Source organism: Aegilops tauschii, chromosome 3, assembly GCF_002575655.3.
Source record: "Aegilops tauschii subsp. strangulata cultivar AL8/78 chromosome 3, Aet v6.0, whole genome shotgun sequence".
NCBI classification, from domain to species: Eukaryota; Viridiplantae; Streptophyta; class Magnoliopsida; order Poales; family Poaceae; genus Aegilops; species Aegilops tauschii.
In genome coordinates, this window is record NC_053037.3 from 260,229,514 (window position 1) to 260,301,602 (window position 72,089).

A 72,089-nucleotide genomic window follows, 5' to 3' on the forward strand; every position below is an offset into this window, starting at 1 on the left:
CCAAAAAGATTTCATGAAACTAAGCATTCATGTGCATAATTCAAATTTGAACTACACGCACATGCTCTAATGCATATAAATTAGTTGAAAATTTAAATCTGTGTCCTTGGTTGCCTGCTTAGGTCCCATGCAAGAAATGGGAATGAATGTCAACCACCCTGCCGCCGTCACTCGGTCGCAAACATTGAGATACCTAGTTTTTAAATTCTAGTAAATCCAAAACTCATCTGAAATTCTTGAAACTTGGCATGCTATCACGGAGCGGCATCAACATGACGTGGTAAATTTTTTGTCCCATTTGGGGCAGGTTTGGGTATATGCTTCTCACAAACCAGAGCTTCTCACAACAAGCATGGTGGTTTCGGTAGGGAACGCCCCACCTTTGGGGACGAAACGATATCCATTGCATCTTATTGCTTCCAAAAATTTTCTCGTTTCAACATAGAACAACATGAGTGTTGTGTCAATTTTTGTGATTTCTCAGGGTTCGTTTGGAAATTTTTATGCATTAACTAAGTTTTCAATGAATTTATGTGCATAATTCAAATTTGAACTACATGCACATGCTCCGGTGCATATAAATATGTTGAAAAATCAAAATTGTGTCCTTGGGTGCATGCTTAGGTCCCATGCAAGAAATAGGAATGAATTTCAAACACCAGGGCACTGTTGATTACCGGAAAACATTGAGATGCCTGGTTTTTAAATTATAGTAAATCCAAAACTCGTCTGAAATTCATGAAACTTGGCATGCTATCATGGAGCGGCATCAACATGCTGTGGTAATTTTTTTTATCCCATTTGGGTATATGCTTCTCACAAACCAGAGCTTCTCACAACAAGCATGATGGTTTCGGTAGGGAACGTCCCACCTTTGAGGACGAAACGATATCCATTGCCTCTTATTGCTTTCAAATTTTTTCTCGTGTTAACATAGAACAACAGGAGTGTTGTGTCAATCTTTGTGATTTTTTGGGGTTCGTTTGGACATTTTTATGCATTAACTGAGTTTTCAATGCATTTATGTGTAGGATTCAAATTTGAAATACATTCACATGCGCCAGTGCATATAAATTGGTTGAAAAATCAAATTTGGGTCCTTGGGTGCATGCTTAGGTCCCATGCAAGAAATGGGAATGAATTTCAAACACCAGGACACCATTGATTGCCGCCAAAACATTGAGATACTTTATTTCTAAATTCTAGTAAATCCAAAACTCGTTGGAAATTCATGAAACTTGGCATTCTATCATGGAGCGGTATTAGCATACCGTGGTAAATGTTTTGTCCCATTTGGGGCAGGTTTCGGTATATGCTTCTCACAAACCAGAGCTTCTCACAACAATCATGATGGTTTCGGTAGGGAATGTCCCACCTTTGGGGACAAAACGATATCCATTGCCTATTATTGCTTCCAAAAAATTTCTCGCGTCAACATAGAACAACAGGAGTATTGTGTCAATTTTTGTGATTTTTCGGGGTTCGTTTGGACATTTTTATGCATGAACTGAGTTTTCAATGCATTTATGTGCATAATTCAAATTTGAACTACATGCACATGCTCCAGTGCATATAAATTGGTTGAAAAATCAAATATGTGTCCTTGGGTGCATGCTTAGGTCCCACTCAAGAAATGGGAATGAATTTCAAACACCAGGGCACCGTTGATTGCGGCAAAACATTGAGATGCCTGGTTTTTAAATTCTAGTAAATCCAAAACTCGTCTGAAATTCATGAAACTTGGCATGCTATCATGGAGCGGCATCAACATGTCGTGGTAATTTTTTTGTCCCATTTGGGGCAGGTTTGGGCATATGCTTCTCACAAACCAGAGCTTCTCACAACAAGCATGATGGTTTCGGTAGGGAACGTCCCACCTTTGGGGACGAAACTATATCCATTGCCTCTTATTGCTTTCAAATTTTTTCTCGTGTCAGCATACAACAACATGAGTGTTGTGTCAATTTTTGTGATTTTTCGGTGTTCGTTTGGACATTTTGGTGCATTAACTGAGTTTTAATGCATTTACGTGCATAATTCAAATTTGAACAACATGCACATTCTCCAGTGCATATAAATTGGTTGAAAATCAAATCCCTGTCCTTGGGTGCATGCTTAGGTCACATGCAAGAAATGGGAATGAATTTCAAACACCAGCGCACCGTTGATTGCCGGCAGAACGTTGAGTACTTTATTTTAAAATTCTAGTAAATCCAAAAGTCATCAGAAATTCATGAAACTTGGCATTCTGTCATGGAATGGCACCCGACATGCTATGGTATATTTCGTGTCCATTTGACAGAAGGCGCACTCGAATAATGACAGCCAACAAAGGCATTTTGAAAAAACAGCTCCCACTTTAATCTCAAATTTTTGTATAATTCAAACCGTGTGTGTTCTGTTAACCATTCATGTGACGCCACGTGTCTTGGTTTTAATGGCTGTAGGAGGTGATGTGCGGACAGCTGCTTTACCTTGACTGAATGGGAGGCGTGCGAGCGCCGTCCGGTGCGCAGGCTGACCGAGAGGCGTGCAAGCTGTCCTCGAATGCGCAAGCTCACCGGGAAGCATGCGAGCTGTACGCTGCGCAGGCTCACTGGGAAGCGAGCCCTTTGACTTCCATGGCCGCCCACCTTGCTCGCATCCTCTCCATTAATGGCGCCCAAGCCGCAGTTTAATTTGGTTTTCAAATATAAAACACTCGTCGCAAACGTTTCAGTTAGAACACCCGTATGCAAACCGACAGCTTCCCCTGGAAGCCAAGAGAAAATGTGCCGAGCAGGATTTCTGCAGCTCTTGATCGCAAACGTTTTAGATAGAACACTCGTATGCAAAGTGAGAGCAGCGTAGGATTTGTGCATCCCTTCAACGCAAACGGTTGTTTTGGATGACCCGTGTGCAACCACGTACAAACAATTTGGTAAGATTTGTCAATCCTTGTAACACTGCGATTTGTCAAAATATGAAGCTAAAAATCACTAGCAATATCTAATTTTTGCAACTAAAATTCAGTAATTAAGCATAGATTTCATTCATAGATTAAGCAACCGTTTTTAATTTATACAAACAGTTCAACTCGACAGCTGAACCGACCAAACTTTTCCCCAATTGCTGCCAACCACGTACTGAAATAGCTAGTTCAACTATATATACTAGCTAATTTTAAGTACGTTGTACAGTTCCACCACATCTATAGTCAGATGAACTGAACAAAATAGCCCCTAAATACTACTACTACTACTAATGCGGAGGGGCTTTGTACTAGTTTCGGCTGCCTCTCCTCTGCCGAGCACGCTCAATAAGAGGCGGAGGAGGAGGAGCCTACCGACGAGCTGGGCAACCAGAGTACGGTGCCTGCCGCTGTTGCAGCTTCAGCGACGCTCACCTCGAACGCCCTCTGCCGCTCCAGACGACCCCTCTTGAAGCGGTGGTTCTCCTCGTAGATCTCCTGATTCCTCGCCTCTGAGGCAGCGTGTGCCGCGGCCACGGCGGCGGTAAGGCTCTTTGCGTGCTCGACAAGGCGCTCCTACTCCTCCCGCAGGAACTCGGTGTAGCTCGCAAGGTCGCTGACGCACATGCCGGCATCCACCTCCACCTCCCGCCTTCGGTCGGCGGTGGCGGAGCGGGTGACGACCCCGGCGGTTGATGGTGGGCTGGCGGCCACGGCGGCCGACGACGGGGTGGCGGCCACGACCACCACCTCCCGCCTTCGGGCCGCGGTGGCGGAGCGGGTGATGGCCACAGTGGCCGGTAGTGGGGTGGCGGCCACGACGGCCACCTCCCGCCTTCGGGCCGCGGCGGCGGAGCGAGCGATGGCCCTGGCTTTCGACGGTGGTGTGCCGGCAACGGCGGCCGGCAACAGCTGCCGACGGGTAGCGGCAGCGAAGCGTGTGGTGGGTGTTCCGCGCACACCCAACAGGGACGCCACGCGCACTACACTACGCCGGGGACTGCGCCGCCGCCGCGGTGTAGCCTCCTAGCTGGAGCTGTCCTCTGATGACGGCGGAGTGGTTGAGCGACGACAATGGACCGGTGCCATTGGCGATTGTGGGAGAAGCAGACGAGATAAGCTACAGGGAGGGAGGGGAAAATGCGACGCGGGACTCGCCGGCCGTGAGGGTTTTTATAGCATGCCGGTAAGCATTGGGATGGTGATTTCACCGAGTCGGGCGGGAAGCTTGCGTGGGAACGGGCTCACCGATGATTCATTGGCGCCACCATTTGGCCAAAAGAACGCCCCCGCGCACTGCGCAAGCTTGTGCTATAAGCCATCGGCGGCAGCGGGGTGACAAGACGTGCGAGAGGAGGACGAAAGGCCACGTACACATACGGTTAATACAAAATACGTTTGTGATTTAATTACCTACTATACCACTGTCCTGGTTTATAAGTATGATTTAACTAATAAAATACGAATGCATGTCGCCAAGGATTCTATAGTTGGATTTGTATTTGAACATAGTTTCCAATTATATAATTTTTAAAACATGCATTAACATTTTGTTGGCTAATTTTGAGGGCAAAGTATGGCACATAATATAAAGGAGACTATAGACTAGATGGAGGTTGTAGCACACGGCTCTCTACGGAGCGAAATAACTGTCGGCCGGCTTGTAGGCGACCATTTCCTGCATGTTCAACTGCTCTATGTGTGTGGTTGCTTGCGGTTCAGGCGGCCGCGGCGCGCTCTGCTCGCGTCCCATCACGCGCACTCTGCTCTCACGTCCCGTCGCGCGCGCTCTGCTCTCACGTCCCTCTGGGTGCTCTGCCATCGTTCCTCCACGCGCGCTGCCGTTGTTTGGGGCGGGCACACGATCACGCACGTTCGTGTGCAAGCGGTTGCGCCGGGCGCGACAGGATGATGCAGTTACCCGCTGCAAAAACTGCCATGCGGACGCGCCGAGAATCCACGCCGCCCGGCCCCCTTTTATTCCTCCTGCCATTTACCTTCATCTCTTGTCTCACACGACAAAATAAGCACACCCATGAGGACACATACATAGAGGACATCCAGCGGTTCCAATGGCGCTCCCCGTGGCTCCAATGGCGCTCCCAGCGGCCGACGACGACAACGCCGGGCAGTTCACCACACATCATATAGTGGAGACCCACGTGAGGGGGAAGGCCCTATCGGTGGTTTACACGAACGATCCGGCTCGGTGGAGAGCTCCATCCAAACTATGGAGCAGTTCCTTGCCGAGACAAGTGCCGAGTGGTCGGCTTCGACCTCGAGTACACCATCGGTCGTGCCGGGCACGATCAGAAGGTTGCCGTCGCCCAGTTGTGCGTGCGACATGACGTCCTCGTCTACCACTACCACCTTGCCAGAGGGCCTTGCGAGCGTTTCTCCAGGTTTATCAACAGCTCCGACTACAGTTTCGCTACGGTGGACACCACAAACGATCTAAAAGCGCTCAAGGTTTCGGACTTGAAATGCTAGAATCTTGTCAACATCCAGCACCACTACAAGGTCTGGGGCAGCGACAAAAACAAACTGAACTCCCTAGTTGACCTCGCCTCGGCCATCAATCGACCCCTACTACGCGAAGATGAAGGAAGAGAGCAATAAGGACAAGAACGCATGGCACAGTGTGTGGAATGAGAGACTGGATGAACACCATGTCAATTACGCGGCCATGGACGCGTACACAAGCTACGAGATGTATAGGCGGATCGTTGACATGAGGAACTGTCTTCTTCCTGACCGAGATGAGGGATCGAGCCACATAGCAGTGGCGGGAGCATCACAAGAAGTAGATGACTAGACGACCTTTTCTCCTACTTTAGAACGCATGCATTTGTTTATTGAGGTGTGTGCGAATGATCTGTATAGTCACTTATGTAATTGGATGTTTATTTCAGTTATATATGTATATACATGTTATTCTACTGTAGACAAAGCAATTCACACGGCTTATTAGCAGCAATCGTCTGTGTTACTATTGGTCTTCGCACACATTTCTGATTACGGACCTATTTGCCGCGTATCACACACATCTTGTTCAGTTGAACCGTTTCCATTGTGTTGCCTAATCACACACAGTTCATCCCAGTGAACCGTATGTTGTATATCGCACACGCCTTCATCTAGTTTCCCGTTTCTTTTGTTCCTCCTCGTCCCAAACAGCTAATTGATCTGAACCGTATGCCCTGCATCGCACACGCAACTAAATTCTGAACTGTGTTTGATGCATCCGTCATCGCAAACGTTTTGCACCTTTTTTGACAGATTTTTTACACCACCATTTGTGATTATGGCATCGCACACAGTTTCGTCGAAGGATCTCTGATCGAAGTGTCGCGTTTGGACCATCCTGTAGTAGTGTTGATATATGTTTTGGCACTCAACTCGCGGATTCCCGAGGTGACATTGGGGTAATCTACGCATAGAGGTTGATGCACGTTCTTGTCTTTGTTTCTCCGGTAGAAACCTTGGGGCAGTCTTTGAGGTTCTTTGTGTTGGATTGAGTATTATGAATCTGAAATTATTTGGTGTTATTTTAGTACGAACTCTTGGATAGATTGATCGGAAAGAATAGCTTCGAGGTGGTTTCGTACCCTACAAACAATTTCTTCTTATGTTCTCCGCTAGATAGGAACTTTGGAGTGACTCTTCATCGCACTTTGAGGGATGGTTATATGATCCAATTATATTAGCATTGTTGAGAGATTCCACTGGCAAAAGTACGGACCCTAGGCCTCATTTTCGAGCATCGTAGTACCGTTTGTGCTCACTTTTGTTACTTGCTACCTTGCTTTTTTTATTGTTCCTATTACAAAAATCAATATCTACTATCCATATTACACTTTTATTACCATCTCTTTGCCGAACACCGATACAATTTTCCATTGTATTGGGTGTGTTGGGGACACAAGACAATTTTTATTATTTAGTTGCAGGGTTCTTTGAGAGAGACCATCTTTATCCTATGCCTCCCATGGATTGATAAACCTTAGGTCATCTACTTGAGGGAAAATTGCTATTGTCCTACAAAACTCTGCGCTTGGAGGCCCAGCACGTGTCTACAAGAATAAAGTTGCATAGTAGACATCAGGACCCATCATGGTTATGATTTTGTTGTAAAGCTATACAATTCGGAGAGCGTATCCCATTTTGGTTGCTCGAATTGGGAAGCACTATGCAAGGCATATGATTTTCAGGAGGGTATGTATGTCATATTCGATCTTGGTGATCAAGACGATGGCATTTGGGTCCTTGTTGATACGCTTCAACTTCTACCTCTATGTGAGTTTCTCAAACATATTTATTAAGTAATTTATATGGTTTATTACAAAATAGTTGACAGCTTATTTCCATTAACAACTTATTTTCTTTCTTCAAAAAATGTATGGGAGATGGTAGATAGAACCTACTACACTGATGGCGCAAAATTAACTTATCAGCAGAAAGATCATCTTATCTCATTTATTAATAATGTTTAGAATTACAATATCAATTGTCAAACTCCAGCACATTATGGTCAATACATGCCATTAGTGCACGTGTTGAACTACGGCAACCTCCATGGAGATGGCATGGTAAGATTTTTTACTATTATGACGTTCGTGCACCTTTTGCATAAATTCTTCTAAAGTTAAACTACATTGCTAACTGCAAAGTTATTACTACGTTTTTCAACAGAAAATCCCGAAGGATTGTGTGCCTAATTTGATGCTTCCGAAAGGTCGCCTTGATGTTATTAGCTTACGGCCAGGTCATCCTAGGCTTCACTGATGTTCATACCGAATTTCTAAAACCGTCATGACAATCAAAGATTGGAAAAATTGTATGGACAATCGTAGGGAGCTACTTGGAAGCAACATTGTGTGAAGCGCAAGAATTGGAGATAGGATAATCTCCATTCTCCATAATAGAGAGTCAGGGCCTATCTTGTTTTATCCTATTTTACCATAGAGAGGGTATAGTAGGTCCTAGCTAATACTCATGATCATGTGCTAAGAACAATTAAGTAGGGTTGGTTAGATGACTATGATGATGATGAGTATGACTTGTTATTATGATAACGAGTAGAAGTTGTATGATGATGATGATGAGTAGGACTTGTTATTATGATAACAATGATGAGTTATTTATTATGATGATGATGCATGATGCTAGGTTGTTATATATATGAGCATGATGAGTTATTATATATATCAGTGGGTGCAATGAACATGGATTAGATTCAAGTGGAGGCAACATGTGGTGCACATCGAAAGTTCTACTAATCCAAACTAGATCAAGTTTGGATTAGTAGTACTTTCGATGTGCACCACATGTTACCTTCACTTGAATCTAATCCACTTTCATTTCACCCACTGATATATATAATAACTAATCTTGGTCATAAAATCATATGATGAAAGTATTGTATATAAAACCTATACAAATACAACGACAATAAGCTGCATTTTCAAAAATACAGGAAAATTTAGTATTAGTGCTTTTCAAAACAAACACTACTACTATTTACTATTATTAGTAGCGCTTTTCGCTACCGAGCGCTATTGCTAACTAGGTATAGCAGTAGCGCTGGAAAACCAGCGCCACTGCTACCAGTTAGCTGGAGCGCCTTACTGGTAGCGCTTATACAAGTGCTACCGATAGCTATAAAACCAGCGCTACTACTGGGGTTATCCCTAGTAGTGACCCTTCATATTCAGTAGTGTTGTTTTTAGCCTTCTTCCAGGGGAAGTGCATTTGGGCCACATACTTCAAGTGCTCTCCGGTGGGTGCGATGAAGAGCACGCCAGCCCCCGCACCCTCCAGCGAGAAAGCACCATCAAAGTACATGATCCACTCTTGGGGCGCTTCTTTGTTCGGGATAACTATTTCCAGTGTCTCTTCGTCTGGGGTAGGTGTTCACTCTGCAATGAGTTCAGCTCGTGCTCTGCTCTGAATGGTCAAGGTGCTTTCGTACTTCAGTCCAAAGCTTGATAATTCCAATGCCCATTCAACTATTCTGCCGGTGGCCCCAGGGTTCCTCAGTATGTGTTGTCAAGGGAAACGGGTGACAACCGTGATCTCGTGGGCTTGGAAGTAGTGGCGCAGCTTCCTCGAGGCCATGACGAGGCCGAAGATTAATTTTTGCACCACAGAATACCTTGATCTAGCCCCCTGCCATAGGGAGCTTACAAAATAGACTGGTCGCCGCACCACCTTCTTCTTTGCCGCAGTCTTGGGATTGCCTTCATTACCCCGCTCTTCTTTCTCTTGGTCAGCACTCAACCCTTCCGCGACTGGTTCACTTCCTTTTCCGGAGATTACAGTAGCTGCAGGTGCTCTTTCTTCCACTTCCCATTGTGCCACTAGTCCTACACTAACCACTTGATTGGTTGTAGCCAGATATAGCAGCAACAGCTCTTGCGGTTTAGGAGCAACCAAGGTGGGAACAGCGGAAAGGTAAGTTTTTAAGTCCTGTAGCGCAACTTCCGCCTCTGGGGTCCACTTCATGGGCCCTTCCTTCTTCAAAATTTTGAAGAACGGTAGGGCACGCTCAGCTGACTTGGAAATGAACCTACTCAGCGTGGCAACACATCCAGTTAAGCGCCTCAGGTCCTCGACCGTCTTGGGTCCTTGAATCTGCTCGATTGCTCTGATTTTGTCGAGGTTGGCCTCTATCCCCTGGTGAGACACAAAGACGCCAAGTAGCTTGCCGGAGGGAACACCTAACACAGACTTCTCTGGGTTCAGCTTCAAGTTGATCTTGCACGGGTTTGCAAAGGTTTCTTCTAAGTCTTGAATGAGTGTTGATCTGTCTTTGGTCTTAACCACTATGTCATCCATGTAAGCTTCAATATTCCTATGCAGCTGATACTCAAAACCAATTTGCACTGCTCTTGCAAAAGTGGACCCATCGCTCTTTGACCCAAAGGGCATTCGCACAAAGCAGTACGTGCCACATGGGGTTATGAACGTGGTCTTATCCTCATCTTCCTCGGACATGAATATCTTGTGGTACCAGGACTAGGGATCTAAGAAGGAAAGCAGATCACATCCGGAAGTGGAATCCACGATCTGATCGATGCATGGCAAGGGTAATGGGTCCTTTGGGCATGCTTTATTCAGATCTGTGAAATCTATGCAAAGCATCCACTTCCCATTCGCCTTGCACACCACCACTGGATTTTCCAACCACGTTGGATGCAATACTCCTCTGACCAAACCAGCTACTTCAAGTTTCTTGATTTCTTTGGCAATGAACTACGGCCCCTCCAAGACTTGCTTCGTGACCTTCTGCTTGACGGGTCGGGCGTGAGGGCAGACAACAAGGTGGTGCTCGATTACCTCCCTGGGAACGCCAGGGATGTCAGATGGTTTCCACGCAAACACATCGACATTCGCTCGCAGGAAGGCAACGAGTGTGCTTTCCTATTTGTCGTCAAGGGTGGAGCTGATAGTAAATGTACCATCAGCGCCAACCAGACCTGCCGGGACCTTCTTCACAACTAGTGTAGTAACCTTGGATCTCTTGCTACTGGAACTCTCTAGCAAGTCGTCGACAGGCGTAGCACACTCCGAAGAGGCGTGCTTCCCGGATTCCTTGCCGGTATCCCTGTCGGTGTAAAAGCCGGCGGATCTCGGGTAGGGGGTCCCGAACTGTGTGTTTAAGGCGGATGGTAACAGGAGGCGGGGGACACGATGTTTACCCAGGTTCGGGCCCTCTTGATGGAGTTAATACCCTACTTCCTGCTTGATTGATCTTGATGATATGAGTATTACAAGATTCGATCTACCACGAGATCGAAGAGGCTAAACCCTAGAAGCTAGCCTATGGTATGATTGTTGTCTTGTCCTACGGACTAAACCCTCCGGTTTATATAGACATCGGAGGGGGCTAGGGTTACACAGAGTCGGTTACAAGGGAGGAGATCTACACATTCGTATTGCCAAGCTTGCCTTCCACGCCAAGGAGAGTCCCATCCGGACACGGGACGAAGTCTTCAATCTTGTATGTTCATAGTCCAACAGTCCGGCTAAAGGATATAGTCCGGCTGTCCGAGGACCCCCTAATCCAGGACTCCCTCAATCCCTGCTAGCTTTTCTTCATTGCTTGTTTTCGTTGGCGGGGACTGCAGCTTCTGCGGCCTCGGCAGCGAGTGCATCCCGGTACATCTTATCCATACATATGATTGCGTCCTTGTATAACGGGATCGAAATAACACCTATTAGTCCTGGCATTTTCAGGATATTGTAGGCATAGTGGGATGCCGCCATGAACTTTGCTAGGGCAAGTTGACCAAGTATCCCATTGTATGGCAAAGGAAGCTCGACCACGTCGAACACAATCTTCTCGGTCCGACAGTTTAATTCTCCTCCAAATGTCACAGGCAGCGTGATCTTCCCCTTTGGACAACTCCTGCCGGAGTTGATCCCTTGAAACGTGCCAGTAACCTTGAGCACTTCATCTGATATATGCATCTTGTTGATTACCTTGGCGGAAATCATATTCAACCCTGCCCCACCGCCAACCAACTTCTTTGTGACCTTAAGGTTGCGGATTGTTGGCGAAACCAACAATGGCGAACACCCTACCGTAGTGGTGCGGTCAGGGTGATCCTCTTCGTCAAAGATGATGGGCGTGCGAGAACACTTTGGTGGTTTCCGGGAATCTGCCGCTGGCTCCACACCATTGACCTCACGTGCCCACTGTTTAAGCTGGCGGTCAGAGGAGTGCAAAGATGCGCCTCCGTTAATGCACAGGGCATCAGTGGCTTTCTGAAACTCTTGCTCACTGGTTTCCTCTTCATCCTCTTCATCGCTTTCATCATCACCTTCCTTCTTCTCACGACCTTTAGCAGGCTTCCCTTGATGGTGAGGGACCTTGCCGGGGCGGCCTCCTGTGCCGCCTCGGCCCTTCCCGCCAACGCCATCTTGGTCTCTCTACTTGTCACACTTCTCGTACTCAGCTTTCTGCTTCTTGACGAGTTCCTCAACTTGATGACACTCTTGGAGATCATGGCCCTTGGTCCGATGGATCACGGTCCATCAGCCTTGCCAGCCTTCTTGGCCGCTGCAGCTTCCCGGTAGTCAGTGCACGCAGCAACTTCCTTGCCAGGGGCCTCGGTCTTGGCCTTCTTGCCAGTACTAGGAGTGCCAGATCCTTCGATAGCCAGCATTGCCTTCTCTTGCGCTTCTTGTTGCGTTTCTTGTTCTCCTTCTTCTGGTTGGCAGCGTCGTCGTCATCTTCTTAGTCAACGTCAACACCATCTTCTTCTTCGGGGAGTCGCCTCCCCTCCTCTATACGGGCACACTTATCTGCCAAGGTCTTAAGCTCATTCACAGTCTTGGGTAACCGGACGCTTATCTTGGAACGTATCATGTGGTTGCGTACGTTGGACTGGAACGCGGCAATCCCAGCTGCCAGGTGGATATCTGGGATATTCCTATGCACCGGCTAATTCTCTGCATGTACTTCCGCAAACTCTCTCCTTCCTTTTGTGGAAGGAGCTGCAAATCGCTGGGCCGCCCTTCTTCTTGATGGCCGCCCATCAAGGCACCAACAAACTCATTGCACAGGTCAGCCCAGGTCGAGATGGAGTCGTCTGGCAAGTGCATCAGCCACGAGCTCACGTTCGGCTTGAGTGCCAAACCGAAGTAGTTGGCGAATACCTTTTTATCTCTTCCTCCTGCGGCTTGAACGGCGATGGATTAGATGCTCAAGGACTCTGCTGGGCGTAGTCTCCCATCATATTTTTCTGGCATCTCTGGCTTGAACACACGGGCAGATGGCCAACGGACTTGCCGTAGCTCACGAGTGAAGTCAGGACACCCAAACTCGAAAGGCGGGTATCCGCCACCACTGGGCGCGGGCTCGTCGACGTCGGGGTGATTGCGGCTGTCAGACTGGTGGCGGGTTTGGCGGTGCTGTTCTATGGTGACGCGCGCGTCTTCCCCCTGCCGGTCTTCCAGGACCTGCCGCTGACCTCAATAGGCCTGAGGGTCACATGAATCCATGGACACCTCGTCGGGATCTTGGTTGTGTGGCTCGGGCTGCAGCCTTCAGCACAGCCAGCGGTTTCGGCCGCCGTTGTTGCTTGCGGGTGCCGTGGCGGGCCTGCCCGCTACGATCCTCTCGCCTCAGCAAAGCCAATCAAACTTTGAATGGTGGCTCTCCACTCATCCATTTCATTGGCCGCTGGCGGGAATCTCAATAGGAGCTGGGCTCACGCCATGGCTTCCGAAGCAGTGCTTGGCATAGACAACGACGCAGATCGCGACGTCACCCAACTTCTCATGGTACCGGTAGTGGCGGCTCGTGTTCTCGTCACCGCGAGCCAGTCACCATGACGGCGTGACGATGAGAAGGATGTGCCTAGGGTTTGGCGACCCCATTCGGCGTCTCATCTTGATTACCTTCCCTTGGGGAAGGCGCGTGCCCCATAGCTGTGCCCGCAGCAGGGGCAGCTAAGGGGTTGTGATTCGCGCCAGAGCGGGCCCCATCGCTACGGCTGCATCCTTTAGTGAGGCAGAGACTGGATATTCTCCCCACCCGTGACTTGTGGAACATGGCTGCCAGGGTGTTGCTGATGTTGTCCTCCTCCAGCGTCTCCTGCTCCTACTTCGGCCGCAGGGGAACGGTCACAATGCCTTCTACGCTGGTCATGTTCCCCACGGTGTCCGCGTCCCCCGACGTCACTGTAGCTCCCATGATATCAATGGCTTCATGCAAGGGGGCCTGCGAGGTGGAAGGTGAGCTATTGCGCCGGACTTTTTCTTGGGCACCATGGATGATGAAGCTATCGATGAAGAAGACGACGATGAAGGTTGACGCGTTGCTTACAACCTTAGGTTCGCGCAAGCGCCTCCCCCTACCTAGCGCCAAAGATGTCGTGGTTCAACACGATCACCTATGGGGCCATTGGCCCCTTGTGGTTCGACAAGGGGGAGGGGCACGTTGTACAAAGAGCGGAGACCACGAAGCAGCACGACAGGGGTGACGCGGGTGGTTTTTACCGAGGTTTGGGCCGCTGCGAAGCGTAAAATCCTACTCCTACTTTGTTGGACTGGATGGGGGACCGTAACGAACACACATCGCTCAAGCCCGGCAAGGCTACCTCGGGGAGAGCAACTACACGCGTAAGAGTGTACAGGGGTCCAAATCCTATTTTAGGTCACCATGGCCCGCCTTTTATAGGCTAAGGGGTTATCACAGTGGCAAATCAGTCATTACCTACTGATTAGATAGCCAACAGTGCTATCATACCTATCTCTGGTAGTTAGGACAAAGTACATTAAATGCACTGCTAGGTGTCATGCTAAGGATGAAGCCTGGCAAGCCTGCCATGCCGCTCAACCACCCTCTTGTTTGTCTGCATGACACGCCTCTAGACGGGTGTCATACACGATGAGTCTTCTTTCCAAATGGCTGCCACGTGCCAAATGACAACCACTTAATCACTTGCAGGCTCGACACCACATTGATAAGTGACTTGCGTCGATGTGCGGTGGAGCAGTGGAGTCTTGGCGAGGTAACTTGCCCTTGGCGGCCCTGGCAAGCCTGCCAAGGAAATCTTGGGACTTGTCTTTGGTTTAGCCTCGACCTGACCAGGCTCGCCTATCCGGCAAGGGAGGTTTTTCCTTAGCGATATCTTGTTCTCTTGGCTTGTCTTGGTCTTCTTGATCCTCCCTTTCATTTCTCAAAGAGCTATTGCTCCAGCTTGGCCTTGTCTTGTCGCTGCAATCTTGCCCTTGTGCCTGTGTATAGTCCACACAACAAACTCCAAGGTTTGTGCACCGACACCACTCCTTATTGTGATTTTGTGTCAATCACTTAGAATCTTACTTGGTAGTTGAAACCAAACATTGGTTGCGAAGTTGCCTTTGTCCGGTTTGCACCTTTAGATCTGCCATGGCACGCTCACCACTATACTCGCAATGCTTGTGGTTTTCCCCTTTTATATTCCACATTAGCTTATATGACAATCGGTTGAATTTCAAATTGGGGTCAGTCCATTTTTGGGAGTTCGCCGGAGGGAAGGAAGGGGCTCGCCGGAGGGCTGCCCCATTATCTATCTTAGGGTTTCGGGTGGTGACAGTGGTTGTGGGGGGGGGGGTTTGTCGGGCTATGGTGGGGCCTCGCCAGAGGCAAAACTCGACGGGGGTGGGGTGAGGTGAGCTAGAGGGATGGTCAGGGGCGGCGGAAGACTGGAGGTGGTGGGCGGTTTAGGGGAGGGCAGGGGCCGATGGTTCAGCCGGCGGCCTGTGCGGTGGTCTGTAGGGGAAGAATAATAGGCGAGGAAGAAGAAGGGTTAGCACATGTAGGATCTTCATCCAACCTCCTGAAATGGTTAACTAACCCAAATGATGAAAGTCAGGCGACTTGCATGTAGACATTCCCATATACTCAATACAATCATCGTAGGTGGTTCGAGACGTACGTGCAAGCAGTGCTCCTCAACCCATCAAGCTAAACAACATGCCACTCATAATTCCAAACTTAGTTGCTCAAATACGAATCTGATATGATGCTGACATGTACTAAAATAGAGAATGTTTAATTGGTCAGCTAATGTACCTACTTTACTTTCGAAAAGCACATGCACCACATATCGAGGAACAACAGGGAGTTGCGTTCTTTATGCGCTCTGGTTCATCATGTGTGGGCAACCAACATTTTATTATCCAAAATCTGCTTGCTCTTCTTTAGCATGCTTCTCTTCTGTTCTTCTTTTATAAGTACTCTCTTCGTTCCTAAATATAAGTCTTTGTAGAGATTCCTCCATGGACTACATAGGGAGCAAAATGAGTGAATCTACACTCTAAAATGTATCTATATACATCAGTACGTGATCCACAGTGGAATCTCTACAAAGACTTGTATTTAGGAATAGAGGGAGTATAATAGTAGTACATTATGTTCCTTGTACTGAAGAGGAGCACGGACATTTGCAGTGTACAGGTCTATTCAGTTGCCTGTCATGGATGCTTTCAACTCTTCGTGTTGGTCTTCATGTCGCTTGTCATGGACACTTTTAACTCTTCGTATTCGGTCATATGTGTCGCCTTTGAGAGTTAGACTGATAGTAACAGTACTGCGTCTTCAGCTGTAGAGAGCTGGTATCCAAAGCCTTTCTAGCCGTATCGCCAATACTAGCACATATTTTCTAGCAAGTTCCACTTTTCTAATTTTACTCGTGATGCTTAGGGTTTCCCATTATATATACAATATGATCTGCGTAGGTGCTTTGTGTCCTACTAGCAGCAGTCCACCCTTTAAAGCTAAATAACACACCAATCATATTTCCAAAGCTTAGTTGTTCCAATATGAATGTGACATGATATTCATATTAGTTAACATACATACATTTAATTGGTCAGATAATGCTCCCACTTGAGTTTCCAAATGACTTTGGCAACATAGAGAGAGACAGCATGGAATTGCATTTCTTTGGATGCTCTGATTCATCATGGTTGGGCAACCAAAATTGTATAGAAAGAAATGGAATCTCCATAATATGCTTCCTCTTGTATTCTTTAACATGTTCCTCTTCTATTCTTCTTTAATAAGTACAGTATGTTCCTCGCCAAGAAGGCAAGCAGGGACATCTGCAGTCGACAGGTCTATTTGGCCGCTTCTGCAAGTTGCTTTCAGCAATTCGAGTTGGTCTGCCATAATATCCAGGAAATGCTCGGAGCTGTGCGGCCTTTGAGAGACTAGACTAATAGTAACAGTATGAATAGAGATGGCCCATACGGCAATACAACCCCATATTTTCCAGCCAGTTCCACTTCCCCGATTTATTTATGATGCTTATGGTGTCCCCCTTTTATCGTAACTACAATCTATGTAGTGGATTTGTGTCATAATAGCAGCACTCCATCCTTCAAGCGAAACTACATGCCACTCATATTTCCAAAGCTTAGATTTAATTGGCCAGCTAATTTTACTACGTGAGTTTTGAAATGCATGTGCGCCACATATAGAGACATGTTAGAATATTATTTCTCTGTGCACTCTCGTTGTCATGGTTTCGCAATAAACTTTCAATACATTATAGTATGAACATATCATCTGCCAACTATCCTTACTTCTGGAGCTCCCAACAGGGAGCCTGTTTTTGTGTGTAGTTGTGCCAGATTATATTATTGTACGCACCAAATTACATCACACAAGGACTCCCTCATCCAAATCCAGTGATAGCGCACAAGGGTTTACAAGGAGCCCCTATTATATTAGAATATTCTCTGCATTACACAGATAATCTCACTACTATTTATGTTGTCATGCTTCACAGATATTGAAAAATATCACAACGAATATGAGAATGCGCACATCAGAAGAGTATCGCAAAATAGTGCAATTACTAACAAACATGGCATCAAGGCATCGAGTTCCATTCTGGATGGAATGAAGCCCACACGCTCCACACCTATAGATTCGTGTTCAGAATATGATCCTAATAACTATTCTAAGCTCGAGGAGTCAAAGGCAGATGGCCTATCATGTTCACCCTACAAGGTGCCTGTTCTAATTTGGAAAGGTTTTATTGGTTGCACGTAACTTGCGTAAGCTGTCTTGCATTTCTTCTGCTTCTTTGCACCGCCATTTGTTTAGTTTGCTAATCGTATATGTGAAGTTGCCATACCCACCCATTATCGATACGCATTCCATTTGTCATCATACCTTGTTTTTCATTCAAATGTTGTTCTTGTGTATCAGACATCCAAAAGAAGAGAGTGATTGTAGAACCTGAAGGACTAGTAGCAAAGTCCTTGAAAAAGGTGGTGGTACCGCAGAAATCAGACAACATCCCACTTATATTGGCGATAGAACTAGCGCCACAAAACCTAGGATATCACAACTATGTTGCTTGCTGCTTTGCTCTTGTTAGTAACTATTGTCTTGTATCATTGTACTTACATTCATACCTAGTTGATTATGTGACATCAGTGTGCATGATAATCTGCATATCTACTATTCTCTCCTAATTAATAGATGTATATTAATGCTTACATTAATGTAGAATAAACGCAATGCTTATGAAGAAGTTTAGCTCTACATTGTTCTTGTAAGTATCTATTGTCCTTTATCACTGTACTTATACTGTCAGCTAGTTGTTCATGTACCATCACTTTGCAGCTTATTTTCCCTTGGTATCCATTTTCTACACATCAGATCTATGTTTACTCTTACCAAAATGTTGAATAAAACCAATGCCACTGAAGATGTTTAGCACTGTGTTACTCTTGTCAGTACCTTTTGGCTGTATGCTGCACCTACATTTATAGCTAGTTGATTATGTAGAATCACTCTACATCTTTGCTTAAATAATCTCCATTTGTTCCTACATTATCACTTCTATATTTACTCTTAACAAAATGTAGAATAAAAGCAATGCTTATGAAGAAGACTTTGTGGTAAACTTCTTGAATTGCCCCCCACATCAACAAGGAAAAGGGATTTATAGAGCCGGTCATCATTACTAATTTAAGTTTTTCCTTGTCGAGCCTTCAGACTTTGTTGTGTATATTTGGATAGCAGTGACTGCAAATGCTGTTTATTTTTGTCGCTTGCATCAAATTGCATGTTTAAATTTTATTATGAAGAAGTTCACAGACATAAGTTTCTCCTTCTCTATTTCAGTTTTCTGTTGTACAACCTACTTGCTTATTCATACCATGTAAATTAAACTAAACGTAGCAAGTAATCTTCCTTAGCACTGCATGTATGCTTGTGTTGTTGATCTGTAATCCAGTGGTGTGGTCAAACTACCAACTCCAGGACAATGTCATATCCTGCTCTGTGATGTCTACTACACAACCTTCTTCTTGTAGACATTGTTGGCCCTGCAAGTGCAGAGGTTTGTAGGACAGTAGCAAATTTCCCTCAAGTGGATGACCTAAGGTTTATCAATCCGTGGGAGGCGTAGGATGAAGATGGTCTCTCTCAAACAACCCTGCAACCAAATAACAAAGAGTCTCTTGTGTCCCCAACACACCCAATACAATGGTAAATTGTATAGGTGCACTAGTTCGGTGAAGAGATGGAGATACAAGTGCAATATGGATGGTAGATATAGGTTTTCGTAATCTGAAAATATAAAAATAGCAAGGTAACAAGCGATAAAAGTGAGCACAAATGGTATTGAAATGCGTTGAAACAAGTGTTGGGTAACGTAGTAATTTCAAAAAATTTCCTACGCACACGCAAGATCATGGTGATGCATAGCAACGAGAGGGGAGAGTGTTGTCCACGTACCCTTGTAGACCGACAGCGGAAGCGTTATCACAACGCGGTTGATGTAGTCGTACGTCTTCACGATCCGACCGATCAAGTACCGAACGTACGGCACCTCCGAGTTCTACACACGTTCAGCTCGATGACGTCCCTCGAACTCCGATCCAGCCGGGTGTTGAGGGAGAGTTTCGTCAGCACGACGGCGTGGTGACGATGATGATGTTCCACCGACGCAGGGCTTCGCCTAAGCTCCGCAACGGTATTATCAAGGTGTAATTTGGTGGAGGGGGGCACCGCACACGGCTAAGAGATCTCAAGGATCAATTGTTGTATCTATGGGGTGCCCCCCTGCCCCCGTATATAAAGGAGCAAGGAGGAGGCAGCCGGCCAAGGGAGAGGCGCGCCAAAGGGGGGAGTCCTACTCCCACCGGGAGTAGGACTCCTCCTTTCCTTGTGGGAGTAGGAGAAGGGAAGGGGGAAGGAGAAAGAAGGAAGGGGGCGCCCCCCCTCCCTAGTCCAATTCGGACTAGCCCATGGGGAGGGGTGCGGCCACCCTTTGAGGTCTTTCTCTCCTTTCCCGTATGGCCCATTAAGGCCCAATACGAATTCCCGTAACTCTCCGGTACTCCGAAAAATACCCGAATCACTCGGAACCTTTCCGAAGTCCGAATATAGTCGTCCAATATATCGATCTTTACGTCTCGACCATTTCGAGACTCCTCGTCATGTCCCCGATCTCATCCGGGACTCCGAACTCCTTCGGTACATCAACATACATAAACTCATAATAAAACTGTCATCGTAACTTTAAGCGTGCGGACCCTTCGGGTTCGAGAACTATGTAGACATGACCGAGACACCTCTCCGGTCAATAACCAATAGCGGGACCTGGATGCCCATATTGGCTCCCACATATTCTACGAAGATCTTTATCGGTCAGACCGCATAACAACATACGTTGTTCCCTTTGTCATCGGTATGTTACTTGCCCGAGATTCGATCGTCGGTATCTCGATACCTAGTTCAATCTCGTTACCGGCAAGTCTCTTTACTCGTTCTGTAATACATCATCCCGTAACGAACTCATTAGTCACAATGCTTGCAAGGCTTATAGTGATGTGCATTACCGAGTGGGCCCAGAGATACCTCTCCGACAATCGGAGTGACAAATCCTAATCTCGAAATACGCCAACCCAACAAGTACCTTTGGAGACACCTGTAGAGCACCTTTATAATCACCCAGTTACGTTGTGACGTTTGGTAGCACACAAAGTGTTCCTCCGGTAAACGGGAGTTGCATAATCTCATAGTCATAGGAACATGTATAAGTCATGAAGAAAGCAGTAGCAACATACTAAACGATCGGGTGCTAAGCTAGCGTAATGGGTCATGTCAATCACGTCATTCTCCTAATGAGGTGATCCCGTTAATCAAATGACAACTCATGTCTATGGCTAGGAAACATAACCATCTTTGATTAACGAACTAGTCAAGTAGAGGCATACTAGTGACACTTTGTTTGTCTATGTATTCACACATGTATTATGTTTCCGGTTAATACAATTCTAGCATGAATAATAAACATTTATCATGATATAAGGAAATATATAATACTTTATTATTGCCTCTAGGGCATATTTCCTTCAGTCTCCCACTTGCACTAGAGTCAATAATCTAGTTCACATCGCCATGTGATTTAACATCAATAATTCACATCACCATGTGATTAACACCCATAGTTCACATCTCTATGTGACCAACACTCAAAGGGTTTACTAGAGTCAATAATCTAGTTCACATCGCTATGTGATTAACACCCAAAGAGTACTAAGGTGTGATCATGTTTTGATTGTGAGATAATTTTAGTCAACGGGTCTGTCACATCCAGATCCGTAAGTATTTTGCAAATTTCTATGTCTATAATGCTCTGCATGGAGCTACTCTAGCTAATTGCTCCCACTTTCAATATGTATCTAGACCGAGACTCAGAGTCATCTAGATTTAGTGTCAAAACTTGCATCGACGTAACCCTTTACGATGAACCTTTTGTCACTTCCATAATCAAGAAACATATCCTTATTCCACTAAGGATAATTTTGACCGCTGTCCAGTGATCTACTCCTAGATCACTATTGTACTCCCTTGCCAAAATCAGTGTAGGGTATACAATAGATCTGGTACACAGCATGGCATACTTTATAGAACCTATGGCCAAGGCATAGGGAATGACTTTCATTCGCTTTCTATCTTCTGCCGTGGTCGGGCTTTGAGTCTTACTCAATTTCACACCTTGTAACACAGGCAAGAACTCTTTCTTTGACTATTCTATTTTGAACTACTTCAAAATCTTGTTAAGGTATGTACTCATTGAAAAAACTTATCAAGCGTTTTGATCTATCTCTATAGATCTTGATGCTCAATATGTAAGCAGCTTCACCGAGGTCTATCTTTGAAAAACTTCTTTCAAACACTCCTTTATGCTTTGCAGAATAATTCTACATTATTTTTGATCAACAATATGTCCTTCACATATACTTATCAGAAATGCTGTAGTGCTCCCACTCACTTTCTTGTAAATACAGGCTTCACCGCAAGTCTGTATAACACTATATTCTTTGATAAACTTATCAAAGTATATATTCCAACTCCGAGATGCTTGCACCAGTCCATAGATGGATCGGTGGAGCTTGCATATTTTGTTAGCACCTTTAGGATTGACAAAACCTCCTGGTTGCATCATATACAACTCTTCTTTAATAAATCCATTAAGGAATGCAGTTTTGTTTATCCCTTTGCCATATTTCATAAAATGCGGCAATTGCTAACATGATTCGGACAGACTTAAGCATAGATACGAGTGAGAAACTCTCATCGTAGTCAACATCTTGAACTTGTCGAAAACCTTTTGCGACAATTCTAGCTTTGTAGATAGTTACACTACTATCAGCGTCCGTCTTCCTCTTGAAGATCCATTTAATCTCAATGGCTCGCCGATCATTGGGCAAGTCAATCAAAGTCCATACTTTGTTCTCATATATGGATCTTATCTCAGATTTCATGGCCTCAAGCCATTTTGCGGAATCTGGGCTCACCATCGCTTCTTCATAGTTCGTAGGTTCGCCATGGTCTAGTAACATGACCTCCAGAAGAGGATTACTGTACCACTCTGGTGCGGATCTTACTCTGCTTTTCCTACGAGGTTTGGTAGTAACTTGATCTGAAGTTACATGATCATCATCATTAACTTTCTCCTAATTGGTGTAGGAGTCACAGGAACAGATTTCTGTGATGAACTACTTTCCAATAAGGGAGCAGGTACAGTTACCTCATCAAGTTCTACTTTCCTCCCACTCACATCTTTCGAGAGAAACTCCTTCTCTAGAAAGGATCCATACTAAGCAACGAATGTCTTGCCTTCGGATCTGTGATAGAAGGTGTACCCAACTGTCTCGTTTGGGTATCCTATGAAGATACATTTCTCCGATTTGGGTTTGAGCTTATCAGGATGAAACTTTTTCACATAAGCATCACAACCCCAAACTTTAAGAAACGACAACTTTGGTTTCTTGCCAAACCACAGTTCATAAGGCGTCGTCTCAACGGATTTTGATGGTGCCCCTATTTAACGTGAATGTAGCTGTCTCTAATGCATAACCCCAAAACGATAGTGGTAAATTGGTAAGAGACATCATAGATTGCACTATATACAATAAAGTACGGTTATGATGTTCGGACACACCATTATGCTGTGGTGTTCCAGGTGGCGTGAGTAGTGAAACTATTTCACTTTGTTTTGACTGAAGGCCAAACTCGTAACTCAAATATTTTACCTCTGCGATCATATCATAGAAACTTTTATTTTCTTGTTACGATGATTCTCCACTTCACTCTGAAATTCTTTGAACTTTTCAAATGTTTCAGACTTGTGTTTCATCAAGTAGATATACCCATATATGCTCAAATCATCTGTGAAGGTCAGAAAATAATGATACCTGCTGCGAGCCTCAATATTCATCGGACCACATACATCTGTATGTATGATTTCCAACAAATCTGTTGCTCTCTCCATAGTTCCGGAGAACGGCGTTTTAGTCATCTTGCCCATGAGGCACGGTTCGCAAGCATCAAGTGATTCATAATCAAGTGATTCCAAAATCCCATCAGTATGGAGTTTCTTCATGCGCTTTACACCAATATGACCTAAACGGCAGTGCCACAAATAAGTTGCAATATCATTATTAACTTTGCATCTTTTGGCTTCAATATTATGAATATGTGTATCACTGAGATCCAACAAACCATTTTCGTTGGTGTGTATGACCATAAAAGGTTTTTATTCATGTAAACAGAACAACAATTGTTCTCTAACTTAAATGAATAACCGTATTGCAATAAACATGATCAAATCATATTCATGCTCAACGCAAACACCAAATAACACTTATTTAGTTTCAACACTAATCCCGAAAGTATAGGGAGTGTGCGATGATGATCATATCAATCTTGGAACTACTTCCAACACACATCGTCACCTCGCCTTTTACTAGTCTCTATTTATTCTGCAACTCCGTTTTCGAGTTACTACTCTTTAGCAACTGAACCAGTATCAAATACTGAGGGGTTGCTATAAACACTAGTAAGTACACATCAATAACATGTATATCCAATATACCTTTGTTCAATTTGCCATCCTTCTTATCCACCAAATACTTGGGGCAGTTCCGCCTCCAGTGACCGGTTCCTTTGCAGTAGAAGCACTTAGTCTCAGGCTTAGGACCAGACTTAGGCTTCTTCACTTGAGCAGCAACTTGCTTGCCATTCTACTTGAAGTTCCCCTTCTATCCCTTTGCCCTTTTCTTGAAACTAGTGGTCTTGTTAACCATCAACACTTGATGTTTTTCTTGATTTCTACCTTCGTCGATTTCAGCATCACGAAGAGCTTGGGAATTACTTTCGTCATCCCTTGCATACTATAGTTCATCACGAAGTTCTACTAACTTGGTGATGGTGACTAGAGAATTCTGTCAATCACTATTTTATCTGGAAGATTAACTCCCACTTGATTCAAGCGATTGTAGTACCCAGACAATCTGAGCACATGCTCACTAGTTGAGCGATTCTCCTCCATCTTTTAGCTATAGAACTTGTTGGAGACTTCATATCTCTCAACTCGGGTATTTGCTTGAAATATTAACTTCAACTCCTGGAACATCTCATATGGTCCATGACGTTCAAAACGTCTTTGAAGTCCCGATTCTAAGCCGTTAAGCATGGTGTACTAAACTATCAAGTAGTCATCATATTGAGCTAGCCAAACGTTCATAACGTCTGCATCTGCTCCTGCAATAGGTCTGTCACCTAGCGGTGCATCAAGGACATAATTTTTTCTGTGCAGCAATGAGGATAATCCTCAGATCACGGATCCAATCCGCATCTTTGCTACTAACATCTTTCAACATAATTTTTCTCTAGGAACATATCAGAAATAAACAGGGAAGCAACAACGCGAGCTATTGATCTACAACATAATTTGCAAAATACTATCAGGACTAAGTTCATGATAAATTTAAGTTCAATTAATCATATTACTTAAGAACTCCCACTTAGATAGACATCTCTCTAATCATCTAAGTGATTACGTGATCCAAAGCAACTAAACCATGACCGATTAACACGTGAGATGGAGTAGTTTCAATGGTGAACATCACTATGTTGATCATATCTACTATATGATTCACGCTCGACCTTTCGGTCTCTGTGTTCCGAGGCCATATCTGTACATATGCTAGGCTCGTCAAGTTTAACCTGAGTATTCCGCGTGTGCAACTGTTTTGCACCCGTTGTATTTGAACGTAGAGCCTGTCACACCCGATTAACACGTGGTGTCTCAGCACGAAGAACTTTCGCAACGGTGCATACTCAGGGAGAACACTTTTATCTTGAAATTTTAGTGAGAGATCATCTTATAATGCTACCGTCAATCAAAGCAAGATAAGATGCATAAAGGATTAACATCACATGCAATCAATATAAGTGATATGATATGGCCATCATCATCTTGTGCTCGTGATCTCCATCTCCAAAGCACCGTGCTTGTGATCTCCATCTCCGAAGCACCATCACGATCACCATCGTCACCGGCTCGACACCTTGATCTCCATCGTAGTATCGTTGTCGTCTCGCCAACTTATTGCTTTTACGACTATCGCTACCGTTTAGTGATGAAGTAAAACTATTACATGGCGATTGCATCTCATACAATAAAGCGACAACCATATGGCTCCTGCCAGTTGCCGATAACTCGGTTACAAAACATGATGATCTCATACAACACATTATATCACATCATGTCTTGACCATATCACATCACAACATGCCCTGCAAAAACAAGTTAGACGATCTCTACTTTGTTGTTGCATATTTTACGTGGCTGCTACGGGCTTAGCAAGAACCGTTCTTACCTACGCATCAAAACCACAACGATAGTTTGTCAAGTTGGTGCGTTTTAACCTTCGCAAGGACCGGGCGTAGCCACACTCGGTTCAACTAAAGTGAGAGAGACAGACACCCGCCAGTCACCTTGAAGCAACAAGTGCTCCGAACGGTGAAACCAGTCTCGCGTAAGCGTACGCGTAATGTCGGTCCGGGCCGCTTCATCTCACAATACCGCTGAACCAAAGTATGACATGCTGGTAAGCAGTATGACTTATATCGCCCACAACTCACTTGTGTTCTACTCGTGCATAGCATCAACGCATAAAACCAGGCTCGGATGCCACTGTTGGGTAACGTAGTAATTTCAAAAAATTTCCTACGCACACGCAAGATCATGGTGATGCATAGCAACGAGAGGGGAGAGTGTTGTCCACGTACCCTCGTAGACCGACAGCGGAAGCGTTATCACAACGCGGTTGATGTAGTCGTACGTCTTCACGATCCGACCGATCAAGTACCGAACGTACGGCACCTCCGAGTTCTACACACGTTCAGCTCGATGACGTCCCTCGAACTCCGATCCAGCCGAGTGTTGAGGGAGAGTTTCGTCAGCACGACGGCGTGGTGACGATGATGATGTTCCACCGACGCAGGGCTTCGCCTAAGCTCCGCAATGGTATTATCAAGGTGTAATTTGGTGGAGGGGGGCACCGCACACGGCTAAGAGATCTCAAGGATCAATTGTTGTATCTATGGGGTGCCCCCCTGCCCCCGTATATAAAGGATCAAGGAGGAGGCAGCCGGCCAAGGGAGAGGCGCGCCAAAGGGGGGAGTCCTACTCCCACCGGGAGTAGGACTCCTCCTTTCCTTGTGGGAGTAGGAGAAGGGAAGGGGAAGGAGAAAGAAGGAAGGGGGCGCCCCCCCTCCCTAGTCCAATTCGGACTAGCCCATGGGGAGGGGTGCGGCCACCCTTTGGGGTCTTTCTCTCCTTTCCCGTATGGCCCATTAAGGCCCAATACGAATTCCCCTAACTCTCCGGTACTCCGAAAAATACCCGAATCACTCGGAACCTTTCCGAAGTCCGAATATAGTCGTCCAATATATCGATCTTTACGTCTCGACCATTTCGAGACTCCTCGTCATGTCCCCGATCTCATCCGGGACTCCGAACTCCTTCGGTACATCAACATACATAAACTCATAATAAAACTGTCATCGTAACTTTAAGCGTGCGGACCCTTCGGGTTCGAGAACTATGTAGACATGACCGAGACACCTCTCCGGTCAATAACCAATAGCGGGACCTGGATGCCCATATTGGCTCCCACATATTCTACGAAGATCTTTATCGGTCAGACCGCATAACAACATACGTTGTTCCCTTTGTCATCGGTATGTTACTTGCCGGAGATTCGATCGTCGGTATCTCGATACCTAGTTCAATCTCGTTACCGGCAAGTCTCTTTACTCGTTCCGTAATACATCATCCCGTAACGAACTCATTAGTCACAATGCTTGCAAGGCTTATAGTGATGTGCATTACCGAGTGGGCCTAGAGATACCTCTCCGACAATCGGAGTGACAAATCGTAATCTCGAAATACGCCAACCCAACAAGTACCTTTGGAGACACCTGTAGAGCACCTTTATAATCACCCAGTTACGTTGTGACATTTGGTAGCACACAAAGTGTTCCTCCGGTAAACGGGAGTTGCATAATCTCATAGTCATAGGAACATGTATAAGTCATGAAGAAAGCAATAGCAACATACTAAACGATCGGGTGCTAAGCTAACGTAATGGGTCATGTCAATCACGTCATTCTCCTAATGAGGTGATCCCGTTAATCAAATGACAACTCATGTCTATGGCTAGGAAACATAACCATCTTTGATTAACGAACTAGTCAAGTAGAGGCATACTAGTGACACTTTGTTTGTCTATGTATTCACACATGTATTATGTTTCCGGTTAATACAATTCTAGCATGAATAATAAACATTTATCATGATATAAGGAAATATATAATACTTTATTATTGTCTCTAGGGCATATTTCCTTCAACAAGGCCTAGGGTTCATACTTTCACTAGTGCAACTTCTCTCAACAAGAATAACATAATTGGATCATATAACTATCCCTCAACATGCAACAAAGAGTCACTCCAAAGTCACTAATAGCGGAGAACAAACAAAGAGATTATGGTAGGGTACAAAACCACCTCAAAGTTATTATTTTTGATCGATCTATTCAAGAGTCCGTAGTAAAATAACACGAAGCTATTCTTTCCGTTCGATCTATCATAGAGTTCGTACTAGAATAAACCTTAAGATACAAATCAACCAAAACCCTAATGTCACCTAGATACTCCAATGTCACCTCAAGTATCCGTGGGTATGATTATACAATATGCATCACACAATCTCAGATTCATCTATTCAACCAACACAAAGAACTTCAAAGAGTGCCCCAAAGTTTCTACCAATGAGTCAAGACAAAAACGTGTGCCAACCCCTATGTATAAGTTCACAAGGTTAATCAACCCGCAAGTTGATCACCAAAACATACATAAAGTAGATCACGTGAATATCCCATTGTCACCACAGATAAGCACATGCAAGACATACATCAAGTATTCTCAAATCCTTAAAGACTCAATCCGATAAGATAACTTCAAAGGAAAAACTCAATCCATTACAAGAGAGTAGAGGGGGAGAAACATCATAAGATCCAACTATAATAGCAAAGCTCACGGTACATCAAGATCATGCCAAATCAAGAACGCATGAGAGAGAGATCAAATACATAGCTACTGGTACATACCCTCAGCCGCGAGGGTGGACTACTCCCTCCTCGTCATGGAGAGCGCAGGGATGATGAAGATGGCCATCGATGATGGATCCCCCCTCCGGCAAGGTGCCGGAACAGGGTCCCGATTGGTTTTTGGTGGCTATAGAGGCTTGCGGCGGCGGAACTCCTGATCTAGGTTATGTTCTGGATGTTTCTGTATTTATAGGAATATTTGGCGTAGGTCTCACGTCAGGGGGGTCTCCGAGTCGTCCACGAGATAGGGGGACGCGCCCAGGGGGTAGGGCTCGCCCCCACCCTCGTGGACGGCCCGGGACTCTTCTGGCCCAACTCCTTTACTCCCAGGGCTTCTTTTGGTCCATAAAAAATCATCAAAAGTTGGCACGCCAATTGGACTCCGTTTGGTATTCCTTTTCTGCGATACTGAAAAACAAGGAAAACAGAAACTAGCACTGGGCTCTAGGTTAATAGGTTAGTCCCAAAAATCGTATAAAATAGCATATAAATGCATATAAAACATCCTAGATGGATAATATAATAGCATGGAACAATCAAAAATTATAGATACGTTGGAGACGTATCACTATGTCTTAACTATGAACAATGCATATTATGTTCATGTTATTTAAATCGTGTCTCTTTATTTACCAATCTGAAATGGGATAAATTGACAGTACACTCACCATCAATACTTATACATTCTTTAGCACTGCATGTATGCTTGTGTTCTTCATATGTAATCTAGTGGTGTGGTGAAGCTGGCCACTCCTACACAACGCCATTTCCTGCCATGTCTTAAATGGGAACAATTTTTATTCTATTTTAATCTAGGTCTCCTTATTTGCCACTAAGAAATGGGATGAATCGACAGCAATGTTGCTTATATGTGCAAAGCATGTTATCTGTCTGCTTTTTCTCTTTCATGGTGATATCACTGAGGCCAAGAATTGCCATTGATGCTATGCAACTAGAGTTGGATATAAGCATCATACAAGTGTAGTGATCAGCTTGCTCAGCTGCTTGCACTGTAGCTCCCAGGCAGGGCTAACATTTCTAGAACTGTGTTGAAGTGTTGTCAGTTCTGTATATTATTTTAGGCGGCATGTTTATTTGCACTGGTAGTGTCCTTTGATTCCGAGTGTATGTAATCTGCTATCTGGTTGCACTTTATTATCGCTGGCGGGGAACTTTTACGCCAAGTGCATGTAATATACAGTAATTTCTTTGTTGTATAGTCTAGATATATTCTTCGCCATGATGCTGTAATTTAATTTCTGTATATTCTGTCGTCGCTCCCCGAAAAGGTCGTAAGCTTTGACGAAGCGCAACCGGCCTAAATGTTTGGTTTATTATATAAAAAAATTACGGTACTAAAATTGGCTGGCCCGCCAATCACTGTGAATGGGCCGAAAAGTGGGCCTACCATCGTGTCCAGCTAATAGAAGGCCTAGATATAAACTCACCAACTATTAGTTTCGGGCCTTTAACAGCCATAGTAAAGTAGTTGCCTAAATTACGGTACTAAAATTGGCTGGCCCGCCAATCACTGTGAATGGGCCGAAAAGTGGGCCTGCCATCGTGTCCAGCTAATAGAAGGCCTAGATATAAACTCACCAACTATTAGTTTCGGGCCTTTAACAGGCATAGTAAAGTAGTTGCCTAAATTGGGACAGAAAATAGAATGGGCTTTAAACAGTCTGAAAAGTAGATTGGGCCTGAACAGTGTCGGAGGCCCATGATTGGCCCAGCCACAAAACGGTCTGTTAACAGGCCAAAATATGTGTCGGGCCACAGCTGACCCAGTAACATTATGGGCCATAAGCAGGCCAGTAGCAAAGCGGGCCATCATTAGGCCTAGCTATCTCACGGCCCTTTAATGGGCCAATAGTCAGGTTGGGCTAAAATGTATCCACGAAGACTACGGGCCTTTAAGAGGCTGAAAGTCACTTCGGCCAAAAATAGGCCCACATGCAGCACCGATCGTTAAATGGCCGAAAGTGAAACCGGGCCAACAACGGCCCATATCTACCAATGGCCATTAATAGGCCGAAAGTAATATCGTAATATCGGGCTGAACTATTACATGGGCCTTTAAGAGGCCGTAGTTAAAATGACCCCCAATGGGGCCGAACGGACCATGCCTGTTAATGGGCCAGATCAAATATGGGCCGTAATTTGTCCCAAAATATGTCAGGCAGTTAATGGGCTGGATCCGATATGGGCCGTCATTTGGCCCAAGACATGGAAAACTATTAACGGGCTAGATCTGATGTGGGCAGTCATTTGGCCCAAAACGTGGCAGACATCATAACGGACTGGATCTTATGTGGGCCGTAATTTGGCCCAAACCATGACACGCTATTAACGGGCCGGCCTAGTGGAGTATGACAAAATCTTGTGGGCCCTTGGCTGGGTCGGCCTTTTTTTAATCTTAAATGGGCTACTGTTGGGCCGTGCCATGTGTCATAGTATCATAGGCACGTCTCCTCCATTGGATGGACAACATCTATCCCAACGCCGAGCTAACATGTGGATACTCTGGCGAATCAGAATTTTACACGTGGAAAATCCCCATTGGTCCGGGCTATTAACGGGTTATCGGATCCAAACTGGAACCCAATAGCTTAACGGCGACCCATTATGGTGGATGCCACGTGTTGGTTACCCTCGACGAAAGCACTTCCATGATGCGCCATTTATTGTCATGGAAGTGGACACTTCCATGATGATAATTTTGGTATTATCATGGAACACTTCTACGACAGCACAAGTATGACTATCTTGATTCTGTCATAAAATCGTCATGGATGTACATGCATGATAGAAAACGTGACCTACTGTGACAAACACGTATCATCATGGAAGTGCATTTCTTTGTAGTGCTAGTATCCGTACAACAAGAGCATCTTCTATGGTTCCACATTTTGAGCTCACTCTTTGTTTGTGCGGATCCCATTTATCCTCCGTGTGTGTGTTCCTAGTGATACTTGGGTTTGATTTATTTTTCTTACTTCCAATTTGTGCATCTTTTCAATAGTATCAATTTCTTGCCTAACAATTGCTTGAATTTTGTGTCACTCTTCCTAACCAAGCTACTCCATAAGCATTACTTATAGGTGTGAGAAACAAAACCCGGTACCAATTCTCCTATTACAGCATTCCGTTGAGTGATACTCGATACATCCTCAATCTTTGGAAAAGGTAACTTTGGTATTGTTCTCTCATTTTCCTACTCACCACCACTTGGTTATGATGGAGAGGCCAAGCGCTTCGGCGAACACACTCTTCGAGGATCAAGATGATGAACGCGGCTACGTCACCAAAAATCACTTCTTCATCGCCCAAAGGGCCCTTCATCAAGAAAGTTAAGCTTTGGGCGACCGCATCGAGCAACTCGCCACCGACCTACGCCAATCGGAAGCAAGAAACCGGGACTACCTCAACGCCAAGCTCACCACACAAATGGAAGAATTCCGCAACATGATCGTGAGTCGTGCGCCCTCCACCACCTCTTCACCAAGACGACGCCACTCTTCGGCCTACTCTTCTTCCGATGCAAGTCCTCCTCGAGCTAATTCTCAATGATGCGACAACCCTCAAGATCGCCAAGGTCAAGAAAATCCATTCCATGGCAATGGCTTGCAAGACCAAGTCCGAGAATGTGAAAGAGCACAACGCCAAGAACAAGACACCTTTGACCATGAGCAACCTCCACAACCGCAACGTCAAGCACCTCAAGATGGCAACGCACTTCATCAAGAACAAAGACGCCATGATGAACAAGCCCTTGAAGCACAACGTGCATTCCGTGAGGCCACCAGAGCCGTCAATGAACACAACCATCGAGTGCATGAAAAAGAAGAAGCACTTCACCAAGAACAACAAGATGAAGCCGTTCGCATTGAAGAGCAACAAGAAAGAAGAAACTGGGCACAAATGCCTCGACCTACTCGGCAAGTCCATCAAGAGGGGCGTGAAATTGAAGACCCTCCTCCATGCCAAGTGCGACACCACCTCCGTCCACATGATGAAGAACAATGCTATGGCAAGCTCAAGTTCACTATGCCCAAGTTCTCTAGAAGCAACGACCTCAAGGAGTATCTCTCATGGGTATTGAAGGTCGACAAGATAATCCGTCTTCACAATTAGATTTGTGTGGTGACCACCAAGAACTAGGCGTGGGCGGCCTCGACATGGTCGTGGGTGGCCTCCATCAGGGCTAAGGCCGCCGCTGCGGAACGGACAACTACTTGTAGGATCGAAAGTATGTCTAGAGGGGGGGTGATTAGACTACTTGACCAAATAAAAATCTACCCTTTTCCCAATTTTAAGTTTTGGCAGATTTTAGCAGCTTAGCACAAGTCAAGCAATCAACCTACACATGCAAGTCTAAGAGTATAGTAGCGGAATGTAAAAACATTGCACATGAAAGGTAAAGGGAGGAGTTTGGAGGGAGCAAACGCAATGTAGATGCGGAGATTTTTTCTGTTGTTCTGATAGGTGGTGCTATCGTACATCCACGTTGATGGAGACTTCAACCCATGAAGGGTAACGGCTGCGCGAGTCCATGGAGTGCTCCACCCACGAAGGGTCCACGAACAAGCAACCTTGTCTATGCCACCATGGCCATCGCCCACGAAGGACCTGCCTCACTAGGGTAGATCTTCACGAAGTAGGCGATCTCCTTGCCTGTACAAATTCCTTGGTTCAACTCCACAATCTTGACGGAGGCTCCCAAGTGACACCTAACCAATCTAGGAGACACCACTCACCAAAAGGTAATAGGTGATGTGTTGATGATGAACTCCTTGCTCTTGTTCTTCAAATGATAGTCTCCCCAACACTCAACTCACTCTCACGGATTTGGATTTGGTGGAAAGATGATTTGAGTGGAAAGCAACTTGGGGAAGGCTAGAGATCAAGATTCTTGTGGTTGGATTGGAATATCTTGGTCTCAACACATGAGTAGGTGGTTCTCTCTCAGAAAATGAATGTTGGAAGTGTAGGCACGTTCTGATGGCTCTCTCCACGAATGAAGAGTGGGTGGAGGGGTATATATAGCCTCCACACAAAATCTAACCGTTACACACATTTCACCAAACTCGATGGGACCGAATCATGAAACTCGGTGAGACCGATTTAGTTCAAAATGTGAACGTTAGCCTTTTCGGTGGGACCGACATGTCAACTCAGTGGAACTGATTTCATTAGGGTTAGGGCATAACGTAATCTCGATGAGACCGATCACATAAACTGGGTAAGACGGATTTCTGTAATAGGAAAACAGAGAGTTGGTCAGGCAAACTCGGTGGGGCCGAATCACTCATTTCGGTGAGAGCGAAATGTTACAAAAGGGAAACAGAGAGTTTGCATTGCAAACTCGGTGGGACCGGTTGCTCATCTCGGTTAGACCAAAACATTACGAAGGGAAACAGAGTTTGCAATCCCATATCGATGAGAACGAGATCCCTATCGGTGAAGCTGAACTAACTACGGTTTCTTGCAGTCGCTATGTCAAATGAACTCGGTGGCGCCGGATCAATCAAATCGGTTGGGTTGAGTTTGACTTTTGGTTTGGGACTTATGTGGAGATAAGAAAGTGGTTGAGGGCTTTTGGAGCATATCACTAAGCATTTTGAGCAAGCAAGCCATTAAGCAACACCTGATCCCCTTTTAATAGCATTGGCTTTTCCTATGGACTCAATGTGATCTTGGATCACTAAAATGAAAATGTACAATCTTGAGCTTGAGCCAATATGTGTCCTTACCATTTTGAGGGGTCCACATTCCTAGTCCATGCCATGCCAATCATTGAACTTTCTGAAATGATCATCTTGAAAGAGCATTAGTTCAATGAGCTATATGTTTTTAGAAATTACCAAAACCATCCAGGGATAGTTGCACTTTTAATCTCCCCCTTTTTGGTAATTGATGACAACATATAGACCAAAGCTTCGAAAAATGATAATAAGATTGAAATGCATCATCGCTTTGAGAAGTATGTGATAAGTAAGAGGTTCCCCCTAAATTTATGAATTATTTAAAATTTGCTTTTGAATGCTAATGCACAATCGATTAGGATCATGGGTTACTCTTAAATGTCACATACATCTTGGTGGAGAGCTCAAAATGATAGAGAGTAAAAACATGCACTCATCACCAAGGCAAAGTGAATGGTCATACAAGAGATATAAAAGATAACATCATTCAAGCATAATCATTAACGTGTGATATAATCAAGCACATGATCAAATAAGTATCTCACACACATAAACATAAAGTATCAAGCAGGCACACAAAAGTATCAAGCAAATAGAAAAAGAGATAAAAGAAGCAAAAAACACTCTCTCTCGAAGCCTATGATCTATACATTTCTCCACCTTTGGCAAAAAGTTGCCAAAAAGTTTCAAAATGCATAGTGTTATGCGTCTCTCTAGGCTTGATCTTCGGGAGGTGGTGTTGAGAGGACTCCAAGGATGAATGCATCTGTGGAAGTTGATGGAGCAGGTGGAGTGGCAACTGGAGGTGGCACTGATGTTGTGGCTGCAGGTGCTGATGAAGTTGCTCTTGTGTCAGCCATGGGCACTGCAGCAGATCTCTGACCTCTTGGCACTCTTTCAAAGGCATCTGTTGTAGCCTACCTTTCCTCTCCTCAGCTTCTTCCTGGAGCTGCTCAACTGCTGTCTGCATCTCTATCACTTTTAGATCCAGATCATAGAACATAGTCTCAATGATCCTTTCCAGGCTCTCTTGGTTCTGAGTCAGGGTGGCCAAGCCCTTCTTGATCTTGTTTGGTCTTGAGAAACACTTGAGATGCCTCTTCAGCACTTGGCATCTTTGCAGCTTTCTTAGTCTTTGCTTTCTCTCTCTCTTCTTGTGCCTCCACAAATGTGGGATCATATTCATTCATGATAATAGTGTTGTCCTCAAAATCTGGTCTCAAGGGTAGATGCTCCTTATCTAACAAGTAGGTACCTGTGCCCATCTTGGAGTTGATGAGCATTTGAATATGTGGAGCATACCCACATGATCTCTTCTAATCTGCAGCTGTCCTCTTGATGGTTTCCACAATAAGGCTCATGACTTTGAATTTATGGGGCACATCAACCAATTGCAGCAAGTTGATGGAATGGCCTCTGATCATCTTGTGATCTCCAGATTTGGGCAACAAGGTATGCCTCAAGATGGTGTTAATTGTGGCCAAACCAGATAACAGATAATGAACAGAGCCTAGCTTATGAGTTTCCAAGGCTTTGTCAGGAATTTCTTTGTACATGTTGGCCATTGAGTTGTGGTCTTTCTTCTCTTGGCATAGACATCCAAGTCATCCTCATGCTCTTTAGGGGCATTGATCAATTTGGCCCACTCAGCAACTATTGATTGGTAACTTGTACCCTCAGACATCCAAATAATTCTACCATCGGGATAGAAATGAGCTGTAGAATAGAATTGCATAATGAGCTCATCATTCCACTTGGTCAACTTCTCACCCACAAACTTTTCCACTCCACATAGCCTAAAGCTCTCATGCACACTTGGAAAATGATCTTCATTCTCATCAATGTATTTCCAATCTGCCCACTTCATATCACAAACAATGGGCTTCTTATCAAGGAAGATGGTTTCATAGAAGTCCTGCTGCTCCTTGGTGTGGAACATGTAATCCACAGCAGTCCTTCTCCTCACAACATATGGATCAGTTTGTCTCCAAAGTCTGAGACCGGCATCCTTCCTAATGTTCTGTTGGGAATCGTAGCATAATTTAAAATTTTCCTACGCTCACCAAGATGCATCTATGGAGTCTACTAGAAACGAGGGGAAAGGAGTGCATCTACATACCCTTGTAGATCGCGAGCGGAAGCGTTCCAATGAACGTGGATGACGGAGTCGTACTCGCCGTGATCCAAATCACCGATGACCGAGTGCCGAACGGACGGCACCTCCGCGTTCAACACACGTACGGTGCAGCGATGTCTCCTCCTTATTGATCCAGCAAGGGGGAAGGAGAGGTTGATGGAGATCCAGCAGCACGACGACGTGGTGGTGGATGTAGCGGGTCTCGGCAGGGCTTCGCCGAGCTTCTGCGAGACGGAGAGGTGTAGCAGGGGAGGAGGGAGGCGCCCAAGGCTGTTGTGCTACTGCCCTGCCTCCCCCCCTTTATATAGGCCCCCTGGGAGGTGGAACGCCGGCCAAGATCCCATCTAGGGTGGGGGCGGCGGCCAAGGGGGGTGACTTGCCCCCCAAGGCAAGTGGGAAGCCCCCCAACCTAGGGTTCCAAACCCTAGGCGCATAGGGAAGGCCCATGGGGGGGTGCCCAGCTCACTAGGGGCTGGTTCCCTTCCCACTTCAGCCCACGGGGCCCTCCGGGATAGGTGGCCCCACCCGGTGGACCCCCGGGACCCTTCCGGTGGTCCCGGTACAATACCGGTAACCCCCGAAACTTTCCCGGTGGCCGAAACTTGACTTCCTATATATAGTTCTTCACCTCCGGACCATTCCGGAACCTCTCGTGACGTCCGGGATCTCATCCGGGACTCCGAACAACTTTCGGGTTTCCGCATACACATATCTCTACAACCCTAGCGTCACCGAACCTTAAGTGTGTAGACCCTACGAGTTCGGGAGACATGCAGACATGATCGAGACGCCTCTCCGGTCAATAACCAACAGCGGGATCTGGATACCCATGTTGGCTCCCACATGTTCCACGATGATCTCATCGGATGAACCACGGTGTCGAGGATTCAATCAATCCCGTATGCAATTCCGTTTGTCAATCGGTATGTTACTTGCCCGAGATTCGATCGTCGGTATCCCAATACCTTGTTCAATCTCGTTACCGGCAAGTCTCTTTACTCGTACCGCAATGCATGATCCCGTGACTAACGCCTTAGTCACATTGAGCTCATTATGATGATGCATTACCGAGTGGGCCCAGAGATACCTCTCCGTCACACGGAGTGACAAATCCCAATCTCGATCCGTGCCAACCCAACAGACACTTTCGGAGATACCCGTAGTGCACCTTTATAGTCACCCAGTTACGTTGTGACGTTTGGCACACCCAAAGCACTCCTACGGTATCCGGGAGTTGCATGATCTCATGGTCTAAGGAAAAGATACTTGACATTGGAAAAGCTCTAGCAAACGAAACTACACGATCTTTTATGCTATGCTTAGGATTGGGTCTTGTCCATCACATCATTCTCCTAATGATGTGATCCCGTTATCAATGACATCCAATGTCCATAGTCAGGAAAGCATGACTATCTGTTGATCAACGAGCTAGTCAACTAGAGGCTTACTAGGGACACGTTGTGGTCTATGTATTCACACATGTATTACGATTTCCGGACAATACAATTATAGCATGAACAATAGACGATTATCATGAACAAAGAAATATAATAATAACCATTTATTACTGCCTCTAGGGCATATTTCCAACAGTCTCCCACTTGCACTAGAGTCAATAATCTAGTTACATTGTGATGAATCGAACACCCATTGCGTCCTGGTGTTGATCATGTTTTGCTCTAGGGAGAGGTTTAGTCAACGGATCTGCTACATTCAGGTCCGTATGTACTTTACAAATATCTATGTCTCCATTTTGAACACTTTCACGAATGGAGTTGAAGAGACGCTTGATATGCCTGGTCTTCCTGTGAAACCTGGGCTCCTTCGCAAGGGCAATAGCTCCAGTGTTGTCACAGAAGAGAGTCATCGGGCCCGACGCATTGGGAATCACCCCTAGGTCGGTAATGAACTCCTTCATCCAGACTGCTTCCTGTGCTGCCTCTGAGGCTTCCATGTACTCCGCTTCACATGTAGATCCCGCCACAATGCTTTGCTTGCAACTGCACCAGCTTACTGCTCCTCCATTCAAAATATACACGTATCCGGTTTGTGACTTCGAGTCATCCAGATCTGTGTCGAAGCTAGCGTCGACGTAACCCTTTACGACGAGCTCTTCGTCACCTCCATAAATGAGAAACATATCCTTAGTCCTCTTCAGGTACTTCAGGATATTCTTGACCGCTGTCTAGTGTTCCATGCCGGGATTACTTTGGTACCTTCCTACCAAACTTACGGCAAGGTTTACATCAGGTCTGGTACACAGCATGGCATACATAATAGACCCTATGGCCGAGGCATAGGGGATGACACTCATCTTTTCTCTATCTTCTGCCGTGGTCGGACATTGAGCCGTGCTCAACTGCACACCTTGCAATACAGGCAAGAACCCCTTCTTGGACTGATCCATATTGAACTTCTTCAATATCTTGTCAAGGTATGTACTCTGTGAAAGACCAATGAGGCGTCTTGATCTATCTCTGTAGATCTTGATGCCTAATATGTAAGCAGCTTCTCCAAGGTCCTTCATTGAAAAACACTTATTCAAATAGGCCTTTATATTTTCCAAGAATTCTATATCATTTCCCATCAATAGTATCTCATCCACATATAATATGAGAAATGCTACAGAGCTCCCACTCACTTTCTTGTAAACACAGGCTTCTCCATAAGTCTGTGTAAACCCAAACACTTTGATCATCTCATCAAATTGAATGTTCCAACTCCGAGATGCTTGCACCAGCCCATAGATTGAGCGCTGGAGCTTGCATACTTTGTTAGCATTCTCAGGATCGACAAAACCTTCCGGTTGCATCATATACAATTCTTCCTTAAGGAAGCCGTTAAGGAATGCCGTTTTGACGTCCATCTGCCATATCTCATAATCATAGTATGCGGCAATTGCTAACATGATTCGGACGGACTTCAGCTTCGCTACGGGTGAGAAAGTCTCATCGTATTCAACCCCTTGAACTTGTCGATAACCCTTAGCGACAAGTCGAGCTTTGTAGATGGTCACATTACCATCTGCGTCCGTCTTCTTCTTGAAGATCCATTTGTTTTCTATGGCTCGCCGCTCATCGGGCAAGTCAGTCAAAGTCCATACTTTGTTTTCATACATGGATTCTATCTCGGATTTCATGGCTTCTAGCCATTTGTCGGAATCCGGGCCCGCCATCGCTTCTTCATAGTTCGAAGGTTCACCGTTGTCTAACAACATGATTTCCAGGACAGGGTTGCCGTACCACTCTGGTGCGGAACGTGTCCTTGTGGACCTACGAAGTTCAGTAACTTGATCCGAAGCTTCATGATCATCATCATTAACTTCCTCCCCAGTCGGTGTAGGCACCACAGGAACATTTTCCCGCGCTGCGCTACTTTCCGGTTCGGAAGGGGTGACTATCACCTCATCAAGTTCCACTTTCCTCCCACTCAATTCTTTCGAGAGAAACTCCTTCTCCAGAAAGGACCCGTTCTTGGCAATGAAGATCTTGCCTTCGGATCTGAGGTAGAAGGTATACCCAATAGTTTCCTTAGGGTATCCTATGAAGACGCATTTTTCCGACTTGGGTTCGAGCTTTTCAGGTTGAAGTTTCTTGACATAAGCATCGCATCCCCAAACTTGAAACGACAGCTTAGGTTTCTTCCCAAACCATAATTCATACGGTGTCGTCTCAACGGATTTCGACGGAGCCCTATTTAAAGTGAATGCGGTAGTCTCTAAAGCATAGCCCCAAAATGAGAGCGGTAAATCGGTAAGAGACATCATAGATCGCACCATATCCAATAGAGTGCGATTACGACGTTCGGACACACCATTTCTCTGAGGTGTTCCAGGCGGCGTGAGTTGTGAAACTATTCCACATTTCCTTAAGTGTGCACCAAACTCGTGACTTAAATATTCTCCACCACGATCTGATCGTAAGAATTTTATTTTCCTGTCACGTTGATTCTCAACTTCACTCTGAAATTCCTTGAACTTTTCAAAGGTTTCAGACTTGTGTTTCATTAGGTAGACATACCCATATCTGCTTAAATCATCAGTGAGAGTGAGAACATAACGATATCCTCCGCGAGCCTCAACACTCATTGGACCGCACACATCAGTATGTATGATTTCCAATAAGTTGGTTGCTCGCTCCATTGTTCCGGAGAACGGAGTCTTGGTCATCTTACCCATGAGGCATGGTTCGCACGTGTCAAATGATTCGTAATCAAGAGACTCCAAAAGTCCATCTGCATGGAGCTCCTTCATGCGCTTGACACCAATGTGACCAAGGCGGCAGTGCCACAGATATGTGGGACTATCGTTATCAACTTTACATCTTTTGGTATTCACACTATGAACATGTGTAACATCACGTTCGAGATTCATCAAAAATAAACCATTGACCAGCGGGGCATGACCATAAAACATATCTCTCAAATAAATAGAACAACCATTATTCTCGGATTTAAATGACTAGCCATCTCGAATTAAACGAGATCCAGATACAATGTTCATGCTCAAAGCTGGCACTAAATAACAATTATTGAGGTTCAAAACTAATCCCGTGGGTAGATGCAGAGGTAGCGTGCCGACGGCGATCACATCGACCTTGGAACCATTCCCGACGCGCATCGTCACCTCATCCTTCGCCAGTCTCCGTTTATTCCGTAGTTCCTGTTTTGAGTGACAAATATGAGCAACCGCACCGGTATCAAATACCCAGGAGCTACTACGAGTACTGGTAAGGTACACATCAATTACATGTATATCACATATACCTTTGGTGTTGCCGGCCTTCTTCTTGTCCGCTAAGTATTTGGGGCAGTTCCGCTTCCAGTGACCACTTCCCTTGCAATAAAAGCACTCAGTCTCGGGCTTGGGTCCATTCTTCGACTTCTTCCCAGTAACTGGTTTACCGGGCGCGGTAACTCCCTTGTCGTCCTTCTTGAAGTTCTTCTTACCCTTGCCCTTCTTGAACTTAGTGGTTTTATTCACCATCAACACTTGATGTTCTTTTATGATCTCTACCTCAGCTGATTTCAGCATTGAATATACCTCAGGAATGGTCTTTTCCATCCCCTGCATATTGAAGTTCATCACAAAGCTCTTGTAGCTTGGTGGAAGCGACTGGAGGATTCTGTCAATGACCGCGTCATCCGGGAGATTAACTCCCAGCTGAGACAAGCGGTTATGCAACCCAGACATTCTGAGTATGTGCTCACTAACAGAACTGTTCTCCTCCATTTTACAGCTGAAGAACTTGTCGGAGACATCATATCTCTCAACCCGGGCATGAGCTTGGAAAACCAATTTCAGCTCCTCGAACATCTCATATGCTCCATGTTTCTCAAAACGCTTTTGGAGACCCGGTTCTAAGCTGTAAAGCATGCCGCACTGAACGAGGGAGTAATCATCAGCACGCTGCTGCCAAGCGTTCATAACGTCTTGGTTTTGTGGGATTGGTGCTTCACCTAGCGTTGCTTCTAGGACATAATCTTTCTTGGCTACTATGAGGATGATCCTCAGGTTCCGGACCCAGTCCGTATAGTTGCTGCCATCATCTTTCAGCTTGGTTTTCTCTAGGAACGCGTTGAAATTGAGGACAACGTTGGCCATTTGATCTACAAGACATAGTGTAAAGATTTTAGACTAAGTTCATGACAATTAAGTTCATCTAATCAAATTATTTAATGAACTCCCACTCAGATAGACATCCCTCTAGTCATCTAAGTGAAACATGATCCGAGTTTAACTAGGCCGTGTCCGATCATCATGTGAGACGGACTAGTCAAGATCGGTGAACATCTCCATGTTGATCGTATCTTCTATACGACTCATGCTCGACCTTTTGGTCCTCCGTGTTCCGAGGCCATGTCTGTACATGCTAGGCTCGTCAAGTCAACCTAAGTGTATTGCGTGTGTTCCGAGGCCATGTCTGTACATGCTAGGCTCGTCAACACCCGTTGTATTCGAACGTTAGAATCTATCACACCCGATCATCACGTGGTGCTTCGAAACAACGAACCTTCGCAATGGTGCACAGTTAGGGTGAACACTTTCTTGAAATTATTATAAGGCATCATCTTACTTACTACCGTCGTTCTAAGCAAATAAGATGCAAAAACATGATAAACATCACATGCAATCAAATAGTGACATGATATGGCCAATATCATTATGCTCCTTTGATCTCCATCTTCGGGGCACCATGATCATCTTCGTCACCGGCATGACACCATGATCTCCATCATCATGATCTCCATCATTGTGTCTTCATGAAGTCGTCACGCCAACGATTACTTCTACTTCTATGGCTAACGCGTTTAGCAACAAAGTAAAGTAATTTACATGGCGTTATTCAATGACACGCAGGTCATGCAAAATAATAAAGACAACTCCTATGGCTCCTGCCGGTTGTCATACTCATCGACATGCAAGTCGTGATTCCTATTACAAGAATATGATCAATCTCATACATCACATATATCATTCATCACATCTTCTGGCCATATCACATCACATAGCACTTGCTGCAAAAACAAGTTAGACGTCCTCTAATTGTTGTTGCAAGTTTTTTTACGTGGTTTGTAGGTTTTCTAGCAAGAACGTTTCTTACCTACGTATGACCACAACGTGATTTGCTAATTTCTATTTACCCTTCATAAGGACCCTTTTCATCGAACCCGTTCCGACTAAAGTAGGAGAGACAGACACCCGCTAGCCACCTTATGCAACTAGTGCATGTCAATCGGTGGAACCTGTCTCACGTAAGCGTACGTGTAAGGTCGGTCCAGGCCGCTTCATCCTACAATGCCGCCAAAACAAGAAACGACTAGTAGCGGCAAGAAGAATTGGCAACATCAACGCCCACAACTGCTTTGTGTTCTACTCGTGCATAGTAACTACGCATAGGCCTGGCTCATGATGCCACTGTTGGGAATCGTAGCATAATTTAAAATTTTCCTATGCTCACCAAGATGCATCTATGGAGTCTACTAGCAATGAGGGGAAAGGAGTGCATCTACATACCCTTGTAGATCGCGAGCGGAAGCGTTCCAATGAACGTGGATGACGGAGTCGTACTCGCCGTGATCAAAATCACCGATGAGCGAGTGCCGAACGGACGGCACCTCCGCGTTCAACACACGTATGGTGCAGCGACGTCTCCTCCTTCTTGATCCAGCAAGGGGGAAGGAGAGGTTGATGGAGATCCAGCAGCACGACGGCGTGGTGGTGGATGTAGCGGGTCTCGGCAGGGCTTCGCCGAGCTTCTGCGAGACGGAGAGGTGTAGCAGGGGAGGAGGGAGGCGCCCAAGGCTGTTGTGCTACTGCCCTCCCTCCCCCCCCTTTATATAGGCCCCCTGGGAGGGGGGGCGCCGGCCAAGATCCCATCTAGGGTGGGGGCGGCGGCCAAGGGGGGTGACTTGCCCCCCAAGGCAAGTGGGAAGCCCCCCCACCCTAGGGTTCCAAACCCTAGGCGCATGGGGAAGGCCCATGGGGGGGCGCCCAGCCCACTAGGGGCTGGTTCCCTTCCCACTTCAGCCCACGGGGCCCTCCGGGATAGGTGGCCCCACCCGGTGGACCCCCGGGACCCTTCCGGTGGTCCCGGTACAATACCGGTAACCCCCGAAACTTTCCCGGTGGCCGAAACTTGACTTCCTATATATAATTCTTCACCTCCAGACCATTCCGGAACCTCTCGTGACGTCCGGGATCTCATCCGGGACTCCGGACAACTTTCGGGTTTCCGCATACACATATCTCTACAACCCTAGCGTCATCGAACCTTAAGTGTGTAGACCCTACGGGTTCGGGAGACATGCAGACATGACCGAGACGCCTCTCCGGTCAATAACCAACAGCGGGATCTGGATACCCATGTTGGCTCCCACATGTTCCACGATGATCTCATCGGATGAACCACGGTGTCGAGGATTCAATCAATCCCGTATGCAATTCCCTTTGTCAATCGGTATGTTACTTGCCCGAGATTCGATTGTCGGTATCCCAATACCTTGTTCAATCTCGTTACCGGCAAGTCTCTTTACTCGTACCGCAATGCATGATCCCATGACTAATGCCTTAGTCACATAGAGCTCATTATGATGATGCATTACCGAGTGGGCCCAGAGATACCTCTCCGTCACACGGAGTGACAAATCCCAGTCTTGATCCGTGCCAACCCAACAAACACTTTCGGAGATACCCGTAGTGCACCTTTATAGTCACCCAGTTACATTGTGACGTTTGGCACACCCAAAGCACTCCTACGGTATCCGGGAGTTGCACGATCTCATGGTCTAAGGAAAAGATAGTTGACATTGGAAAAGCTCTAGCAAACGAAACTACACGATCTTTTATGCTATGCTTAGGATTGGGTCTTGTCCATCACATCATTCTCCTAATGATGTGATCCCGTTATCAATGACATCCAATGTCCATAGTCAGGAAAGCATGACTATCTGTTGATCAACGAGCTAGTCAACTAGAGGCTTACTAGGGACACGTTGTGGTCTATGTATTCACACATGTATTACGATTTCCGGACAATACAATTATAGCATGAACAATAGACGATTATCATGAACAAAGGAATATAATAATAACCATTTATTATTGCCTCTAGGGCATATTTCCAACATGTTCATGTCTTCATCCGCTGGATGACTATCATCATGGTCAGGGATCTTGGGCTTGAGCTTCCTAAGCACTTGGGCTTCAGCATCTTCTTCATCAATGTCAGGCACTGGGGCCTTGTTCTTTTTAGTAGCTGGAATATTACTTGTGCTCCTCTTGGGTGCAGTCTTTGGAGCTGGAGTAGAAGCTTTGGGGGCAGTCTTGGGCTTTGAAGTGGCAGCCCTAGACTTGATGGCATCCCCCATTAGCTTTTGAGACTTTGATGCTGGTGCAACATCTTCTTCCTCTTCTTCATCATGAGATGAGTGTCTCTCAAATTCTGCCATGGGATCTACCTTCTTGCACCATCTCCCTCTCTTTCTTTCCTTTTTCTTCTTGTCCTCACCAGCAGCCTCTCCACCAGTTGATTTGGAAGTTTCAAGAGTGGAGGCTCTGGTCTTAGACATAGGAACTCTCTTTGCTGGAGCCTTCTTGTGCAGACCTAGCTTAGTTGCAGCAGCAGCATATTCCTTTTTCAGCACTTTCTTCTTGGAGCTGACCTCCTCCTCAGCAGCAACATAATCCTCATCCTCTGAGTCAGAGTTTCTCTTCCTCCTTGTCCTTGTAGCTGCTTTGGGAAAGTTGCTTGGGGTACTCCTGTTGCCCTCATCATAGCTGCTAGAGGGACTAGTGCCCTCACTCAGGTTCACCTGCTCTTCTGACTTGTTTTGGCTACCACTCTGATCAGACATACTGGCACTGCAAGCTGGCTACTGACCCTGTGAATAGTTATAGATGAGATTGAGTGGATGAGCATCACAAAGTGCAGAGTTTTTACAAAACAAATGAGTCAAAAACTTAGTTTTAGTTTTCCACAGAAAGCATTTCGGAGCTACCGATTTGTTAAACTCGGTGACACCGAAGCAACTTTTGGAGTCTAAACTAGTGAAATTGGTCAGACCGAGACACAGTTTGGTGACTCCGAGATTGCTAGGGTTTCACTGAGAGTTGAACTCGTTCACACCGATTTGACCAAAAAAGTGCAAGTGCAATGGCCTAGGCCAAATCAGTGAGACAAATTTCCACAACTCGGTCCGTCCGAGATTAGTTTGGCGCAAACCTAACCCTAAATTTTCGAATCAAACCTAATCTAAGGAATGTTCGTGCTGGACAGGATGATCTCATACATGGTAAAGAACATGGCATTTGCTTTGTGCTAAGAATCGGAGTAAGGAATAGCACAAAGATTTGAACTCATACCCTAGTTCGGTGATGAGCTCGCTATGGCGGCAACGGCGGGGTTGAATTCCGTTGACGGCGATGGAGACAAGTGGCGGGAGGTCGCTGGCGAAAAGAGGAGTATCCGGAGACCCGAGGCGACAGAGCAGGACACGCGCGGGCTGAGGGGTTTAGGAGAAATTTCCAAAATTCGGCCCATCGGTATATATATCCTGACCCTGTCCGTGTGACCGAGTGGAACAACTCGGTGGCACCGAGATGAAGAATCACAAGCGGTTACTGCAACTCGGTGTGACCGAAAAGTTCTAATCGGTTGCACCGAGATTGAGAACCTAGATCAACTAAGTGAACTCAGTCAGAAAGAAAAGGATGAATCAGTCAGACCAAAATGCACAAAAAGGTTTTGGAAGTTTAAGTCTATGATGAATTGGGGACTCCGAGTGCTCCTCACACAGAGTGTTCGAATCTGACTTGATCAAACTTTGTGATGTAGCATGAATAGAGTTTGAGACAAGAAAACCATAGATAGCTAGAGGAGGTTCTTAGGCATTCTTGTCCATCCATTTGGCAAAAGAAAAAGATCCAAACAATCAAAGCAACAAATGGATGTCCTCGAATGAGTAAAATATGCAACCAACATGCTCCCACAATAAAATGGCAAATGATATATGTGACAAAGCATGCACAAACACTCTAGCATCTATCAAGCAATTGGCAATGACTAGGTCATCTATATATGAGTATATTGACTTAGGAGTCAAATGAGAACATTTGATCATAGGTCATACTCATCGTTTAAGCACAAGTGGGGTTACCACTTTTACATAAAGCATTGTTGTGTTCACACCATTAGAGTTGCTTTAGCTCAATATTTTGAGTAAAGTAACCCCTAGATGTGATATCCCCCCTAAGAGGGATGAACTAACCTTGCGTTTTGTCGATGATGACTTCATGTAGATGTTGAAGATCTGGATGCTCAATGTTGATGTAGATCATTTGGAGCAATCCATTGGAGTGAGTTGCACTTTCAATACATACACGGGTTAGTCCCACAAGGAACAAACAAAGATATCCATGGACATAGAATGAAGTTCATACATGGTGATGTCCATGAAAGCATTAGGTTACCTTGTACCTTGTCTTACCAACAAGAGGGTTTGTGACTCCTTGAACTAGTGCAAGATGTGGAAGTTGTTTGCACTTGTCCTCGCCAAAATGATATGAATGAAGTATGTTGGCGGAGTCACCCTCAAGAACTCTCTAGTTCTTCTTCTTCGGGATCCACATCATCTTGATGGGAATCCTTGGAATTGTAGTCGTACTTGATGAAGTAGAACTTGAAGTAGTCTTGGGAACCCACTTGACCAAGGCCTTGGGAGCTTCTTCAAATGCATCAATCTCCTCTTGAAGCTTGTCCTTGCCCTTTTGCTTGTGGTCTTGTGGTGGAAGATCATCCCGAGCTTGTGTCCCCTTGAAAGATGTAGGACCATACTTCTCTTGTTGAGGAACAAACTTCGTCTTGGGGTATTGATCTTCTTCCCACTCAACTCCATTGGCATTGAACTTCCGTTCAAAACCAACACCTTGATTCTTCCGGTGTCTTCCTTGCTTGCGTACAATTTCGTCAAATTGCTTACTTCTGGCAAGGCTCTTGTAAACACCTTTCTCTATAATTCCCTTCAATAAGCTATTTTCTTGCTCAAGTGTAACTTGGCTAAGAGAATCATTAGTGGAATCAAGAGAACTACCAGAAGCAACAATATTGGATTTAACATGATCATTGTTACTACTAGAAGAAGAATCTTTCTTACTCTTGTTGCTAGATTTTACTTGTGGCATGTAAGTAGACAAGAGTAAATGCTTGGCAATGTAAGAAGAACTTTTCTTGCGAAGATCATCATTGATTGCTTTTAAGAACCCATGCTCTTGCTCAAGGTTGAGCTTTTGAAAGCGTACCTTCTCATGAGTCTTTAAAAGTTCTCGATGATCTTCCAAAGTAGTTTCATGAGCTAACTTAAGAGTGTTTAGTTCTTTAGTTAGACGCTCAATCTCCTTCTTATCATCGTCATTCGTTTTATCTTGATTAGCATGATTAATAGCAATTTCATCATAGTTTTCATCACTAGAGTTGTCAACAAGTAAATCATCATCACCTAGCAAATCAACTTCATCACTATTGAAATCAACATACTCGGGGTGTGATACCTTTGGGCCTTTAGCCATGAAGAATCTTCCAATTCCTTCATTTGGTGAGTCAAATATGTCGTAGGAGTTGGTTGACACAAGTGCTAGACTGGCAACACCTTCATCTGGAGTATATTCGGAGTCGGAGTGATAACTTCTTTCGGAGTGATGGTCGGAGTCGGAGCCGGATACCCATTAACCAACGTGAGCTTGATGTCTTCCTTTTGTGTAGCTCCTTGATGACTTGTCCTTCCTTTCAGAATCCTTGCTTCTCCGAGAGGTTCTTCATTCATAACGATCATCTCTACTCCTTATCTCTCTTGGAGGTGATTCTTCTCTTCTACTTCTCCTTTTCGGTGAATCTTATCTTCTTTTGTAGGGAGCCGTACACTCATTGGTGTAGTGTCCGGGTCTTCCACAATTGTAGCAATTTCGCTCACGACTTGAAGATCTTTTGCCATTGTAGGACCTTGACTTGGAACTTCTTTCCTTGCTTCTACTCTTGTAGAACTTGTTGAAGTTCTTCACCATTAGGCTCAATTCCTCATTGAAGTTTTGTTTCTCACTTGATGATGTAGGAGCATCACATGAGGCTTTGTAAGCACCACTTGAATTGTTGTGAAGCTCTTCCTTATTCTTGAGTGCCATCTCATGAGCAACAATTCTTCCAATGACTTCCGTTGGCTTGAGATCTTTGTAGTTTGGCATCATTTGAATCAATGTGCACACGGTATCATATTTTCCATCTAAGGCTCTTAGGATCTTCTTGATGATGAATCTATCGGTCATCTCTTCACTTCCTAAGCCGACAATCTCATTTGTGATGAGAGCAAGCCTAGAGTACATTTCAGCGACACCTTCACCATCCTTCATTTTGAACTTGTCAACCTAACTTTGAAGCACATCCAATTTGGATTCCTTGACGGAGTCGGTACCTTCATGCATATCAATCAAAGTATCCCAAATTTCCTTTGCATTCTCAAGACGGCTGATTTTGTTGAATTCTTCGGGGGCACAATCCGTTGAAGAGGATATTGCAAACTTGAGCATTGTATTGCAGCATCTTCAACTCTTTCGCGGTAGCTTCATGGTTTGGTTCTCTCCCATCAAAGAATTCACCTTGCAAGCCAATACACACAATAGCCCAAACGACGGGGTTATGTCCAAGAATATGCATTTTCATCTTATGCTTCCAACTAGCAAAATTAGTACCATCAAAGTAAGGACCTCTATGGTGGTAATTTCCCTCGCTAGACGCCATACTCTCCTAGGTTGTGAAACCAAGGCTATGATCACCAAAAGCTATGGAAATCAAGGCAAATGGAGACCAAAGATTTGATACCACTTGTTGGATCGAAAGTATGTCTAGAGGGGGGTGATTAGACTACTTGACCAAATAAAATCTACCCTTTTCCCAATTTTAAGTTTTGGCAGATTTTAGCAACTTAGCACACGTCAAGAAATCAACCAACACATGCAAGTCTAAGAGTATAGCAGCGGAATGTAAAAACATTGCACATGAAGGTAAAGGGAGGAGTTTGGAGGGAGGAAACACAATGTAGACGCATAGATTTTTTCCGTGGTTCCAATAGGTGGTGCTATCGTACATCCATGTTGATGGAGACTTCAACCCACGAAGGGTAACGGCTGCGCGAGTCCACGGAGGGCTCCACCCACGAAGGGTCCACGAAGAAGCAACCTTGCCTATCCCACCATGGCCATCGCGCATGAAGGACTTGCCTCACTAGGGTAGATCTTCACGAATTAGGAGATCTCCTTGCCCGCGCAAACTCCTTGGTTCAACTCCACAATCTTGACGGAGACTCCCAAGTGACACCTAACAAATCTAGGAGACATCACTCTCCAAAAGGTAATAGATGGTGTGTTGATGATGAACTCCTTGCTCTTGTGCTTCAAATGATAGTCTCCCCAACACTCAACTCTCTCTCACGCATTTGGATTTGGTGGAAAGATGATTTGAGTGAAAAGCAACTTGGGGAAGGCTAGAGGTCAAGATTCTTGTGGTTGGATTGGAATATCTTGGTCTCAACACATGAGTAGGTGGTTGTCTCTCAGAAAATGAATGTTGGAAGTGTAGGCACGTTCTGATGGCTCTCTCCATGAATGAAGAGTGGGTGGAGGGGTATATATTGCCTCCGCACAAAATTTAACCATTACACACAATTCACCAAACTCGGTGGGACCGAATCATGAAACTCGGTCGGACCGATTTAGTTCAAAAATTGAACGTTAGGCTTTTCGGTGGGACCGACATGTCAACTCGGTTGGACCGAGTTCATTAGGGTTAGGGAATAACGTAATCTCGGTGAGGCCGATCACATAAACTCGGTAAGACCGATTTCTATAATAGGCAAACAGAGAGTTGGTCAGCAAACTCGGTGGGACTGAATCGCTCATTTCGGTGAGACCAAAACGTTACGAAAGGGAAACAGAGAGTTTGCATTGCGAACTCGGTGGGACCAATCGCTCATCTCGGTTAGACCGAGACGTTACTAAGGGAAACAGGGAGTTTGCAATCCCATCTCGGTGAGACCGAACTGACTAGGGTTTCTGGCAGTGGCTATGTCAAATGAACTCGGTGGCGCCGGATAGATCAAATCGGTTGGGCCGAGTTTGACTTTTGGTTTGGGACATATGTGGATATGAGAAAGTGGTTGAGGGCTTTTGGAGCATATCACTAAGCATTTTGAGCAAGCAAGCCATTAAGCAACACCTCATCCCCTTTTAATAGTATTGGCTTTTCCTATGGACTCAATGTGATCTTGGATCACTAAAATGAAAATGTAGAGTCTTGAGCTTGAGCCAATATGTGTCCTTAGCATTTTGAGGGGTCCACATTCCTAGTCCATGCCATGCCAATCATTGAACTTTCTGAAATGATCATCTTGAAAGAGCATTAGTTCAATGAACTATATGTTGTTAGGAATTACCAAAACCACCCAGGGATAGTTGCACTTTCACTACTGTGCCGCTCTCACCAATTGCTATCCCCAACGCAGATGTTGCTGCCGCAACCTGAGAAGCAACAACGGCCATTTGGGCTGCCTTGGCACGCGCATGGCGGCTGTGGCTGGGCTCTTGCCGGAGTGGGCCGCCGAAGTTGCCCTCACGATGCGGGTCCACGTCCCCATCTTTCACCGGCGATGATTGAGTAGTGAAATGATATTTGGGGAGCGAGCTAGTGCGCTTGACACGCCGGCTGTGGACTTTAGCCGATGCACCTTCTTTCGTAAGCCATAGGCATACTATACTCCGACGGTGTTCCAAGATATTTTGTACTGCATCTTACATGGTTGGTGATAACAAACTGTGTGCGATCTACTTGATTTTTCATCTTGATTTGAATTACATAACGGGGTCACAGCGACAATGGAGGGTGTTTGAATTGCTAGAACTTTTATCTGCAGTTAACATGCAGCTATAGGTGTGTCTAAAAAATTGGAATTATTCAGGGTTCGTTTGGACATTTTTATACATTAACTTGGTTTTCTAGCCATTTCAGGTGCATAATTCAAAATTAAACTACATGCACGTGCTCTGGTGCACCAACATGGGTTGTAAAATCATATATGTCTCCATGGGTTTATGCTTATGACCCATGCAAGAAATGGGGATGAATTTCGAACACCACGGCATCATGGCTCTCCGGCAAACATTGAGGTACTTGCTTTTGTAATTCTAGTAAATCCAAAGCCCATCTGAAATTCAAGAACCTTGGCATGCTATCTGGAATGGCATCAACATGTTGGGGTAAAAAATGTTGTCCCATTTGGGGCAGGTTATGATATAAGCTTCTCACAAACCAGAGCTTCTCACAAGAAGCCTCATGGTAAAGTTAGGGAAACGTGTCACCTTTGTGGACAAAACGATATCCATCACCTCTTCTTGCTTTCAATTTTTTTCCTGGTGTCAACATAGAACAACAGGAGTGTCGTGTTAAATTTTGGAATTTTTTGGGGATCGTTTGGACATTTTTATACATTAACTGGGTTTTCTAGGCATTTATGTGCATAATTAAACATTGAACTAGATGCACATGATCCAGTGCATAAAAATGGGTGGAAAATTAAATGTGTGTCTTGGTTGCAAGCTTAGGTCACATGCAAGAAATGAGAATGAATGTCAAACACCTTCACACTATTGCTCGACCGCTGACATTAAGATACATGGTTTTAAAATTCTAGTAAATCGGAAACTCGTCTGAAATTCATGAAACTTGACATGATATCACGGAACGGCATGAACATGTCATGGTAAATATATTGTCCCATTTGGGGTAGGTTTGGGTATAAGCTTCTCGCAAACCAGAGCTTCTCTCACAACAAGCCTAATGGTTTCGGTAGGGAACGTGCCACCTTTGGGGACGAAACGATATATGTTGCCTCTTCTTACTTTCAAAAAATTTCTCGTGTCAACATAGAACAATAGGAGTGTTGTGTCACTTTTTGAGATTTTTCGTGGTTCGCTTGGACATTTTTATACATTAACTGAGTTTTCTATGCACTTATGTGCATAATTCAAATTTGAACTACATGCACATGCTCCATTGCATATAAATGGGTTCAAAATTGAAATGCGTGTCCTTGGCTGCATGCTTAAGTCCCATGCAAGAAATGAGAATGAATGTCAAACACCTTGCCACCGTCGCTCGGCCGCTAACATTGAGATATATGGTTTTTAAATTCTAGTAAATCGAAAACGCGTCTGAAATTTTTGAAACTTGACATGCTAGCATGGAACGGCACCAACATGCCGTGGTAAAAATATTGTCCCATTTGGGACAGGTTGGGGTATAAGCTTCTCACACACTAGGGCTTCTCACAAGCCTCATGGTTATGGTAGGGAGCGTTATCCGTTGCCTCTTCTTGATTTCAATTTTTTTTCTAGGGTCAAGATAGAACAACATGAGTGTTGTGTAAATTTTAGGACTTTTTTAGGGTTCGTTTGGACATTGTTATACATTAACTAAGTTTTATATAAATTTATGTGCATAATTCCAATTTGAACTACAGGCACATGCTCCAATGCATGTAAATTGGTTGAAAAATCTAATATGTTTCCTTGGTTGCATGCTTGGGCCCCATGCAAGAAATGGGAATGAATGTCAAAGACCTTGCCACCGTCACTCGGCCGCAAACATTGAGATACATCATTTTTAAATTCTAGTAAATCCAAAACTTGTCTGAAATTCTTGAAACTTGACATGCTATCATGGAGCGGCATCAACATGGTGTGGTAAAAATTTGTCCCATTTGGGGCAGGTTTGGGTATAAGATTCTCGCAAACCAGAGCTTCTCACAACAAGCCTGATGGTTTCGGTAGGGAACGTGCCACCTTTGGGGACGAAACGATATCCATTGCCTCTACTTGCTTTCAAATTTTTTCTAGTGTCAACATAGAACTATAGGAGTGTCGTGTCAATTTTTGGGATTTTTCGGGGTTCACTTGGAAATTTTTATACATTAACTGGGTTTTCTAGGCATTTTATGTGCATAATCAAATTTGAACTACATGCACATGCTCAAGTGTAGAAAAATGGGTTGACATATCAAATGTGTGTCCTTGAGTGCATGCTTAGGTCCCATGCAAGAAATGGCAATGAATTTCAAACACCAGGGCATTGTTGATTGCCGGCAAAATGTTGAGATACTTTGTTTTTTAATTCTAGTAAATCCAAAACTCGTCTGAAATTCATGGAACTTGGCATGCTATCATGGAATAGCACCCGACATGATGTTGTATTTTTGTTGTCCATTTTGAGAGAAGGCGCACTCGAATAACAGCCAACAAAGGCATTTTGAAACAAACAGCTGCCTCTTTAACATCTCAAACGTTTGTATAATTTAAATAGGGTGCGTTCTGTTAACCATTCACGTGACGCCATGTGTCTCTCTTTTTATGGCTATAGGAGGTGCCGTGCGGACAGCTGCTAGACTGAATGGGAGGCGTGCGAGCGCAGTCCGATGGGCGGGCTGATCGAGAGGCGTGCAAGCTGTCCTCTAATGCGCAGGCTCACAAAGAAGCGTGCGAGCTATACGCTGCGCAAGCTCACTGGAAAGTGAGCCCTTTGACTTCCATGGCTGCCCGCCTTGCTCACATCCTCTCCATTAATGGCGCCCAAGCCGCTGTTTAGTACGGGCGGCCTGACTGTTCGCCTCCCATTCCCCTCCCTCCTGCATACCTCCACCAATGCCATGGCGCAGAAGGATCTTCTACAACTAGTCTTCAAGTTTGGTGAAGTGGACTCCGAGCCGGAGGAGATTGAAAATAAGAAGGAACGGGGCCTCATGGATATCGTCCTGAATGAGCTGGCCGCGGCGGTTGCTGCCCCCGCGCCCGTCCCAGGTCCTATCCCCGTGCCCGCGCTAGCGACCATCCCTGTAGCATTGATGGTCTAGTCGCCGAGCACTATCATAGAGCTGAAAGCCACGGGCATCAGCGAGGTCTCCGCGCACCCGTGCGAGCTCGTGTACATGCCAGCGCCAGCGCCTGTGCCCATGCGTGCCCCTGCACCCACCATGGCGCCGGTCCCCGTGCGTTTGCCCGCACCCATCGCGCTCGTGCCCATGCGCGCGCCCCCCTCGGCGACATGGGATGCCACCGTCGACCGCTACCACGCAGCGCCGCCGGTTGCCATCCTCCCGCACCCCGCCCGTCGATCGCGCGACGACATGATGTTTGATTTCCATGTGAAGAACATTTTGTGCTGCCTTGAAGACTTTAACAACGGCGTCCCGAAGTACAACAACGACAACGCCGGCGTGGCACGCCGCCTCCGCCACCGCCGGAAATATTTTTTTTGCCTTAATACTGTATCTTGATCATATGAATATAAATTCACACTGTGAATAAATGAAAGCTATGGTTTGAACGAACTTGCGTTTTTCTCTCTTAATGTACAGACTTATCAACGATTTTCTTTAAAAAACATCAATGGGTTTTAAATATAAAATACTCATCGCAAGCATTTTAGTTAGAACACCCGTATGCAAACCGACAGCTTCCCCAGGAAGCCAAGGGAAAATGTGCCGAGCAGGATTTGTGAAGCTCTTCATCGCAAATGTTAACACATGTATGCAAAGTGAGAGCTATGGTCTTCCCCAGTAAGTCAAGGGAAAATTCACAGCGCGGGATTTCTGCATCTCTTCAACGCAAACGGTTCAGATTGAATATGGTATGCAAAGCCAGACTTCGGCGCTAAGCCAAGAGAAAATGTGTCGACCAGGATTTGTAAATCCCTTCAACGCAAACGGTTGTTTTGGATGACCCATGTGCAACCACGTACAGACAATTTGGTAAGATTTGCATCTGTCATATTGGGTATATTGCCATTTGTCAAACTGGAAAGATTTACATTTGTTGATCTAGTAACGTTGCCACTTGTCAACCTTGTAACACTGTGATTTGTCAAAATATGTAGCTAAAAATCACTACCACTATCTAATTTTTGCAATTAAAATTCAGTAATTAAGCATAAATTTTATTCATAGATTAAGTAGTCGTTCTTTATACAAACAGTTCAACTCGACAGCTGAACCGACCAAACTTTTCCCCAATTGTTGCCAACCACGTACTGAAATGGCTAGTTCAACTATATACACTAGCTAATTTTAAGTACGTTGTACAGTTCCACCACATCTATAGTCAGATGAACTGAACAAAATAGCCCCTAAATACTACTACGGAGGGGCTTTATATTACTTTTGGCACCCTCTCCTATGCTAAGAACGCTCAGTAAGAGGCAGAGGAGGAGGAGCCTACCGACGAGCTGGACAACTGCAATACGGTGCATTCCACTGCTGCACCTTCAGCGACGCTCACCTCGAACAACCTCTGCCGCTCCAGACGACCCCTCTCGAAGCGGTGGTTCTCCTCATAGATCTCCTGATTCCTCGTCTTTGCGACGACGTGTGCTGTCGCCAAGGTGGCGATAAGGCTCTTTCTATGCTCGATGAGGCGCTCCTCATGCGGGCCTCCACCTCCGCCTCCCGCCTTCGAGCAGCGGTGGCGGAGCGGGTGATGACCCCGGCGGTCGACTGTTGGCTGGCGCCTGCTACCTCTTGAGCACTGCGTTGGTTTTCCCTTGAAGAGGAAAGGGTGATGCAGCAAAGTAGCGTAAGTATTTCCCTCAGTTTTTGAGAACCAAGGTATCAATCCAGCAGGAGGCCACGCACGAGTCCCACGCACCTACACAAACAAATAAATCCTCGCAACCAACGCAATAAAGGGATTGTCAATCCCTTCACGGTCACTTACGAGAGTGAGATCTGATAGATATGATAAGATAATATTTTTGGTATTTTATGATAAAGATGCAAAGTGAAGAAAGCATAATAAAAACGACGCTAGAAATAACTTGTTGATGGGAGATTAATATGATGGAAAATAGACCCGGGGGCCATAGATTTCACTAGTGGCTTCTCTCGAGAGCATAAGTATTACGGTGGGTGAACAAATTACTGTTGAGCAATTGACAGAATTGAGCATAGTTATGAGAATATCTAGGTATGATCATGTATATAGGCACCACGTCCGAGACAAGTAGACCGACTCCTGCCTGCATCTACTACTATTACTCCACACATCGACCGCTATCCAGCATGCATCTAGAGTATTAAGTTTATAAGAACAGAGTAACACTTTAAGTAAGATGACATGATGTAGAGGGATAAACATATGCAATATGATATAAACCCCATCTTGTTATCCTCGATGGCAACAATACAATACGTGCCTTGCTGCCCCTACTGTCACTGGGAAAGGACACCGCAAGATTGAATCCAAAGCTAAGCACTTCTCCCATTGCAAGAAAGATCAATCTAGTAGGCCAAACCAAACTGATAATTCAAAGAGACTTGCAAAGATAACCAATCATACATAAAAGAATTCCGAGAAGATTCAAATATTGTTCATAGATAAACTTGATCATAAACCCACAATTCATCGGTCTCAACAAACACACGCAAAAGAAGATTACATCAAATAGATCTCCACAAGAGAGGGGGAGAACATTGTATTGAGATCCAAAAAGAGAGAAGAAGCCATCTAGCTAATAACTATGGACCCGAAGGTCTGAGGTAAACTACTCACACATCATCGGAGAGGCTGGTGTTGATGTAGAAGCCCTCCGTGATCGATGCCCCTCCGGCGGAGCTCCGGAAAAGACCCCAAGATGGGATCTTACGGGCACAGAAGGTTGCGGTGGTGGAATTAGGTTTTTGGCTCCGTATCTGGTAGTTTGGGGGTACGTAGGTATATATAGGAGGAAGAAGTACGTCGGTGGAGCAACGTGGGGCCCACGAGGGTGGAGGGCGCGCCCAGGGGGGTAGGCACGCCCCCTACCTCGTGCCCTCCTGGTTGATGTCTTGACGTAGGGTCCAAGTCATCTGGATCACGTTTGTTCCAAAAATCATGTTCCTGAAGGTTTCATTCCGTTTGGACTCCGTTTGATATTCTTTTTCTGCGAAACTCTGAAATAGGCAAAAAACAGCAATTCTGGGCTGGGCCTCCGGTTAATAGGTTAGTCCCAAAAATAATATAAAAGTGTATAATAAAGCCCATTAATGTCCAAAACAGAATATAATATAGAATGGAACAATAAAAAATTATAGATACGTTGGAGACGTATCAGCGCCCACGGGGGCCGATGATGACGACCACCTCCCGCCTTCAGGCCACGGCGGTGGAGCGGGCGATGGCCACGGTGGCTGGAAGTGGGGTGGTGGCCACGATGGCCACATCCCGCCTTTGGGCCGCGCCAACGGAGTGGGCAATGGCCCTGGCTTTCGACGGTGGTGTGGCGGCAATGGCATCCGCCAACAGCTGCCGATGGGCAACAGCGGCGCAGCGTGTGGTGGGTGTTCCGTGCACACCCAACAGGTCTCTCATTGGACTGTTGTGTTTGGACCATGCTGCCGTTGTGGGTGGGCACTCCCTATCTAATATTTTGCCCGTCGGTGATTGTCGCTCCTCCCTTCATTCCCGAGTGCATTACACCAAAATGTCTAGCACACGTGAACGAGGCATAAGCGACCCCACAACAACAGTTGGGATTCTTTCTCTCTTATATTTCGACAGTATATGGTGGACACTCCCTCATAGTTATTTGCATCATCGGCGATGGTCGCTTACCCTCCTACTCTCGTGCATTACCAAGGTATATCACGAGTAGAAGGAAGAGGAAGCAACCCCCACGACAATAGTCGGGATTGTTCCTCTCTGATATTTTGACAGTATATGGTGGACACTCCCTCATAGATATTTCGACCATTGGTTATGGTCGCTCCTCCTTTCTTTCCAAAGTGCATTACACCAAAGTATCTAGCACCTGGGAAAGAAGAAGAAGCGAACCCCACGACAATTATTGGCATGCTTCTTCTCTCATATATGGTGGACACTCTCCCTCACTATTTTTTGACCGCCATGTATGGAGCCCCGACAGACTTAAAGTCAACCCGGAATGTTGTTTAATTCTCTTTCTGGAAAATCCAGGGCACTCGATATTTCCTGCATATTCTAGCACAAGTCACGCTAAAATTCACGGAAAAATCTAGCATGGCCTATGCTAAAATAGGACATATCGAGCGCATGAAATTTGCCAATTCGGCAACCCCGCTCTTCCCTTTGCCTCTTCCACATCTATTTTTGAATGGAAATGAATCAACACTCCGGCAAAACATAGGCCACTCAAATTTTCCTTGCGATACAAAGATGTCCGTACACATACACATGTTCTTTTTTAAGCATGAACATAGTCAAGTTCTTTTTTATACGAATAAGCTTAAACTTGAAACGCTATCCGAATCAACCATCATTCAAAACGAAACTAGCTTCACATTGTCACAACTACTCATCTACTACTACTACTACTACTACTACTACTACATATATAAAAACATCTATGAAAACTTGCATCGAACACTCAGAGGTGTTCCTTGCAAACATAGGCCACTTAGCAGCAGCGCTTTGGTCGTGGGCCCGTGCTAATGTTAAGTCTGACCTGTAGCGTGTGCTCTGTGCCCTTGTTGCTGCTAGTTAACAGCAACGAGGGGCTATTACCCCTCGCTACTGTTAAGCTGCTACCTATAAGGTATTTCCTCATAGTGTCACGTCATCCTCATACTACAAGCAACTACAAGCTGAGAGCTTAATCATCATGTACTCCAACGGATGAGACTGTCAAGACGAGTTCCATCAAATGCTTCACATGTCAAGGACGCGGTCACAAGACATTTGAGTGCCCCACCCGACGCACCATGATCGCCAACGATGATGGCACCTACGACTCGATGAGTGAGGAAGAAATGGATGCCCGAGCATGTGGCTATGCATCGGCAAGTGAATGAAGATGTAGTTGATCAAGTCTTTTGTGACAATGAGTCATGCCCCGCTCTTGTTGTCTCCAAGGCCTTGACGCATCAACACCAATAAGACAAAGACCAACGTTGCCACATGTTCCACACCAAAGCGGGCATCAATGGACGTTTCGTGAAGGTCATCATCGACGGAGGAAGTTGCCACAATTTGGCAAGTGAAGAGCTATGTTCCAAGCTACAATTGGTCAAGAAGAAGCATCCTTGTCCCTACAATGTCCAATGGCTTAGCGGCTCCGGCACCATCAAAGTGGAGCACACCGTTCAAGTCTCCTTCAAGATTGGCGGATACGAAGACACATTGGAGTGTGATGTCGTTCCCATGTCCATTTGTCACCTCCTACTTGGACGACCTTGACAATTCGACCGTGGCGTCATCCACAACGGAAGAACCAATCAATAGGCATCCGGTTATTCTTGTGCCTAAGAAAGATGGTAGTCTGCGCATGTGTTCCGATTGCCATTCCATAAATGCTATCACTATTTGCTATAGGCATCCCATTCCACGCCTTGACGATATGCTAGATGAGCTTGGCGGCGCCACCATTTTCTCAAAAAATGATCTTAAAAGTGGCTATTACAAAATTCACATGCAAGAAGGTGATGAATGGAAAACCACTTTTAAAACTAAATTTGGCTTGTATGAGTGGTTAGTTATGCCTATGGGCTTATCGGAAGCACCCGACACTTTCATGCATGTGATGTAATATGTTCTTCGCAAATATATTGGCATATGTGTTGTGGTCTACTTTGATGATATACTTGTGTTTAGAGAATCGTTAGAAGATCATGTCACTCATCTTAGGGACGTTTTCCAAGTTCTTATAAATGAGCGTCTTTATGCTAACATGGAGAAATGCATTTTTGGCATTGAGAAGCTTGTTTTCTTTGGCTTTCTTGTGTCTTCTAAGGGTATTCATGTTGATGAGCCTAAAATTAAAGCAATTAAAACTTGGCCACGACCCACAAAGTTGCAACAAGTGCGTAGTTTCCTTGGTCTCGCCGGCTTCTACCGTCGCTTTGTTAAGGATTTTAGCCCATTGCATCATCATTGCATGCCTTGAGTAAGAAGAATGCACCCTTGTTTCTGAACCATCTCAATCTAACGCATTCGATGAGCTTAAATCTTTGCTTACACATGCTCCAATTCTTGCATTGCCTAATTTTGACAAAACTTTTGAAGTGCATTGTGATGCTAGTGGAAATGGCATCGGTGGAGTTTTGATGCAAGAAAAGCGACCCATTGCATATTTAGCAAAAAACTTCCCAACGCACAACTTAACTATCCCATCTATGACAAGGAATTATATGCTTTAGTGCGAGTAATGCATGTTTGGGAGCATTATCTTCACCCTAATTAATTTATCATGCACACCGATCATGAGACACTTAAATACCTTAAAGGTCAAACCAAGCTGAATAAAGGGCATGCTAAATGGAGTAAATTTATTGAATCTTTTCCTTATGTGATCAAGTACATTAAGGGAAAAGAGAATGTTGTGGCAGATGCCCTTTCCTGCAAGTGCATGTTAGTTACTCAACTTGAATTGAATGTCATTGGCTTTGAGCATGTTAAAGATATATATGCACATGACCCTTCGTTTGCGATTCCCTATGCCAAATGTCTTGCTAACACTTATTGGGAGCACTATTACCTTAAGGACAGTTATCTTATGTGCGCTAACAAACTTTGTGTACCCGACTCTTCTCTTCGTTTGTTACTTTTGCAAGAGGCTCACGGCGGAGGACTTATGAGACATTTCGGACGCGACAAGACCTTTGCCACACTCTCCTTCAAGTATTTTTGGACAAACATGTTCCGCGATGTTGCACGCTTTAACAATCGGTGCTCTACATGCCTCAAAGCTAAGTTACAAGCTCAATCTCATGGTTTACATATGCCACTTCCTATTCCGTATCAACCATGGGAATATATTAGCACGGATATTGTGCTTGGATTACCTAGGACTCAAAATAGAAAGGATTATTATGTATTTGTTGTTGTGGACTGATTGTCTAAAATGGCACATTTCATCCCATGCAATAAGATCGACGATGCTTCACATGTGCAAAACTCTTTTGTAGGGAAATCTTGAGGTTACACGGAGTGCCAAGGAAAATTGCGTCGGACCGCGATGTCAAGTTCCTAAGCTAGTTTTGGAAGACACTACGTGGCAAGCTCGGCATCAAGCTACTATTCTCGACGACCTATCATCCCCAAACCGATGGCCAAACAGAAGTCACCAATCGGATGCTAGCTACTCTCCTACGCATGTTGATCAAGAAAAACATCGAGGAGTGGGAGTGCTTACCCATAGCCGAGTACGCCTATAATCACGCAAGACAGTCTACTACCGGCAAGTACCCCTTCGAGGTCGTCTACGGCTTCAACCCTTTGCACCCTTGTACATCCTTTCTCTACCACTCCAAGAACGTGCAAACATGGATGCAAGTGCAAGAGCAAGTTATCTCAAGAAGATGCATGAAGATACAAGGTCTACGATCGAGCGTCAAGTACACCACCTCTCCACCAAGCTCAACATCAACAAGACCCCCATGGTGTTCAAACTAGGCGGTCTAGTATGGCTACACCTCCGCAAGGATCGCTTCCCCAATGAGTGCAAGTCCAAGCTATGGCCACGAGCGGATGGACTCTTCAAAGTCCTCATCCGTTACAATGATAACGCCTACAAGATCGACATCCCACGCGACAAGTACAACGTAAGCGACATCTTCACTGTCAAGGACTTGACCCCATATCATGGTGATGAAGATCACGATTAGAGGACGGATCTCTCCCAAGGGGGGGAGATGATGCGGAGCATCCTTCCATCATCGCCATGGACTCTACACCAACACATCAAGCACCACGTGGATCTATGACAAGAGCTGGAGCACACGCCATTGAAACTAAGGTGAACTCACTCCTACTTGAGATAGATATGGATATGTATGGAACTTGGATGCTACGTCACCAAAACATGCTATGTGTCATTAGGTACGAGGATGAGCGCCACCTAGCATCTAAGGAACATCCCATGGGCATAGGAGAAGGACTCCAAGGCCTCATGGAAGGAGAAGGAGTCCATCAAGATGAAGACAGCAGGTCCCAAGCGACCCCGTGCGCATGGGCCTCCCCGACCCCGTGCCAACGGGCCTCCCAGCAACCTTCTGTAACCGAGACATGCACCAACGTGCGCATGGCCTCCAAACCCCGTGCGCATGGGCGCTCGCCACTGTAGCACCCCATGCGCACGGGCGTGTACCGTGTCCACGGGATCCCCGTGCACACGGGCCCAACTTACCGAGTGCGCACAACCCTCCCAGGAATCGGCTGTGGATGGTCTTTCTTGCCTCCCAATTCATCCCCTTCCACCCTCTAGCTATATGTTCCATGTCTAAGTCATTCGTCAAGGTCAAAAAAGTATATGTGAGACATTGATAGAGCTTTGCTCCTTCTACCCCTCCTCTTGGAGATCAAGGCCTCTTAGGAGAGGATTCCAAGTGGATATCAAGACCTCCTGGAGAAGACTACCATCAAGACTTCACCTCCTTAGGAGTGGGAAGAACCTTACCTTTGTGCTTGTTTCCTTGGATTGTTCTTGTATTCTTGTGGATCTCAACTATGCTATTCTAGTGGATGTGTGATTGGGTTTTGTTTGAGTGAATTGCCTCTTTGTGTTCTTGTGTTCATCCTTTTTTCCCCTCCAAGTGTGAAAAGATCTCCACTTAGGGTTCCACCCTACAACAAGGGGGGTAGTGATGCCAGCTCAGTCAGCTTGGACGTTTGCCTCCCTTCCTTGCCTCGGATTTCTTCGACGGTGGCCGTTTCATCTCTGGATCCATGTGCTACTTCTCTGGAGGTTGGGCAAGCCACGAGGCAGACGGCCCCAGACAACCCCACGATGACCTCTCCTACCATCCGTTCACCTCGCTCCATCGGGCGCCCCCGGTCGGCCTCGTCCCCGCCCACCTTCGTGCGGAAGAGCTCCTACCTGGGCTCGGCAACTCGGCCGAACGACACTACCCCAAATGCAATGGAGAAGGCTCTCCAACGTGCTGCCGCCCGGAACCTCGACGCAGGTCCATCCAACCCCGATGCGCCTACTTCAATTGATGATGATGTGTTTGATGATTCCTTCTCGGCTCTAGCGGTTGTTCCCCTTAGGCGTCTTGCCAAGATTGCGGTCGACTCTGCGATAGTTTTCTGAGGGGAAAATGGTCCCGCATTAGAACAAATTGCGATGATCCATGCTAGGGAGATCCTAGAGGGCCAACTAGCGGCGGCGCAGGCACGTGAGGCTGCCTCGGCTGAGGAGCCAGCCATCTCTACCCCGAGGCCGGTTGGCCGGAGGGTCCCCACATACCCCGTTCTTGAGGAGATCAGGGGCCGGACTCGGTCTCGCACCGCTCAGCTCCGTCATTTGCTGAGCGCGTCTACCACCATGGGGTCCAGAGAGGACCCCCTAGCATAATAATGTGTGCGCTCTCTTGGAACCTGCGCGGATTCGGCCATGATGGTCAGCGCATGCAGTTAATTGAGTACATGAGGGAGGAGTCCGTAGATGACGTGGTGATCCAGGACACTGTGAGAGGTGACTTCTCATTAGAGAGCCGGAAAGCCTTAGTCAACACTGATTTGCTTGGCACTGGTTGCCATCTAGTGAAGTGTGAAAGTGCTAGTTATCGACCAGAGGGGGTGAATAGGCGACTTTTATGAAAGTCTTCAAGAAAGGAAATGTCTTCGAAGACAGACAACCAAATACAACCTACACAGTATGCAGCAGAAGACAAACTACACAAGCCATGCTATAGTTAAGGAAATAGCATAGAGTAAACACAAAGACATATAGCAGCTAGGTAGAGTGGATCGGGATAGGAAGATAGTATGAAGCCAAATATGCAAACAGAGAGAATGTGTTCACACAGTGAAGTCAAACAAAGCAAGCAAGCAATGACTTCACGAAGCTAAACAATAAGTAAAGCGTGAAGTGATAGAACCAGTTACTTGATGAAGACAAGGATTTGGTAGACCAGTTCTAGTTGTTGTGCCAACTGTACATCTGGTTAGGGAGGCTGAGATTGAACTCAGAAGACCACGTCTTCACCTTATTCCCCTTGAGCTAAGGCCACTTAGTCCTCACCCAATCACTGTGGTAAGTCTTCAAGGTAGACTTCCAAACCTTCACAGACTTTGTTCACCGGTGATCTACAATGACTCTTGGATCCTCATAACGCAATGCCTAACCAACTGGAAGATCACAGTCTTCAAGTGTAATAAGTCTTCTGATCACATGGACAAAAAGACTTTAGTGAAGCCAAACACTCCTTAGGCTCTGGGTGTTTTGGGATTTCTACTCACGAGGATTCTCTCTCAAAGGCTTCGGAGGTGGGTTTCTCTCAAACGACAAAAGTCGTGCACTAACTCTGACTACACCGGTACAGCGAGGTGCTATACACACTGTTTTTAACCCATTTCCGCGATCGCATTTTGAACTGTCGCCATGTGAGTGACAGCGATACGGGGTCCTTCCCACACGACCCAGAAACCGCCGGGGATATGGAGCCATGATGTAGACAGTTGTCCCTACTAAATTGTTTCTGATATCTCGAATATCGGAAATGGCCCATCCTTACAACTCGTTTGTGCTCGAATTGCCATCGCAGTTGGTATTCTGTGGTGCAACGTTTACGATGCATGACCCATCCCAAATGGTTCACGATTATAGAAGCAGACAATCACACACATTTACTTTTCCTCGACTGTATGCGATTCGGTGTAAGAGCGCACACAGTTGTCGGTATAAAACTGTATGTGAAGCTTGAATACATCCCACACGATTCATCCGTCGTACCTGCGTCGGATGAAGACCTATGGCATGCGTTCTTCTATGACCAAACGTTTGCGATGTGCACAACATCACAAACAGTCTATGATTGTGAAGCGTCTGTGATAAGGTGACTATCACAAACATTTAATAAGAAAGAACTATGTGCGATGTTGTTGTTAATCGCACATGGTTTTTCTTTGCTGATCGTGTGTGTAGTAGAGATTGATCGCAAACATAGTGGATCCTAGAATCATGTCTGATCTCCACGTCTATCGTACACGTTTCTCTTTCTTAAACCGTGTGTAGTGTAATCCCTAATTATAAATCACATGTTTTGAATTTAAAAGTAGGCAATCACTTATTTCATATCCAACCATGTTTATTACAAATATAGGTTGAACCAAGAATGCATAATTCGATGCACAGGTACATATACTGAAGAACTACAAAAGCACCAAGTAAAGAATGATGAACCATGGCTGTACTAAAGACTGTAAAGAGAGAGGCGAAAGACATTCTGGTTGCTGGAGAAGGTGAAGCGGAATGCCCATAATGTGCCCTCCTCCATGCGCAATGGGCGCACGACTCTAGGCCAACCCCTTGTGATGGCTGTCCGTCCATCCTTCACTGTCTTCATTAGGACTTCTCGATGCTCATTGTAGTCTGGATGAAATACTTTAACCTTCATTGCATGTCCACCAATCATGTACTTTGCGAGGTAATCTTGAGTGAACTGCTTCGGGAACCACTGTGAACGAAAAAGATTCATACATTGTTGTCTAACAACTCATTATGGGCAGTAAAAAGAGAAGTCTGCAGAGTTTGTAGTTACCATCCTACAGCTCACTGTTGTGTTGGATAGAGCATAAACAAATAAATTGCTTGCCACCATTCGTATATTTTTGCTAATAATCATTATCAGTTTCCTCACTTGATGCTTGTTCATGAATATCTCATTGCCCCATATGCAAAAAGGGTCGATGCGTGGATCCTTGCCAAGGGGATATGTACCTACAAGCAACAAGTCAATATTAGAAGCTAACAAGTGTCCAGACCTGGAGCTATATGTACTACATTATGCAACGATGGGGGGGAGTACAAGCCAAGGGATGAAACTAACCTCAACGGAAAATGGTGGCCACTCCCATTGTTGTCCTGCATAAGTAGTGGAAAGGCATGATAAGTACAGCAACCTTAACATCAAACAAATGTAGAAAAGGTAAAGAACATCATCTCCAAATGATAGCTTGAATGTGTTGGTTTCAGCATGTTGTTAAAGCAGATATAAACTTGTATTGGAAGGCAATGTTACCGACAATAGGCTTAACAGGCATCAAACATTGTAATTCAAACTTGTATTGTTGAAAATGAATAGAACGTAGGTAATGCTTAAACATCACATTGGATAAATGTGTAAAACTGAAATAAAGGGCATGTGTTAATTACACCAGGCATAACTCGAACCAAATATAGCCATTCAAACTCGTATTTATGCAGTCGAGCGGCACAGTTCTGACTTGCACATAATGAACATCACATTGTGAATGACTGAAATAAAAGAGCCATAAATGATCGGTATAACAACCAAATATAGCCATTGAAAACTGGATAGAGTCTCATTGCAACCAACGTAACAAGAAAATACAGATAAATAGGGTATATGCTTGAAAACTGGACATATGCTCACTGCAACCAACCTAACAAGCAAATACAGATAAACAAGGCATCTGCTTGAAAACTGGACAAATGCTCACTGCAACCAACCTAACAACCAAATACAGATAAACAAGGCATATGCTTGATAACTGGACAAATACTCACTGCAACCAACCTAAGAACCAAATACATATAAACAAGGCATCTGCTCAATAACTAGAAAAATGCTCATTGGAACCAACCTAACAACCAAATACAGATAAACAAGGCATCTACTCACTATAAACAACCAAATATAGCCATTCGTGAAACTGAAGTGGACAATTCATACTTAAACATCACATAGCCCAATTGAACAATACATTTTTGCATAACTAAAATAATTAAACACGGCGCAATTAAAACACCGCACGACAAATGATGCTACAATAAAGGGTATGGGTTGGCAAGCTAAAAAAGGTAAGATTTGCTGATAGGATGTTGCCTTACATGTCATGGATGGGATCTTTCCAGTTGGAAGAGCACAGACCCATGGTGCGCTCTCTAATGTCATAGATGGATTGTTTCACCTTGGAGGAACCTTTGTGGGTGCCCTCCTCGTGGTCATGGTCGATGAGATCTGACTTGGCAATTGAGGATCCCAAGCCGCCGTAGAATGTGTCCTTCAGAAATGACAAAATGGGCTCGATGGCTTACAAGGATCGCAAATCCTTGACTGCGTGGAGGAGGAGACCAGCAGCAGGGCCGTCGAAGGGATCGACGGCGGTTAAACCAGAGGGGTTGGGGATGGACCACTTAACCTATGACATGGCCCGCGTGAAGCCGTCGCTGTCGACGAGCTTGATGTCGTAGCCAGCTTCCCAAGATACAGTAATGCGCTAGCCCGCTAACGTGAAGCCTTCTGCATGACAACGTAGTCAACGTCTTCGCCGGCTTCCGCGGCAAGGTGTTGCTCCGGGATTGACTGGTCGGGGCGAACAGCGGCCACCTCGCCAACGTCCGCCCGAGAGGCCATGATAAACCTCTTCTTGGTCGAATGCTCGTCGGGCTCCTTGGGATACGTGGTCGAGCTTAGGCTGGGACATTCTAGAGCAGGGGATGTGGATCTGGCGGGGAGGGACACCGCATGCCTCATCTAAAAACTCAGGGGAGTGGGGCGACGGTATGGGAATCGTTGGGTAACCTAAACTTTATTATCTAAGCTAGGAGGAACGGGCAGACCAGCAGGGGTTGGCAGCGGCGAGATAGGGTTCGAGGGGGGAGGGGCCGGGTGGGGGATTGTTGATGGGGGTGGTGTTTGATGATACGCCATAGCTACTGAAAATATGAGTAATCGTGGGTGGAGATGGTGGTGGACGAGGGAGGGTGACCATTCAAATGCCTGGGCTACTGCAATTTTACTATAAGGTCGGTGCTGGAGGAGTGTGGGTGCCGGTTGAAGTACGACGGCTACTAAAATTTGGGTAAAGGAATTGATGCGGGGTGGGAGTACCCAAGATCGCGCATGGTCCAATAAGAATATACGTGTGTGATAATAAGGAAAAGAGGTGGAACCGTCGATTTTTGCAACGCTCAAGGCGGGTAGTTTGTTTTTAGATTTCTAGCTAGCTGGCCTATCACACACGGTTCGTCCTAATTTTCAGAGGCGGACGTGGAATTCAATCAGAATAAACTAACCGCCTTTAGCTTGCGTAGGTGGTGATTTTATAGCGCACTACATCGCACGCGGTTAAGCCAGCACCTCCAGCTTTGCTCGTGCTTGTGCAGTCATGGTGATTTTATAGCGCACTTACATCGCACACGGTTGAGCCAGTACCTCCACCTTTGCTCGCGCTTGCGCCGTCGTGGTGATTCACGGTGCACTTGCATCGCACACGGTTAATACATTATACCCGTGTTCGTTGAGCGTCATCAGAGTCTTTGAAGCAAAAAATGTTAGAGAGGGTAAGAAGACAGCCACACCAGCATGTGGCCCAAATATATATGAGTGAAAAGGATGGTCTGTGATGTTCAAAATTCCAATGCACAACTTTGACCGTGCGGGACAATGGTTGGGCGCATCGTCGAAGATCGATGAGAGGGGCCAGAAGTGAAGAACCACCTTGAAGTGGCCAAATATATGAAGGAATATAGAGTGTGATGTTTCAAACTTTAAATACACAATGCACAACTTTGGTGGCACCTGCCTCGCAAACCCGAAAGCCCCCTTGGATATATCTATACTGACATAATGTCGTAGCTAGGGTGCTTGACCCACCTCCCACTTCGTGTCAGCGGGGCGGATGCACATAATGATACTTTGGTCATACATGCATGTCGTCATGACGTACCATAAGACAGACCAGTGAAGCTATCGTTTGGTCAAACGACAAATGTTGTTTTCAACAAACCGCTTGGGCCAATAGATTGAACCATCATAAAAAATCACACAAGAGGGACCACAAAACTAGCACCTCTTACATGCGGCCCAAAATGATGTATGTTGGAAGGGGTGATGTCTGTTTTCAATATGGAATAATGTACAATTTAGATGTGGTTCCTTCCTCTCGATATAGACAACAGCCATGAAGGCCAAGTAGTTAAGGACGAGATACGTAGGGTACGGTGTCGGTCGAACTCAGCAATACGAGCATGTGGGAGGGAATCCTGACAACGCATGAGCTCGAGCTTTGGTTGAACGACATGCGACGGTGACCGGCCCTAACACGAACTAGGAGGAATCCATTCATGGCCAACACATACCCCTCGTTATCGGTCAAAGGGATGATATATATATATACACTCGGGGAGCCCACACATATGCATGTTGTCACAAAAAACCGCACAAGGGAGACGCGATCGATCAGAAGACCCCGTATACACTGCATGCGTCCTGATAATATGTATCGGTACGGTGGTGTGTGATGTGTTTAAATGCCGAATGCACAACTTCGATGGGCCACCAACTACATTACAAACCGAACACCGTACCCGACCACAAGCCTAATTCAATACGTACGATGTCATCTTCCCAACTTCGAGGTGGTGGGGGGTGTCGTCCAACGTATGTGCTTAAACTTTATTTGGTCTAACATGGCACACATAGCAATAGGAAACCATCATGGTCAAACCCTTCTCATATGTTGGGTCAAAGGGATAGATTGTGTGGGCCCCCCATGTTACCGGTCAAGGATAATATATATATATATACCTCGGCGAGCCCATAGATATGTGCAACGTCTATAAACCGCACATGGGAGACATGCTCGATCAGAACACCCGACCCCCTATACCCTGCATGCGACCCGAAAAAAATGTATGGGTCTAGTGCGTGATTTGTTCAAAACCCGAAAGCACATGTTCGATGGGGCACAAAGTACATCAGTAACATTACAAACTGAACATCATACCCCCCCCCCCCGTGGGCAGGTTAAAGAAGTACGATGTCGGGAATGCAACTTTGAGGTAGATGGGGGGTAGGGGTCGGGTGCCATCCAACGCATGTGCTGAAACTTGATTTGCTTTAACATAGTACATGGAGCAAAGAGTAAACCATTCTCATGCGTTGAGTCAAAAGGATAATTTGTGCGGGCCTACAGATGTCGATCATTCTTTGATTTTTGAGAACAAAAAATAACCAATAAAAACATAGTCTACAAATTAGCAAAACAAGGAGCCCAAGGTTTATATAATCGCCATCACAGGTCACTATAGTGTCGATCATTCTTTGATTTTTTAGAACAAAAAATAACCAATAAAAAACATAGTCTACAAATTAGCAAAATAAGGATCCCAAGGTTTATATAATCGCCATGAAAGGTCACTATAGAAACATTTATCTCTATAATGATCGTGTCATAGTGTTCAAATGAAGCTTGAGATATGCAACTTCCCACTAGGTCACCCATCCTTAGACTACTCCAGCCCGAGCACGCTTAACTTCTGCTTTCTATTCGACTATGCTAGCAGATGGGATGCTGCCCCTTGCTGATAGGAATTGCCTCCTTTCCTTTAAGGCGTTTCACGCTGGTCACCCTATGGGACCTACTCCGTACTATCACACACATTTGCGCATGTAAATCTCAGGGACACTCGCCTAGGAGGAAACAAGTCCATGGCTTATTGGCTTCAGAGCATTACCCCTTACATTGATGAATGTACTACCGTGCCGACAAATATCTGGGATGAGATTCGGCCTTTAACTTGGATAACTTCGGGTTGTATCTGCAGCGTTACCGGCATACAATGAGGATCTACTTGGTTCCATCAGCTGCTCCTGATGAGATCGAAGCCCCTCTCACCAGCAATATGTAACCAATTGCCTCTGTTGTGGGAACCAGACACCACAAGATATGTGCCATGGTTCTCATATGTTAAGTCTTTTCTTAACCTGGACATATTCTATTGGTTATCTATTCGTGTTGTCTATATACAACAAGGACCTAATTGGTTAACTCTTCGTGTACAGGGTGACTTGACAAGAGAGGCATGGGAGGAGGTTTCCGCTTTAATATAGCACTTTCAGAGGGGAGATACTATCCCACCGCGAGACCACGTCTCATGATTGAGGCGTCTTGATGACAAGCTATGCGGGATTTACGTAGCTGTTACGTGTTGACGATCTTAGGATATTGCAGTTCCTCCTCCAGCACATCGTCCGCCATGTCCCTCTCTATAACAATCAGAACCACGACCCTCTGTGGACCATTTAGAACCACGATCCTTTGTGCACCGTTCAGAACCTGGTCCGTCACAGCCAGGGAGCTCTTCCTGGCATCAGCCACCTCCTTCACAACCAGGGAGCTACTGGCATCACCAGATGGATCTAGGTAACACTACTTTGTACATTATTTTCTACATTCTACTATCACAAATCAATTTTACATGTTTTACTTTACCGCACTCGGCAGCCAGTCGCAACGATT

At 45.4% G+C, this 72,089-nt stretch overlaps 1 protein-coding gene across 1 annotated transcript; it reads right to left on the reverse strand.

The window, feature by feature from the left end:
- Window positions 1-35,150: 35,150 nt before the first annotated feature.
- LOC120975745 (uncharacterized) lies at window positions 35,151-45,634 on the reverse strand. The gene is made up of 3 exons (XM_040402446.1): window positions 45,014-45,634; window positions 35,914-36,163; window positions 35,151-35,398 (listed from the first exon to the last, which is right to left on the reverse strand). Exons 1-3 carry the CDS (start codon window positions 45,632-45,634, stop codon window positions 35,151-35,153), a joined length of 1,119 nt encoding a protein of 372 aa, XP_040258380.1.
- Between the last annotated feature and the right edge of the window lie 26,455 nt (window positions 45,635-72,089).

Coding starts and splice junctions, on each gene's coding strand:
- LOC120975745 (XM_040402446.1), bottom strand. CDS start 45,634: ATGTCTGATCAGAGTGGTAGCCAAAACAAGTCAGAAGAGCAGGTGAAC. Junction 36,164..45,013: donor CTAAAAAGAACAAGGCCCCA/GTGCCTGACATT, acceptor GATTCCCAACAG/AACATTAGGAAGGATGCCGG. Junction 35,399..35,913: donor TGGAGTGGAAAAGTTTGTGG/GTGAGAAGTTGA, acceptor AGATGGGCACAG/GTACCTACTTGTTAGATAAG.